The 72,089-nt window shown below is 37.5% G+C and overlaps 2 protein-coding genes across 3 annotated transcripts in view; both read right to left on the minus strand.

Moving 5' to 3' along the window:
• Window positions 1-17,878: 17,878 nt before the first annotated feature.
• On the minus strand, window positions 17,879-34,422 carry LOC137826104 (tropinone reductase homolog). 2 transcript variants are annotated; one of them, XM_068631960.1, is made up of 6 exons: window positions 34,306-34,422; window positions 33,970-34,080; window positions 33,686-33,893; window positions 27,491-27,707; window positions 27,273-27,385; window positions 17,879-18,214 (listed from the first exon to the last, which is right to left on the minus strand). In XM_068631960.1, the coding sequence occupies exons 2-6, from the start codon at window positions 34,059-34,061 to the stop codon at window positions 18,047-18,049; spliced, it is 798 nt and encodes a 265-aa protein (XP_068488061.1). In that variant the 5' UTR covers window positions 34,062-34,080; window positions 34,306-34,422; the 3' UTR covers window positions 17,879-18,046. The 2 variants fall into 2 exon arrangements, with proteins under 2 accessions (XP_068488061.1, XP_068488060.1); XM_068631959.1 differs by having other exon boundaries at window positions 33,970-34,178; window positions 34,306-34,421.
• Window positions 34,423-60,325: 25,903 nt separating this feature from the next.
• The window catches only part of LOC137823889 (tropinone reductase 1-like), a 19,860-nt gene continuing 8,096 nt past the window's right edge, over window positions 60,326-72,089 (minus strand). The window contains exon 5 of the mRNA XM_068629204.1: window positions 60,326-61,042. Within this exon, the coding sequence (XP_068485305.1) occupies window positions 60,875-61,042 (168 nt within the window). The 3' untranslated portion in view covers window positions 60,326-60,874. The remainder of the gene's footprint in view (window positions 61,043-72,089) is intronic.

A 72,089-nucleotide genomic window follows, 5' to 3' on the forward strand; every position in this document is an offset into this window, starting at 1 on the left:
AATCCTCTTTATCTGGGCATATTGACACCTGTGATATACTTGCCATGAAATATTCTACCATAGGTTTTTTCCACTCAAACCATTCTCTTCTCCAACTGAATATTCACTCTCACCCTTCTGTAGACCATCTTCCGTAGTTACCGACAATCTTGTCTTTTAGCACAGAGTTAAATGATATAAAATAGGATTAAAAGTTAGTTGACTAGTTCTAATACTAATTAATGATGCAACACTTGGTCATATGTGAAAGTATGCCTAACTTAATATGGCAATTGGATGGGTTTTATTAAAGGCTTATTTTTTTATTCTTGTTTGGCAAAGATGATGTAAAATCATGCATGTTTCTGGTTGCATTGTTGTGTATATAACAATAGGTAATCAATAATAGGATACGATGACGATGTTGAAAGTGCTATAGGATAAATTTATAATTGAGAAAGACTCTCATTAGGATAGTTACATTGTGGTGGTGTAATTATTTTTTATCGGTAACCATAATATTTATTAAAAAATTACTTACTAAGAAATGTTATATACTAAAATTGTTTTTATATCAACATAATTAATATAAAATTTATTAAACATTTACAATTCAATAATGATTATATATTTTAAATTTTTATTATTATTTTATCATTAGTAATTGTTATAAAAAATATTCACTTATTGGTACAATGTTGACAACTCTAATATAAGAGTTTACAATGTCAATAGTGCACTTGAATAGACTTAAAATGCACTATGAATAAGTAACAATAATCCAAGGAATTACCTAGGATTCGGTTCCTATATAACTACGTAGGAAATTATTTTATAAGTAATTGCATATAAAAAACATTAATAAGTAATTATATATTGGTATTGTCCTTAGATAATTACATATGAATATGAACATGGTACGTAGTTATTTAAATACGAATATTATCGATGATAATTACAAATAGAAGTTATTTACGGATATAACCTTATGAAATTACTTAGGAATTTCTAACATCGGTAAGTAGTAGTTACCTATGAGGGATTGACCTATAAATTTTTGGTCTTAAGATATATAACTAAATTTTATCTACTTGTTTTTTTTTATCAGCAATAACGATTCAATAAATGCAAACCACTTTAGGGGTGGTTCAACCCTTATACAAAGAGAGCAAAAACCAACAACTAGCTAAGCCTAACAAACTAATCAAACCAAAATGCTAACCGAACTAGAAGCCTAAGAACCGCTTCAAGCGACCAAACTCATATATACCAAAGGGTTCAAACACTAACCGAAAAAGGAAAACGGAGCAGAACATGATTTTGTAGAAATCCAAGATCAAACCTTTACTTGCATCAAAGCACACACTTCAAACGCATCAGCCACACAACCCTGTTGAAAATGATATTGTTCCTGTGAATCCAGATTTCCCCCACCACCCCTACCAAGATAGTTCTCCACACGTTAGTAACCGTCTCAGAAGACACGCTCATCCTGAACTGAACGAAGTTTAACAAGGGATTTCTGTGAGATACAAACGACACTCCCAGCCACTTGAAGAACAGACTCCAAACCCGGCAAGAAAAATGCAGTCGAAAAACAAATGGCTGTAAGACTCTTCCTCCTTCCCACACAAGCAACACAAAGAACTTTCCACCACCACCCCACGCCTAACTAAATTTGCCCTAGTAGCGTTCTTATTCTCCAGCACCCTCCAAGCAGTGAGCAAAGCAGAAGGAACGACTTCAGAACTCCAAAGCTTACTGAAAACCGTAGAGCAATCCACCTCCTTGTCCCTTCTAACAAGGGAATAAGCAGAGCTAACTGTAAACATCTGGAGACTCTCAACCTTCCAAACCCACCTATTCGTCTCACCCAAAATCATCCTAGCCTCGAATAAAGCCCGACTCAACTGATCAGTCACCGAGTTCTCCCAGTCGAAGAGAGGTCTACGCCATACTAGATGCCAAACCCATTCGCCATCAGACCAAGACCCCAACTCAGCCACTTTTGCATCTTTGTTAGAGCACAAAGAGTACAATCTTGGATATACTTTCTTCAACGCCTCACAGCCAAGCCAACTATCCTCCCAAAAAAAATCTCCTTTCCATCACCAACTTTCCACTTGACACCATCTTCAAAGCTTCCACCCCACCCTTCTGAATCCCACACTTCTTTTAGATCTTTCCACCACATAAAACTCCTACAGCTTTTTCCATCCTCTCTCAAACTTCTCTATCCACCACATTTAGAAACAAGGATCTCCTTCCAAAGACCACCCTTATCCGAACCCAACCTCCAAATCCACTTACCCAATAGCGCCAGATTAAAAAGCTTTATATCAATGATGCCCAAACCTCCTGATTCACGAGGCAAACAAACCTTTTTCCAAGAGGCCCAAGCGATCTTCCTTCCTTCAACGCCTCATCCCCAAAAAAAATTCCTTTGAATCCTTACCAACTTATCTGCCACCCCTGAAGGCATTTTAGATAATGACATGAAAAATATAGGGATAGCAGAAAGTACCGACTTGATCAAACAAATCCTCCATGCCAACGACAAACACTTACCTTTCCACCTGCTTAGCCGGACATGAACTTTCTCTATCACCCCTTTCCAAAAGTCAATACGCTTATGGCTCCCGTTAACAGGCAAACCCAAGTAGACGAAAGGAGAAGCCATCACATCACAGTTAAGGATGGTTGCGAAGCTACGAAGCGAAAGTTGACTCAATCCCAAACCGCCAATTCTGCTCTTCGAGAAATTAACCCTAAGCCCATAGGAAAGCTCGAAGCATTGCAATATCGCCTTAATATTGAAAATACTTTTGGTATTAGCCTTACAAAAAAACAGAGTATCGTCTGCGTACTGTAACATACTAACCCTCACTTTATCCCTACCCACCTCCAAACTGTCAATCAAGTTCTTTTCTTCAGCCATCCTTGACACCCCGGCCAGTCCCTCTGCCACAATAAGAAAAAGAAACGGAGCTAGAGGATCCCCTTGACGAAGACCCTTCATAGGAAAAAAAATCCTTTGTAGGGCTACCGTTCACCAACAATGAAATAGACGTTGATTCTAGGCATCCCTTTATCCAGTGGATCCACCTATCACAAAAACCCAACCTCCAAAGCATATAATAAATAAAGTCCCAACTAACCGAATCGTATGCATTCTCATAGTCAACTTTGAAGAAAACACAACTCTTTCTCTTTCTTTTATACTTATCAAAGACCTCATTAGCTATTAGCACACTGTCCATCAATCCCCTTCCTTCAAGAAAAGTCGATTGTCTAACGTCGATAACTTTACTAATCACCTTCTTCAAGCGAAGAGAAAGCGCTTTAGAAATGATCTTATACAGGCAACCAACTAAAGAGATAGGCCTAAATTCACCAAGCTGCTGAGGATTTTCAACTTTTGGAATTAAACAAAGAAACGAAGCGTTTGAACCTCTGGGCCAATGACCGTTTAGCGCAAAATCCTTCACTGCCTCCATCACATCTTTTTTAATAACCTCCCAACAGAATTTTAAAAAACCAAAGTTGAACCCATCAGGACCAGGACTCTTTGAGTTGTCACAACTCCAAACCGCTGCCTTAATCTCATCTTCAGAAAACTCACCAGTTAGCAAAACGTTGTCAGAATCTGAAATAGCGCTAAACCTAACATTATCAAGACGAACCTGACAATCGTTATTCCTGGCGAACCTTACATCAAAGAAATCTCGAACCTTGTCCTTGATCACGTCCTTATCCTCACACCAATTACCGTTAACAAAGATCCCATGCAACTGATTTCTCGCCTTCTCCATTTGACAGACGAATGAAAAAACTTTGTATTAAGATCCCCTTGTTTTACCCATCTTTGCCTTGCTTTCTGAAACATGATTGCTTCCTGTTTAAATTTTACTTTACTAAATTCAGCAAGGAGAGCCTTTCTTTCTTCCCTTTCAGACTCTGCTAATCCAAGCCCATCATCAGGTGCGTCTAGAACCTCAATCCTCTTTTGTGCTTCCTTACTAGCAAGATTCACATCACCGAAAACTTCTTTATTCCAAACCTTTAGATCTGCCTTTAGCTTTTTCAATTTTTCTTTGAAAATATAAATCCCACCTCCTACTACCTCATAAGAAGACCAACTCAAGCTCACAAACTCCTTAAACCTTCTGTCTCTTTGCCACACATCCAAACATCTTAAAGGTTTCGGACCCTAGTCCACGGTCACCTCTTTAAGAATAACTGCACAATGATCAGAAATTGATCTACTTAACACGAACTGCTGGAAATTAGGCCAAACATCCAGCCATTCCTTTGAGACCAACACCTTGTCGATTCTGCTCTTTACCAGACCGTTGGGCTTATACCAAGTAAACTTTCTACCTACCAGCGAAATGTCAACCAATTCAGAACTCTCAATAAAATCGTTAAAGCCTTTTATTTCTCTAGAGTAATCTGATGTCGACATCAAACTCTTCCTTTCCTCTTGTAGCCTAATCGAGTTGAAGTCTCCAATAATACACCAAGCTTTTGAGAGTTGATTCAGTCTGATGGTGTTTATTTCTTTCCACACCTCCTTCTTTTCCCGCAAAGAACCAGAATCATACACATTCACTATAGTTACAACAACCCCTTTACCAAGCTTCCAAAGACCTTCAACCACGAAAAAATTCCTTCCATTTGTCACTCTAGACATCTGGAACGACTTATTATTCCACATCGTTAGGACCCCTCCTGCGCGGTTAACAACTTTATTCTCGACCCAATCAACTTCAATTGTTCCCCAAAGAAGACAAACCTTCTCCCTACTGATACCTGAACTCTTTGTCTCTTGCAAACACACCATATACACTTGTTTCACTACAAAAACACGTGTATGTTGTGGCGGTTATAATATGGCGGTTATTAAAAACCGCCACAATTAGCTGTATAATACGACAGCTTTGTAGAAGCCATAATGTTCCTTCGAAATGTGGCATTTAGAACCGCCATAATTAGCTTCCAAAATAAAATTTCTCCCGCTTTTCGTTCCCTCCATGAGCTTCATCTTTCACAAAGTTTTTTTTTTTATTTTCCCCTCTTTTTCTTCAAAAATATACCTCTTTCACTCTTGGAAAGGTACCTCTTTCACTCTTCATATTCTTCATTCACTCAACCTCTAAACCCTTACTCTCACCCTCATCTTCTTTCAATCTTCACATTCTCATTCACTGAACCTCTAAACCCTCACTCTGACCCTCACCGTAATCTTCCCTTCTCAGCCCCATTTCGAAAACCCTTGCCCTCACTCTCACTGCAATCGTTCCCTTCCTAATTGTATTTGTAAACCCTCACTCACCTCCCCATTTCGTATTCCCCTTCTCTCACCGCAATCGTTCCCTTCTCTATCGATTTAGGGTTTTCAATCGCATTCGTTCTCCCCGCAGTCGTTCTCATCGGAAACGTTCGCGCAGAGGCAATGCTGCCGAGGGAGGTGCCAAGAATAAAACGATGAGTGAGCAAAACCCTGCCACTCGCAGGGTCATACGGTCTCTGTTCCTCAAACTCAAGACTCTCATCAACGGTACATAACGTTACCAGTCACTCTTCAATTTATTTACAATGCTAAATTCAATTTTTATCCCTAATTAGCTAACCCTAAACAAACCTAGTAGAGAAAAGAGATTATTTATTGAACACGGAGTTCGACAACTTCGACACCATTTTGGACCAATGTAGGTAGTTGTACTTGTTCCTTTGCTTTTGTTCTTGTTCTCGTTCTCGTTGTTATAATCTTAAGTTCTCCGTTGGACATCTGATTTAACTTTCTAGTGATTGGTCTGGTTGGATGGAATTTTGCAGTTGAGAAGCCCAGAGAGCAGGTTGCAGATGCAGAGGCATTGTTGGATCTGACACGCACTCTGTTAAGTCTTAGGCGAACGAGGGTTTCACCCTTTCTCAATTTGTTTCCTCTTTGCTCATACGCCATGGCCAAGGCCAAGACTCAACCGATTAGCAGAAACTTGGCGATCGTCCCCTCGAAGAGGCTGCGAAACAAGATCGCAGGTTTCTCCCCACATCTCATGAAACGGATCCAGAAGGGTTCGCGACATCTCGCTCAAGCTGTAGGAGGAGGAGTGGGAGCAACTCATGGACTTCGTCCCCGACATCTCCGCCATCAACACCGACCACATCGAGGTGGACAAGGAAACCATGGATATGTTCCACTCTCTCGTACTCAACTAAATCAGCGACATCACCCAGGTTGACCCTGTCCCTATCCAATAAAATTTCCCCTTCACCAGGAGGTACTGATCCATCTGTCATCACAAAACCTCGGAATTTCACTTTCACTTTTTCTTTTCATTCATGCCTTTTAGTTTATCATGTTGCTGCTAAATAACTAAGACGATACATGTAAAAGGCTATCTGGCTATGCAGCTCTTTTCAGAACATTATCTACATTCTTGCTTTAACTAAATTTTACGAGCTCTCTCCTGGAAACATAAAATTAGAATCAATATCTCGCTAATTATTAGTGTTGGCTACATTTAGCAAAACTAAAATGCTAAGCTTCTCTATAATTTGAGATTGTTTCAGGCCAGAAGATGGGAAAACATTGAAACCTATTTGCCTGCTACAACTTTGTCGCATTTGAGTGATTATATATGATTGATTTGACATTTCTTGGCTGAAGAACTACTATAATTTTGGGTTTGATCACTTTAACATGTCATGGAGAAAGATGGGCATATGGGGTCTTGTTAACTGTCTATTGGGGAATGCGGGTCCATTTGGTTCAGGAGATTGGGTCCTCCCTGATCTTACAATTCAAGGCTCTACAAGAGTCAATTACCCCATGCTTTTCATAAAAGTTTTGCAGATGAGTCAGTGGTGTATCCTCCAGATGTTCCTCCCCTTTATAAGGGATATAGGTTGGATGCCGCCTAGGGTGATTGCAAAGGGAGCTATGAGGAGCGGTCAGCGGAGTGGAGTGGGCAGAGACGGTGGAGTGTGGAATGACTTGGACTTTGTAACATTCTTCTTTGCGAACTTCTCGCATGATCTGGGTGAAAGGGATATGGTCAATGTTTTTCAAAAATGGGCAAGAGTGAAGGAGGTCTTTATCTCACGAAAGCTCAACAAATGGGGAAGGAGGTTTGGTTTTGTGAGTTTCTATGATGTGAAAAGCGTGGTGCATCTTGAGAGAGAGCTTGACCAGATCTACATTGGAAATCGGAAGCTTCATGTGAATATTCCGAAGTATAGGAGGTACTAGGAGGGTGCAGGAAGGGATGAATGGAGGGTGCTGGAAGGGAAGACTGGAGGGGGGGGGAAAGGAGGAAAGGTCCTCAAAGGTAACAACAGAGCACCTGGGGAAGATAAGGAGTAAAGAGAAGTGGGTTGAGAAGAATAGGAGTAGATCTTTTGTTGAGGTTGTAGTAGGAGAACCTAAAAAGGTGTGGAAGGGGTCGTGGTTTAGGACCCAACAAAATGCTCCTCCGTGGCTGGCCAAGAGCTTTGTGGGGAAACTAGGAGGTGCTGTGGATTTTGAGAAGCTGGAAGAGGAAATAGTAAAAGGGGGTATGTTGATGGTAAAGGTGAGAAATTTAGGTGATGACTTGGCCTTAGTGTCCCCAGCAGAAGGGGTGGTTATGGAGGATATCGTAAAGTCAAATGCAGGATGGTTTAACAACATCTTTTCCAGTATAAAGCCCTGGTCGGAAGGAAGAGAAGCAAACCATAGAGTGGTGTGGGTAAGGTGTTATGGGGTGCCTTTACAATGCTGGAGTAAGGACTGTTTCACTAAGGTAATAGGAGAGTTGTATAAGACAGCATCGCTGGTGTTGGTCGATGCTTTAACGTTATCATGGGACGTTGTGGAATATGCCAGAATGAAGGTTCGTCTTGGGAACGATGGTAGTGCTAACATGACAAGGAAAGTGATGATAAATAAGTTGCTGTGTAATATCCTCATGGAAGAGGAGTTCGCTGGTGTCGATGGAGGGGGACACCGTGCTTATCAATGGTGTGATGGCTCATCTGATAGTGTGTCATCTTCGGAAACGTATGTTGAAGAATCGTTTTTCTCTGGGAAGAGTGGTTTGGAGAAGGCCAGGGTGTTAGATGGTGAGGAGGGCCGAGTGAAGGGGAAAACGGTGGAGGATCGGAGGCGGGAGGAGGAGATCAGAACATGCAAAAGTCAACATACCCATTTGGGGAACCTGTCATGAAAAGTAGGGACAGCCAAAGGAAAGGTGGGTACTTAGTAACGAAAGAAGGATGGATGGGATGTAGTGAACAAAAAGGCTCTAACCCTGTCATTCTCTCTGCTCTAGTACGAGAAAAGGCTAGTTGTAGTAACCTTGCCTTGTCAGATGGCTAGAGCAGTTGTAGATGTTGAGTACTCCAACAACTTTAAAGAAGTGCCTGGGTTATCTAATTGGGCCAGCGACCCGATGGCCCAACTCGGTAAAAGGGGGCTATGTGGCCCAGTCCAGGTGGATGAAGGAACTGATAAGCATGTGGGCCAAGCTACCCCCCATCTGTTGGTGTTAGGGGTGCAAAAGGTGATGTAATCCAAGAGTGACTTGAGTGTTGCGAAGGTCTGAAGCTCAGTGGAAGCTATGCTAGTAGAAAGGCTCCGCTCCCAAACCGATGTGAAGGAAGCAAGTTACAAAGTGGAATAGTTAAGTCAGTGGACTGGGTGGGTCGTTCTGCTGGTGTGCGAAGAGGAAGTGTCGATGATGGAGAGGTAGGGGTATTGCTGCTAGGATCGGGCTTGTTTCCCCAGCTTGGTAGGGATGCGGTAATCTTAAAGAGCAGATCAAACTCCCCTCCTCTTAGACGCAAGAAGAAATGTTTGATGGAATTAGGAGATTCATGCCCCTTGCCGAGACGTTCCGCACGACTGCGATCCAGAATACCTTCGACAGGGCCACAGAAGAGCGTCAAGGGAGGATTGCCCTCTGCCTCAATCTCTGACATAGATATTGATGTGTGCAATTCCCGACTACGAGCAAATGCTAATCCGGCGGAACCAGCTGCTCTGTGGGCCATTGGGAAGCAAATTGGGATTTTCTGTCGGGAGGAAGAGGAGGAAGTAGTAAAGGAATATGGGAGTATGGAAGGACGTGATGAAAAGGTTGCTACGGGGCAGAAGATTGGAGGAAGGTATGTACCATTATGATTATCCTGAGTCTGAATATAAGAGGGGTAAGGGGAGTACCAAATCTAGATACTTGCGTCATATCATAGGGAGAGAAGGGGTGGAGTTTGTGTGTTTGCAAGAGACAAAATCTAAGGAGGTAACACAACAAAAATGTTGTTCTTTGTGGGGGAGTAATAGAATTGGTTGGCTCCATCATGAAGGTGCCAATGGAGGAGGGTGTCTTTTGTCCATCTGGTATGAGGATGCTTTTAGCTACAAGAGTCACGTTATAAGAAAAGGCTTCATAGTTGTTACTGGCAATTACCGTAAACTTAACCTTAGATGTGCAATTGTCAATGTCTATGCGGCTTGTAATATGTGCGATAAGAAGATGCTGTGGGAGGAGTTGTCAAGTGTAAAACGGGCCAGTCAAGTTAAAGTGTGGTGTATTTGTGGCGACTTTAACGCTATCAGAAACCGAAGTGAAAGGAAAGGAATAAGGGAAAGGGCGGATCAAGCAAGGGAGATTGAAGGTTTTAATGGGTTCATTGATACAAACGTTCTGTGGGAACTGCCGTTAGTAGGTAAGAAATTTACCTGGTTCAAAGCAAATGGATCTGCCAAAAGTAGACTAGATAGAGTACTAGTCTCAGAAGACTGGCTGGATAAGTGGCCAATGTGCAAACAATATGTGCAAAATAGGGAAGTTTCAGATCACTGTGCTATTGTGGTTAAGTCTATGGTTAAGGATTGGGGGCCCAAACCCTTCCGGTCCATTGATGCGTGGTTGTTGGAAAGGGGGTTCCATCAAATGATTAAGGACAAGTGGGGTTCCTATGATGTTCAGGGTGGAGTGTTCCAAAAGATTAAGCTGAAGCTGAAGTGCCTTAAGGAAGATCTTAAAGTATGAAATCGGGATGTGTTTGGGAATCTATACTTAGGGGGTTCGAGCTGGCTTCAGGTCTGAAGATCAATTTCCACAAGTCAAAATTAGCAGGTATAAATGTGCTTACAAGTAATATGGATTGTTATACGAAGACCCTAAACTGTGAACAGATGAGTGTACCCTTTAGCTATCTGGGTCTTGAAGTGGGGGGTAACCCGAGGAAGGAAAAGTTCTGGGAGCCTGTTTTGAACAAGCTAAAATCCAGGCTTAGTGTGTGGAAAGGAAGATTCCTATCGATGGCAGGTAGATTATGCTTAATAAAATCTGTCTTGTCTGCTATACCACTGTATTATTTGTCCCTTTTTAAAGCACCGGAGGTGGTTTGTAAGAGTATTATTAGAATCCAAAGGAGATTCCTATAGGGATGGGGTAAGGAGAAGAGGTCGATCCCGTGGATTAGTTGGAAGGATTTGTGCAAAAAGCGTGAGGAAGGTGGGCTGGGTATTAGAGACATTCGCAAATTCAATTCTGCGTTGTTGGCCAAGTGGAAATGGCGGTGTATTTCTGATGAGAAAGGGAGGTGGAAGGAGGTATTGGATTCGAAGTATGGTTTGGAAAACAATAGAGAGCAGATACAGGTGAAATATCAGTCATGGTGGTGGAGAGACCTAATGAAAACTTGTAAGGAGGGAGGAGGTGATGGTTGGTTCCAAGGTCAGGTAGGGTGGATACTTGCGGGGGGGGGGGGGGGGGGGGGAGATAAAGTCAGATTCTGGGAGGATGTGTGGGTTGGAAGCTCAAATTTAAAAACCCTTTTTTCCGAGATTGTACTCTCTTTCTCTGAATCAAGGCCAAAGGGTGGAGGAGGTAGGGGGTGGGAAGGTTCGGTGTGGAAATGGGCCTTAACATGGAGAAGAGAAAGGTTTGAGTGGGAAATGAAGCTAGAAACTGAACTTGGTCATCAAATTTCCAATGCCCATGTTACCAGAGATGCGTATGATGTTCGGGTTTGGAAAAGTGGAGAGTTTGGGTGTTACACAGTAAGGTCGGCTTATGAGTGCTTAGTGGAGTTGGGAAGTGGCTCTCAAGTAGAGGTGTTCAAGCTCTTATGGAAGGTTAAGGCGTTTCCTAATGTGTTGATCACTGCATGGAGGGTGCTATGGGGTAGAATTCCGACAAGATTAGCCTTGAGCCGGAGAGGAGTTCAGATGAATAGTTCTGAATGTGTTATGTGTGGAACTGTGGATGAGTCAAACCAACACCTCTTTATAGAATGCAAACATGCGTGGCGTGTATGGTCATTGTGTTTCAAATGGATTGGAATTCTGTGCGCTCAACATAATGACATTAAGGCCCACTTTGAGAGTTTTAACCTATGCCAGGCATATCACAAGCAAAATCTAATTTGGAAAGGGGTGTGGGCAGCCATAGTGCGGTGTTTGTGGGACCATAGAAATTCTGTTATGTTTCAACAAGGTGTTGTGGACGAGGAAGAAGTGTTACAAAAGGCTCAGATCAAGTCATGGTTATGGTTGAAGCATAAAGGCAATAACTTCTCATATTCTCTTACAGATTGGGTGTTGAACCCTATCATCTGTCTTACAAGTTATAAGTAGTAATTTAGTATCCAGTTGTGAGAGGGGAGATGAAAGGTTCTGCAGGTTTGAGGGTGCAGTAGGAGGTAGTCCAGTGATGTGGTTACAGGTGCAGAAGGTTGTAAGGAGTGCTAGGTGGTTCTGGTGGAACAGGGTGGAGGTAGCAGGGCCGTCTAGGAAGTCTGGTGGAGGAACACTAACGGCATAGGCTATGGTGGAAGGAGACCAAATGGTTTTGGCAAAGCTAGGAATGATGAGGGGGACCTAAGGTGTGTGCTGGTACTGGCTGGAGAAACAAGAGATAGTCAGGTACTCAAAGTGGAAGTAGTGTGTGGAGGATTCATCTGGAAGGAGCCAAGTTGCTGATATAGATAGCTGGGCTAAGGCACATAGGACGTTGATTTGTGCTCTGTACAAGTGTACGGTCTGTTATAACATGGTGGTGGATTTCTTATGCCAAGGGAGGATGTGGAATGTGGTGAGAGTATAGGTGAAATCTAAAGAGCAAAGGGAGTGGATGGAGATGCCGAAGTGGCTTATGTGTTATAGAATGTTCTGCTGGTGTACTATGCAGGGGACTGTTGGATGATGCTGATTCCAAAGCTTCACAGGTACGGTATAGTAGTGGGAGTTGCTGATATCTGTGGCCACTGGCTATCATCACGAGGGAGGAAGGACCAGGGGCGTGCTTATGAATGAGTGAATGGCTGAAGGAGCTTGAGTCTGTTACATTTTTGGAGGGTGCTGTTATGAAATGAAGAATAAGTGGTCATGATGATGTGGTTCTAAATGATAGAGAATCAAATGTGAATGGTGCTGACAAATTGGTGGAGCCATATCGCGGAGGAGCTGCTGACCAAAAGCACAGATGGCTAATACTAAAGCAGCTTCCTTCATTTATTTTATTTTCAGTCTCATCCACTTGTTGTAGAAGTAGCTGGTTTTTGAAGATAGAATATGTATATCTTCAGTGTGTTGGTGTAAAAGGGTTGGGATACCCCTTTTGTATCCCTTTTAATTAAATTATATTCTTTGCTGATAAAAAAAAAGGGGATATAGGTTGGTTTTTAAATGCAATAGATAAACTATTTTTTGCTTCCTTTGACAAGTACAGTTTCAAACACATTAGTGGGGTCATTAACTATTTATTTTATCATTATTTTCTGTCAATTTAACTCTAGAGTGGGATGTTTCCTTGTGTTTATTTGAAAATAAATGTTTAATAGTATCCAACCGTGCATTACACAAAAATTATACAAAAAGTCAAGATGGATTTCAAGTGGGAAAAAGTGATTTCAACCTCAAAGTGATATGCTTTGTAGTTTATGAATGTCTTCTTCTTCTTTCCCCTTCTAATATATAACTTATTAACATTTTTTTTTGTAATAATACAATGATAGTAACATCTAAAAACATCAATAATATTTTAAAGAGTAATTAAGTTGTTGTTTAACTAATATTGATGATCAATAAAAAACTTATAAGATTCCTTGAAAAATATTTTAGAAAAATTATTTTACTAATATGTTACTTTTTCTTGTGCAGGGATGTGGACTGGCAAGACAATGATGGAGCACTAAACACAATATCCATGACTCATCTTCTCCTGCCAATTGAACACCCCAACTGCTTGGTTGAAAAGGAATCAGATTGCAAACCTTTATTTCCTGGCATCTGGTCCGTAAAACTAGCACCCTATATACTTTTTTCCCATAATAATTCATAACATAGTCAACCCTGTAGCCTTTGGCTTAGCTTTGCATTATTTTCTTATATCTAAAGCTATATATGGTCTACTAAATTGGTTCCCAGGATATCAGTATAGTGTAATGACATCTTTTTATAAGTTGCATCAAAAACATCTTTAATAGGAATATTTTATGAATAAAAATATTATTTTATTGTGGGTCTCAAGTATATGAGTTCTTTAAAATTAAAGAGAATGCATACATGTGAGACTCGCATTAAAATAACAACTTTTGTAAGTGTATTCCATTGAAGATGCTACTAAACAATTTATATTTTGACAATGTAATTTACTTGTTTGGATTAGTTTGATTATCAACTTTGTTTTCTCTAAATAAAATCATTTTTCATTATTATATTTATCCATTTTAATTATATTATGAAGTTATATTATGAAATTAGTTTATGTTATAACTTAATTATATTATGAAACATGTGAAATTTAATTATGATATTAAATTAATTAATATTATAAAATCAAATTATAAAATAGAATTAAATAAATTATTAAAAATGTTAAAAATAAAATTAAAGTTTAATTATAATATGAAATTAAATAATATTATGAAATCAAATTATAAAATAGAATTAAATAAATTATTATATATATTAAAAATAAAATTAAATATTTAATACAGTTATAAAGTGTATTATAAATGTTATACTCTATTGCATTAAGTGGCGGTTAAAACTGCCACTATTGTTAGAATTGGTTTACACAATTTTAAAATTACGACATTTATAACTTACGCCAATTACACATTTAAAATTGTCACTTTATACAATGTATAATATGGCGTCTGCTACAACGGTTCTTAATTGACCGTCATATTAAACTTTGTAACGGCAAGAATTCTGGTAGTACACACCACAGACGTATAAGACGGCGGTTAAAAGTGTCAGTTTTTACAAAAATAACCCCTCATTATACACGTTTTTTTTAGTGTTTTCTTATTAATCAAATCCCTTAAATAATTTTTTTTAAGGTACCTCTTAACCCTCTTATATTCAAGTTAATTATCTTCATGAGCAAACTTACTCCTCGACTTACTCCTCTCTCTCCGCTCAACTTTCTCTGAGATCAGTACCCCAATTAGATAAAGACAGTAAACTATTTAAAATCGCACCTTCACGTCCGGGGAATAAGAATCCAACTTCTTTTCCCACACACCAAACGTTGGAAACCTCATTCTTATCTGAATTCACCCAGAATAATTTATTACAATTCTCTATTGCGCTGTCTGAAGTGAAAAGATAATCAGCCGTAGCTTCCGGTAGATGAACCAGAAGAAGCTGATCTACCCGCACGTCCACCAAACCGCTCTCATCAAGAAAACTTTCCGCAAAGTCAAGCCTGCCCTCCACCATTCCCGCCCCTAACCTTGGAGCAAGATCCAAGGATCGGTTACCAGAGAGTGTCCCCATAATATTAGATAATTCCTTCAACTTCACCACTTTATCCCAAGGACTGCTGCCCCTGAAAACCTTCGTTCCTACAATCGACTTTATAGGACTTTTCGTCCCCTTTCCTTCCCACACTAGCGGAACTCCAAAGAGAGACTCCTCCTGTAAGATAGGCGCACCCTGAACTCGAGGGCTAACACCAACCCAACCTGGTGGACAACTCGCCAAACGAACTCTCGCTACACTTCCAACCTCACCCGTCTCCGACACCGCCTCGGTGTTCGAAGCCGCTCCTACCCGAGGGGATGACACCCCGCATTCCTCACTTTCAGAAACTAGAGCCGCCATCCTCCGAACTTTGTTCCCTCCTACGAACTGCTCAAGCCCGAGAGGTTTGCTGCCACCTTCTCCAAAATCAACCAGCTGGACCCCCATTTCTTCTTTCGAAAATTCGTTATCCGTGGTGAGGTGGTCATCAACACCTTCAACTACCCTCCTTGCGCCTGAGTGCTCCAACCTGACCATGAAAGAGCCAGATCCTAAAGAGTCACCAACCCAGCTCTGAACACCCACATGTCCCAGGCCATTCTGATCAAGAACCGAACCCTTACCATCTTCCAGACAAGTGACACCTAGTGGATGTTCATCGTTCTCAACACCTGCCGCTCCGAACCCACCGTCAACGGAACTTTCAATCCCATTAGAGGGTTTTTCACGTGCATTTTTTTTTTCATATTTACGTAAATGGGGAAAGGCAGAAAAAATTACAGAAATTGACAATTCTTGGTCAAAATGGACAATTCTTGGTCAAAGTTGTCAATGGTGTAGGCAACATCAATTAAATTTGTTAATCTATCTACTTTTTATTTTTTAATTAAAGTTTCTAATTCGGTTGACAACTTCAGTTTAAATAAAATTGGATACTGGATTGACAATTTCACTCAATTGAAATTGTCAATTCGGTTGACAAGTTCAGTTGATTTTTATTTTAAAAGAAATGACAATTAATGTTTTTGAAAATAAAAATATATAGTTAAAATTTTTATTTTAATTATAATGTCAAAATTTTATTTTATTTTATTTAAGAAAATGGTATATAAAGTTGAAGAATTAAAATTAATTTTTTTTACAATAATTTTAAATAAATTGGGTTAAAAATGAGTTGTGTGATAAATTAAAAATATTTACTATTTTTTAAATATTGTTAAAGTTAAAAATACACTTATAAAAATGTGATATGATTTATGTATAAATTTTTAGATTAAATAATATATGAAAGTATAAATTATATAATATGTAAAAAGTAATAATATACATGTATTTATGTAAAATAAATGTATTAAAAAATAAATGAAATTATTGAATAGAAGTCATTAAAAGAATATGATATTAAAATATTTGCAACCTCTACCATGACCCCATCTGCCTACAATCCAATGTCATCCATGTAGTATTATCGACCAACAAGACCACCATGCGTCACATCTTCACATAGATGACAACTTTTCCTACCTCTTTATTTTATAATAATGTATGAATTGTACTTATTTATCATTTTATAAATATTCTTTAAACGTTACCCTATTTATTTATAATTATATCAACTATAAACGTTACTTCACGAACATAATTTCAATTTTTTAAAAACAACAAAAGTATTTTTAATTTTAACATTATCTAAAAAATACTAAATATTTTATATTTATTACACAACCTATTTTTAATCCAACTTAATTTTGGGTAACTTTGTTTCTTGTGAAAACAAAAATTTAGTTTTTATTTTTTTTAGTTTTAATAGTTTTAATTAAAAAATTTATTATTATATAAAATTTTTAATATAAAAAAAAGAATTATTTAAAACAAATGAACTGAATTTGCCAACAAAATCAAAAACTTCAATGGAGTGAAATTGGCAATCCATTATTCAATTTTATTTAAACTGAAGTTGCCAACCCAGTTAGAAACTTTAATTAAAAAATAAAAAGCAGACGGATTAACAAATTTAATTGATTTTGCCTACACTATTGGCAACTTTGACCAAGAATTGCCCATTCCGATAATTTTTGCTGTTTTTGCCCATTTACATAAATATGAAAAAAAATGCACCATTCCGGTGAAAAAAAAAGCTAGAAATAAGTGGGCCTTAAGTGGCCCATGGTAAATTAAGTCAGCCTCTACCTATTCCCTTGGCTGTTTCAGCTTCTAAGTACTCCATGTGACAACTTTAACCAAGAATTGTCCATTTCTGTAATTTTTTCTGCTTTTGTCCATTTACGTAAATATGAAAAAAAATGCACCATTTTGGTGAAAAACCCCTTATTTGCATTCCTACCAAACCTGGAGACTTTGTTCCTCCTATACTTAGGTAGATTCACTTGAAGTTTCCAAGTAGCGATCCAAATTGCATCCAATTCTGTCCAGGGAGAAAACATCAATAACGCCGTGAAATCTAACGAAATCGAACCTCCGATTTCTTGCATTAAGCTTTACGGAGATGAAAATGTCCATGACTCTTCCCATCTTTGAAAAACTTTCCATAGATCTTTCGAAGAAATGATCGGGAAAGTTAGTAAAGAAAAACGATGTGTCAGCTATCTTCGGACACTCACCCTCCCTCGCTTGAGAAACCTCTCGACCTCACCGTGTTTCACTCTCTCTTGAAATCATGATTTTTTACAGTTTAGGGTTTAGTTTTGTGCGGTGATAATAATTTTTTTTTATAGCAAATTAATAGATAATTACATCACAAATTACAATTAAAAATATATAATAATTCAACATAACTTATTATGATGTAAAACATAATTTATTTATGTTCAAAAAGCCACGTACCTAATTAATAATTTATAAATTTTAGAAAATTACAAAGTAATTCAGTTAAGTAATTTTCAAATTTTAGAATACATATTTGATCTAAGATGAAAAATATTGGTTGATCATATCTTAGTGTCGTTTTCTCTTGCAGGATAATCACACATATCTCATTTCCATGAGCTTAATCACAATGTATTCACATTATTTCTTCAAATAAAAGAACACCATTAAACTGGATATTCTCACATATCTAAGTACATCTTAATATATATATATATATATATATATATATATATATATAAATAACAGAGGCCAAATACCCAAGTCTTACTTACTAAAGACGGTGGAAAATGCTTAAGAACATATAGGAAAAGATAGTCTAACAGTGATGACTCTCAAAGGATACATATTATGAAAGACGGAGAATGAAAATTGAACACTAGAATTTATTCAGCAAAGTGACTCATAATTAATTATTAAGTCACTAATTGAAATTTAAGTTGTGAAACCGCCATCCACACATAAAATCTGCCCAGTAATATATGATGCAGCTGGAAGACAAAGAAAAGCAACAAGTGATGATACTTCTTTGGGTTCTCCAATACGACCAAAAGGTATTTTAGACGTAACATTATCATCATACTCTTTCCGCCCCATTTTTTCCTAAAAGAACAACAATTACTATGATATCAACATATGAACAAATAAAATATAATATATGTGTCAAATTATAGAAATCACACCGATAATACCATTTTCACATATAACATAAATTTTCATAAGTGTCATAATACCCTAATGATCGATGTTCCATTAGATATAAAGTTTGGTTATATAAGCATTTATTATGAAAGGTAGGTTAGTAAGAACAACATTTCTTAGCCATGGAGGTTAGCTTCTTCTTCACTAATTTTTGTGTGGACCATGATGAAAGAGGCATGTGGAAAAATTTTCAGAGAAAAGAAAGGGAAGAATCAAATATGTGTTCATTTCAAAGAGATTTAATGTTAGAAAGAAAATGTTTGGTTTTGTTAGATTCCAATAAGTTGTTAATATAGAAGCTCCGGAAAGTAGGCTAAACCTAATATGGATAGGGACATGGAAACTGAGGGTGAACATGCCAAAATACAGGAGGAAGGAGGAAACGAGGGAGGAGTGGAACAACAATCATCGACCGAAGCAAAAGAGGAAGGAATGGAGGAGGAAGGTTCAACGTCGTATGTACGCGCAACCGGTGGAGCAAGGGAGAGAAAAGAGGGCACAAAATGGTAGGGATGCAATCGTTCATATAACAGTTAAGGAGGAGAGCACAAATTGGTTACAAGGATGCTTTGCAGGAAGACTGATTGGGACGAGAAAGGTGCAGGGCGTGAAGGATGGTTTCATCATGGAAGGGCTCAATTTTATCAGAATAAGGTATCTAGGGGATAAATATGTCTTGTTGTTTAGGGAGTCAGAAGGTGTGGTAAAAAAGGCTTACAAGGAGAACAAGGACTGGTTTGAGGCCTTCTTCGAATCGGTGGTGCCTTGGAACAACAACTTTGCAGTGGAGGAAAGGCTTGTATGGGTGAGATGTAGTGGCTTACCTTTTAGGTTTTGGAGTAGGCAGTGCTTTGAGAAGGTAAGAGCCCTTGTTGGAACTTTGGTCGAGGTAGATGTTAAAATATCATTATGCTACTGCTGTATTTTAGTTACTGTTGTTATTCTAAATATTTTTTCTGTTTTCTGTTTTTGGGCCATTTGTTGGTCTTTGGGATTTTACTAGTGCCTATATTATTTTCTACTTTTTTTGAGCCCTTCATACTGCATATTCATACTCAGATTAATGAAACCCTTTTTCACTCATCTTTTCTCTCTCTCGAAGTTTCTCCTTATTCTTTCTCTGAACTTCTCTATGCTCACGGTTCTTGTTTTGACACTTTTTCTTTTACTGCAATTGACCATTTTCATGATGGTATCAGAGCTCTTCCAAGAAGAGCTCTGTTGTGCTTCATCTCTGATCTCTTATTGATCCTGTCTCACCGATTTTTCTTTCTTTCACTCTTCCGCTTCTCCTTTGTTTTTTCTTTGATTTCTCGTTTTCTTGTTCTGTTTTTTCTATTTTATTATTTCTTTGGTTTCTTTTGGACAAATTTTCCTTTCGGCATGAAGAAAGAAGAGGAGGAATCAACCCCAAGTTATCTGTATCTCCATCCAAGCGAGAATCCAACAACTCCTCTTGTCTCACCGGTGTTGGACTCTAGCATTTATCATTCATGGAGTCTGTCGATGCTCACGGCCTTAAGCGCTAAGGATAAACTCGAGTTCGTAGATGGAACTGCTACACAACCAACAAAGACAGATTCCACCTTCTCAACGTGGAATCGGTGCAACAACATGGTGGTCTCGTGGTTGGTCCACTCTGTTTCCGTCCCTATCCGTCAAAGCATCGTCTGGATGGACAAAGCTGTAGAAATTTGGAATGATCTCAAGACAAGATATTCTCAAGGTGACCTCTCACACATTTCTGACCTCCAAATGGAGGCATCCTTGCTAAGCCAAGGTGAGCTCTCAATCACCGACTATTTTACAAAATTAAGGGTGATCTGGGATGAGTTGGAAAATTTCAGACCCGAATTTGTTTGCATCTGTAAGAATTGTACTTGCAATATCTCCTCTATTTTCTCTCAACGAAAAAGGGAAGACTAAGGCATGCAATTTTTGAGAGGTCTAAACGATTAGTATAGTAATGTTAAATCCCATGTCCTTTTAATGGAACCCGTCCCACGTATATCAAACATCTTTTCTTTAGTAGCCCAGCAAGAACGACAATTGAGTAGCAGTGCTTTGATTGTTAATATAAAGAATGTTCAGCCCATGGTAAACAAGAGTAATGTGCAGTCTTCTGTTGTTTGTTCTTTTTGTGGCAAGAATGGTCATAATGATAGTGTGTGCTTTAAGAAACATGGTTTTCCCAATCAGGATGGAAAAAGGTAAGTCATAATAGTAATAGAAAGGTTTGCACACACTGCAATAGAGCTGGCCACATTGTTGATACATGCTATAAGAAGCATGGTTACCCACCCGGTTACAAACTCCAAAATGGTAAGACTTATTCTGTCAACAACATTGTCACTCAAGAGGAGTATGATTCCAACAACAATGAGAATGGTGATACTCATTTTACTCATCAACAATATCAAATCTTAACCAACCTTTTCAAGCAAGCAGGACGCCAATGGTACGCCAAACTTTCTAATTTCCTCAAATCTCATAACTATAATATCTCTATTGTTGACCACTCTCTTTTCTTAAAACATGATGGAGAAAACATAATTGCACTCATTGTCTATGTGGATGACATAGTCTTAACTAGGAACAACCTTGCTGAAATTAATCAAATCACAACCTTGCTTCCTCAACATTTATGCATCAAGAATTTAGGGGATCTTACATACTTTCTTGGCCTAGAAATTGCAAGGAACAACACTGGTATCCACCTTAGCCAGCAAAAATACACCTTAGATCTCCTTACAGAAACTGGTATGCTTGCTTGTGCTCCCTCTCTCACACCCATGCATACTCTTCGCCTTACTGTTGATAAAAGAGAATGGCTCAATGAAGAAAAGGCTACCTCCTATAGAAGACTTGTAGGACGCCTCATTTACCTTACCAATACACGCCCAGATATTGCCTATGCTGTCAACCACCTTAGTCATTTTGTATCTACACCTACCAACATTCATTCTCAAGTAGCTCTCCATGTTCTCAAATATCTAAAGGCCTCTCCTGGTGCTGGTCTTTTTCTCCATAACAATACTCCTATACAGATCAAAGCGTACAACGATTCTGATTAGGCCACTTGCCCCGAGACCAGAAAATCCATCACGGGCTTCTGTATATATTTGGGTGAAACTTTGATCTCCTGGAAATCAAAGAAACAACAAACGATTTCAAGAAGCTCCTTTGAAGCTGAATACAGAGCATTAGCTGCCACCACATGCAAAATTCAGTGGCTTGTCTACCTTATACAAGATCTTCATATTCCCTTCACTCAGTCTGATCTCTTATATTGTGATAGTCAGTCAGCAATTCAAATTGCTCACAATCAAGTTTTTCACGAACGAACAAAGCATATAGAAATTGACTGTCATGTAGTTTGTGAAAAACTCAATCAAGGACTGATCAAGTTGCTCCCTATCTCCTCTTCCATGCAAACTGCTGATTTTTTCACGAAGCCCCTCCCACATAAGATGTTCAAGACCTTATATTCCAAGCTGGGAATGAAAAATATATATTTTCAACTTGAGGGGGGATGTTAAAATATCATTCTGTTACTGCTGTATTTTAGTTACTGTTGTTATTCTAAATATTTTTTCTGTTTTCTATTTTTGGGCCCTTTGTTGGACTTTGGGCTTTTACTAGTGCCTATATTATTTTCCACTTTTTGTAAGCCCTTCATACTGCATATTCATACTCAGATTAATGAAACCCTTTTTCACTCATCTTTTCTCTCTCTCGAAACTTCTCCTTATTCTTTCTCTGAATTTCTCTGTGCTCACGGTTCTTATTTTGGCACTCTTTCTTTTACTTCAATTGACCATTTTCATGATGATGCAACCACCACAAAGTAAGTGTTAGAGTATGTGAGACTCTGTGTTAGGGTGTCAATGGGTGGAGAGACAAAGACGATAAAGCTTCTGAGAGTAAACAAGATCCAGTGTAGGTTGGCCATGTATGATGAGCCCTCTGTCATGGATTTTGCTCATGCTTATCACCATAAATAGGGCATTGCAAGAAGGGGACTCAGAAGGTGGCTTGGAGGAGAAGGGAGGAATGGCTTATTATGAGTTAGAAGGTTCGGACTACGGTGATGAGAAGAAGGGTGGTGAGATAGTCGGTGCAATGGTATGGAAGGAGAAGTATCAAGATGGAGACCCGTGGTAGGTGTTGTGTGGGACTAGGATTTCGAAGAATGGGGAGGGTTACACAGAAATGGGGAGGTATAATGTCTGCACTGGGAAAAAAGAGGGTGTTAAGGTCTCCAAAGTATAAGAGAGTGTGTTGCGGCACATGGAGTACTTAGAAGCTGAAACGGCCAAGGGAATAGGTAGAGAGGCTGACTTAATTTACCATGGGCCACTTAAGGCCCACTTACCAATGTGTGGAGCAGGCCCAAGGCCAATCCGCTTGGGGTGCGTCTGGTGAGAGCGAAGGAGGGACGGTGCAGAGGCAGTAGGTCGTGCTTGAAGAATGATGTTGGGGAAGAGCAAGGTGGACCGAGCGTGGCGACATTGGAGGAGATGACGCACCTAGACCAAGGGACGGACGGAGGCGTCGTGGCGTCTAAACTCAATAGCATCGTCGGCGGTGCTGCGTCTGACCAAGGAGATAGTTTCGTTGATGTGGAAACGACGAGCGATGGATTTGCGACGACGATGGTCACGGTCGAAGGAGGCAAGTAGGAGAAATTACGTAAGTGGCGCAATTTAGAGTTCATGGTTTTGAGCTCAAGTGTCGTGTTTGTCGAAGAAGTAAAGGAGAGGTTTTGCAAGAACATGGGAGTGGAAGCTTTCCTCATCAATGGAAGAGGCGACATCGTAGTGCTTAAGGAGAGTGAAATGGTAGAGTTAGTCCAAGGATCGCGCACGGTCTAGGAGGACGAAAGGGCATCAATGAGAGAAACGTGTGCAAGAAGAAAGGTGACGAAGAGAGAAGAGAAGGGATCAATGCCAACTAGTAACACAAAAGGCCCAGAACAAAGGTTAGAAAGCCAATCTCTAAATCTTGGTTTGTCTGACAATGAAGTTAAGAATTGTAATAGGCTCTTTTGGTTGAAAGATGAACATGTCGAAGCAATAAGAATTTGGAAGTTGGGAAAGGAAGTGGGGTTTTTGTATACAGGTGAGGAGGAGGTCGTTATAGGCCACCTTCAATCTTTGAAATTAAGGAATAATAGTGTAAGTAGTAGGGCGAGTATAAGCAGGGTGGAGGATAGTATTTCTGATGATGAAGTTGATTAACATGAACATTAACGGAGTAGGGGGAAGTTCCAAAATGAGATATCTAGAAGACTTGGTAAGAAAAGAGCAAGCAGATGTCGTATGCTTACAAGAGACAAATTGTAAGGAGCTGGGGAAGGAAAGTTTTTTCCAGATGTGGGGTACTAATGAAATTGATTGGGTTGAGAAGGGCACGAATAACAATGCTGGTGGGGTAATAACGATGTGGAGGAGAAGTTGTTTTCATCTGGATAATGTCATCATTAGGGTGATCTTTTGTATTATTGAAGGGGAGTGCAAAGTGGGGGAGTCTCTCCCCATCATCATCGTGAATATTTATAGTTATGGATCTCTCAGGGAGAGATGTGCCATCTAGGAGGCTATTTGGGAGAAGAGAAGGGCACACATGTCGGGGACGTGGTGTGTAGTCGAAGACTTTAATTCTATTAGGAGGTCAGGAGAAAGGAGAAGCGTGAATTCCAGTCATGTTTATAGAGGGGAGACGAGGAGGTTCAATGCTTTTATTGAGAAATCAGACTTGTTTGACATTCCGATGGAGGGGAGAAAATTCATTTGGTATAAGCCCAAAGGGCTGGTTAAGAGCAAAATAGATCGGATTCTAGTCTCAAGTGAATGGTTGGACAAATGGTCGGATATAAAACAAGTTGTTCTTGGTAGATCGGTGTTTGATCACTGTGCCCTGGTATTAAAAACTTTGACCGTGGATTAGGGACCTAAACCATTTAGAAGTTTGGATATTTGGCAATCTGATGGCAGGTTTATGGACTTCGTCCATAGTAAATGGGAGAGCTATGAAGTGCAAGACAGTGGGATTTCCGTCTTTAAGGAAAACTTGAATCTTTTGAAAGCAGACATAAAGGTATAGAACAAAGAAGTTTTTAGAAATGTTAATAAGGCAGGGGAAGAGATCCAAACAAGATTTCAAGATTTAGATGCAAGGGATGATGTCAATGAGCTAGATGAGGTCGGGAGGGAGGAAAGGAGGATTCTTTTGGCAGAGCAGAGAACTAACAACCACAAACAAAAATGCTTCTACAACAAAAAACACGACAAAGATGGTTGAAACAGGGGGATATGAATTCCAGGTATTTCCATACAGTCATTAAATGGAAGAGGTCGAGGAATGGAATCAATGGGATGAGGGATAATGGCCAATGGTATGAAGATCATGAGGTGGTAAAGGGTAAGGTTAGAGACTTCTTTAAGAACAGGTTTAGTAGAGGTGATTCGCAGCAGGTCAGGCTTGACAATGCAGATTTCTCTCGTATCTCAGATGTCAATAACGGTATGCTGGTAGAAAGAATCACCAAGGAGGAAATAAAGAATGTTGTATGGGCTGAGACAAGGAGATCCTTTAGTGTTGTTTCTATTTTTAATTGTGGCCGAGGGTCTAGCATGAGTGGTAAGGAAAGCGGTGGAGAAGGAGTTGCTAAAGAGTCTGTCAATCAGTGAAAACCTTATAAAGGTGAACATGCTTCAGTATGTGGACGACACTTTGTTCTTCTATAAAGTGAAACCCCAAAGTGTGTTTGTGATTAAGGCTATGCTTAACTATTTCGTGTTGGCATCAGGCGTTAAGGTAAATTTTATGAAGAGTTATATAGGTGAGGTGGGCTGCAACCAACATTTGCTACAGCGTTGTGCTTATATCCTGAATTGTAAGATAATGAAAACTCCTTTCAAGTACTTTAGTATGCTTGTAGGGGGTGTTATAAAAAAAAAAAATTTTTGGGAAGGGGTGTGGGAGAGAGTGAGAAACAAGTTAGGAAGATGAAAGGGCAAGTATATCTCGATGGCGGTTCGCTTCTGTCTAATTAAGTCCATCCTGTCTTCTCTTCCTTTGTTTTATTTGTCACTTTACAAGATGTCAATCATGGTGGCAAAGGAGTTAGAGAGGTTTCAAAGAGATTTTATTTGGGGATGTGGCTCGGAAGGCAGCTTAGGCTTCGTGGCAAAAATTTTGTGAACTAAAGGGAGCGGGAGGGCTTGGTATGATTGAGATTAGAAAGCTCAACGTGGCTTTTCTAGGGAAGTGGATCTGGAGCTTGGGCACTGGAGAAATTGGCTTGTGAAAAGAAGTGGTGGAATCCAAGTATAGAGGTTGGAGAAATTTGTGGGCTCAAACAAGATGCAAGTTAGATTTCCTGTGGTGGAGGGATTTGAAGGAAGTCTGGAGTTTAAAGGGTTGGAAAGGAAATTTTGAGGACAACTTTTTTTGGGAGGTCAGGAATGGGAGAGAGATTTTTGTGGGAGGATACAACGTTGGGGAACGAAGCTCTTAAAGATAAATTTTTGAGGCTATATCAAATATGTTCATGCAGGACAACCATGTTGAGGCAAGGAAGGGAGTGGAACAACAATTTGGAGTGGACTTGGAAGATAGGGTGGAGGATGAGCCTGTTTGATTGGGAAAAACACCAGGAGCAAGAGCTGGATATGTTTTTGGGGAGGAAGACTTTTAATGAAGAAAAGGAGGATACGTGGGTTTGGAAAGAAAGTGATGATTCAAGGTTTACGGTCCAGGTTGTTTATAGAGTTCTAAATGGTGAGGTGTAGGGGAAAGGTTCTGATTTACACGAGGATTAAGGCTCAGTCATCAACCTTAGTTACAGCATGGAGAGTGTTGGAAAAAAAAATTGTGTTAAAGCTAACTTATTGAGAAGGGGGATCACGGTGGAGAGTAGCATATGTAATATGTGTGGGGAGGATGCGAAAACAATGCCTCATCTGTTTAGTACGTGCAGGGTAGCGTGGCTGGTTTGGTTTAAGTGCTTTGAGTGGGTGGGTAGGACATCAGTGGTTTATCAGGATTCAAAAATGCTTTTATCACACTTCAGGATGAATGAGGAAAGCGAACATGTTAATCGAATCTAGTATTGTGTGTGGGTAGTAGTTATAGACAAAATTTGAAAACAAAGAAATAAGAATGTTTTCAAGAATGGACGCATACATCACATAGAAATCTTTATAATGGCGCAGCTACAGGTTTGTTCATAGGTACGCTAAGCATGCTTTTCTTACTCAGATTGGTGTCTAGAACCATTTGTATGCATGAGGTCAATAAAAAAAGAGTAAAGGTTAGAGGGGGGAGGTTGGGTTGAGCAGGTTTGATTCAAGTTAGAGGTGACCTTTTTTGTATTTGGGTATGGGTAGACATTGAGCTTATTCTTCCTGTGTTGTTAACTTTAATATGCAAGTAACAAGCTAAAGGACATCATTATTTTTGTATACGGGTTGAGATATATCTGAAATATCTCAATTTATATTCATTCTTTTTTTTGCCAATAAAAAAAGTAGAAAGGTAGGTTAAGTCTCTCCACCTGGAAGCCAACACATATGACACTACCTTTTACTTAAAAAAAATTATACAATAAATTTATAAGTCTTCTTTATTATATGATATTTAATTATTTTTTAATAAGATCTTAAACTCATAATAGTTTTCTAAGAAGGAATACACCAATACATAAAAGTTGGAATTAATGTGTCTTGGTCTCTATGATACCTAATGAATAAATTATTATCATGAGGGTACGAGCACATAGAAGGTGCATTTTTTGCAAACTAACTATAACCATCCACTGCTTTTTTAAAATAATTTAGTATAACCTTGGAAACATTAAAAACCAAACTGGACATGATCCAAATTTACAATAATAATATGCATCTTCCTCTTGTTTTCTACATTTTCAATACCTATTTCATATCTTAAAACATACCATGACTGATTCCAAGAGTGGAGTCCAAATTGGTCCAGGTGCTACAGCATTTGCACGAATGTTATCCCTTGCCCACTCCAATGCCACGTTCTTGGTGAATTGATTCATGGCACCTGAATTAAACTATATATTCAGATAAAATATCTTCTACCACCCATTTCATTCATATCAACAAGTTAGATTTGGAAAATTACAAATGAAAATTAGTATGCATATACCTTTACTGGCTGAATATGCAGATAAAAGTGGAATAGCTTTTACGCCTGTAATGGATGAAATAAATACAATGTTTCCAGATCCAGATTCTTTAAGAAGTGGGTGTGCAAGTTGAGTCAAATGAAAAGCAGACTCAAAATTGGTAGCCATCACAGTTGATATATCATCAGCAGTGTTATCTATTATTTGCTTTGATATGTCTATCCCTGCATTGTTCACCTAAGAGAGAACCACATATGAAATCATCTCAAATACAATAATGAAAAATGAATCAGAAAATGAAGAATAATTCACTGATAAGCCTAAATAATAATGAAGTCTTGACTTAGTAAATAAATGAATTTAAGTATAACTCAATCTAATATAATTATTTTATAATTAGAGTTGTGAACAAATAATATATTTTTATTTTACTTTTGTAGTTTTAAATAGAGAATACAATGTCTTTATATAGTCTCATAATAGACTTATTCAATTCACCTATTATTATTCGATAACAATTATATTATAAATTACATTCAAAATCAAAAGGTAATAATAATAGGCCATTTAAATTTTCACGGAAAACAACATTGATGGGAGTTTTGGGTTTAATGCTTACCAAATTCCTCCCTTAAACGCAAACATTTCATATTTTTCATTTCAATCATCTTCTTCAATTTTTCAAACAAAGTTGTTGGCAGAAGTTTTGTCAAAATGTATGCTACTTGGTCATGACTTGCAACATGCATTATTTTTACTTCTCCATTCTTCACATGTTCCATAATAAAATGAAAATGAGCATCAATATGCTTACTTCTCATGATGAACCAAATTATTAACCAATTAAATGCCTTATTTGTTGTTGACTCGTATTTCGGTTGCCTCATGTTGTCACAAATTTAAATTATAATAAATTTCTTAACCAAATCGTGTGACACACCAAGATGCTACAATATATTTCGCCTCACATGTTGACAAAGTTATGATTGACTGCTTCTTTGAAAGCCATGTGAATGTTGTATTCCCATGTAGAACACGTATTTTGCTATATTTTTTTGATCATTTACATCTCCACACTAATCATTATCAAAGTATCCAACCAAATTAAATTCATTTGTTTTTTTAGTAGAGTAGCCCAAGTGATTTTGTTCCTCAGATGTATCGAAGAATTCTTCTAATAGCTTTTAGGTGCGAGCATCTTGGATACTCCACGGATCGACTTACTATACCAACACTATACGCAATGTCTGACCTTGTACATGTGAGATAACGTGTACTCCCTACTAAACTATAGTATTTACTTGCATTCACTTTATCTTCTCCCTCAAATTTAGAGAGTCTCATACCAAGCTCCATTGGTGTTGTTATCGGATTACTATCTTCCATCTTGCTTTTCTTCAAAATATACTTCACATATGCTTCTTGTTACACAAAAATTACAAAATCTCCTTATTTAATCTTAAGGCCAAGAAAATATTTTATCAATCATAAGTTTGTCTTTCAAACTCTCGCTTTGTAACTTCTTTAAAATCTCCAACCATCTTTTCATTACTCCCCATGAAAATAAGATCATCAACATAAATAGCAACAAAAAAAGTAAATTACCTTCTTCTTTCTTTACGTACAATGCATGCTCATAATGACATTGTAAAAATGTATTTTTGTTGTGAAGTAAGTATCAATTCAGGTGTCCAGGCATAGGGCGGTTGTTTTAATCCATAGAGTTCTTTCTTCAACTTCAACACTTTGCTCTCCTTTCTAGATTTCATATACCTAGGCGGTTGCTCTACATAGACTTCTTCTTCAAGGACTCCATTTAAAAAAGCAGATTTCACATCCATTTGATAGATTGGTCACTCAAGTCGAGCAACAAAAGACAAAAGAAGTCGAATTGTCTCCATTCTTCCAACCAGAGCAAAAATTTCATCATAATCAACTCTCGCCTTTTGTTTGTATCCTTTTGCAGCTAGGCGTGCCTTATACTTTTCAACCCTCCCTTCGACATTCATCTTTTTCCTGTACACCCATTTTGCACCTATGGGCTTATACCTTTTGGCAACTCTAAGTCCCACATTCCATTTCTTTCAATTGCTTTAATCTCTTTATCCATTACAACTTTTCCTTTCTTGTCTCTTAATGTTTCCTCAAATTCATTGTTTTCTAAGGCTACTAATAAGCAAATCAAATGCATTTCATCAGTTGAGTCATATAAGTCTTGTAAGCTCTCCATCTTAGCTTGGCGTTGCTATTCTTCTTCGTCATAATCTAGAGAAATTATTGGAGTATTTATTAGTGCAACACTCACTGACTCTCCTTGTTTTGCCTCCATTTGATTCTACCAATCCCACGTGGTTTCTTCATTTACTTGTATGCCTCAACTAACAATCACCTTTCTATCAATGTGATCAAATAACTTAAAAGGTTTTGTCTTCTCGTCATACTGATAATTGTCATATTTCATTAATATTTCATATTAAAATACAAACACTTATGGATATTAATTGATAAAATAACTATAATATAACCCCTAATTTATGAATTTAAATATTTTTACATAATTTGTGATTATAATTTGAATAAGAATGATTTATTCTCAAATTTGTGTTAATTTCATAATTCTAGGGAAGAATGAAGATGAAAGGGGAAAAGCAGAATAAACAAAGCTAAAAAGGAAAAGATGGAACGCTTCATCACTCGCCCAAGCCAGAAGCTGGTAGAGGATCTCACCAAAGCGAGCCAATCTCGTTTAGGAGAGATCACTCCAGAGACGTTGGGCTTGTTTTTGTCCAACATGCCTAGGCGAGCCGAATCACACCCAAGCGAGAAGTAACTCAGCTCAAGCCCAACTAGGTTACATATGAGGCGTAAGGCACAATCCTAGACATCAATTGGGAGAAAAGAAGGTGATAGAAAACCCTAGAGGAGGCAACCATCAAAGAGAAACATCTTGGATCTTCTTTTCTTGCTTTCCATGCTTGTAATGGCTAACTTGAGTGACTAATTCTTATTTCTTGAGGTCATATTTAAATATAATATTTTGTTATTGATTGATGATTCGTATTATCATTTTATTTGTAATGCATGTTTACCATGATCAAGATCCTTAGATTTGACTGAAAAATATCTTTAAGTTTCTAACCCAAATGAAAATGCTTAACATATTTGAATGTTAGGAATAGATTTGAAATGTTAATTTTATCAACATCTAATCATAATGCTAAGGAGTTTTTATAAATATATAAGGAATCGATATTTAAGAGACTCTCTTAATAATTTTATAAGCAAGGAATCGATATAAATGACTTTTATATAAGCATCAACTTCAATCAAATGATAGAATAATACTACTCTTTTCAAAATACAAAAGAGTAAGAAGGATGAACCCCAATCCTAATTTTCCCAATTGAACCAACAAACTTTTTAACGTGCTTTCTTTACAATTCTTGTAATCACAACAAATTCCCACCAAAATTTATTATTTTGTTTTCTATTTAATGAATCATATACTTGATAATTCAATTGTTCCTTGTGGGTTCCTTCTTAGGAACAAATTATTACTTTTGGCGCGGTACACTTGCTGTGAAAATAGTCATCAAGTTTCTGGCGTCATTGCGGGAAACAATTGAATTTTTTAGTACAAATTCCTAAATATTGTGAATATTTTAATTGTTTTTATTTTTTATTGTTTTTATTTTCTTTTAATTGCAAATTTCTTTATTTTAAATTTATTTGTTTTCAATTTTAATTTTAAAAAATATTACTTTACTGCTAATGAATCCTTGTGCTAACCCTTGATTTAGTTGTCTTATATGATATTAAGAGGTCAAATTCCTAAAGACCAATTATTATTTGAATCAGAGATTGAAATGGCAACTAAAAGAAACAGAAAGACAAAGACAAAAGAAAGACAAGGAGACACTAAAGAAGAATCCTCAATCACTTTTTCTTTTCACATTAATATTTTTCAAGAGAAAAGCAACATGGCAGAAGAGCTAGTACCACCTCCTAGGAGAACCCTTGGAGATTATGCCATGCGGACCAGGGCCTTGGAGATGAAACCTGCTTTTCTTAGTCTTATCAGTACCCATCAATTTACAGCAATGGATCATGAGGATCCATATACACATTTGTCTACATTTTAATTTAGGGGAACAATGGGTTTTCAATAAGGTGATATTGAAATTGTTTATATGCGTTTGTTTCCTTTTTCATTGGTTGGAAAGGCAAAAGAATGACTCAAATCACATCCAAATCAGAGTCTCACTAACTGGAAGGATGTAGAGAAAAAATTTCTACATATATTTTTTCCAATATCTCGCTACATCAAAGCAAAGTCTAATATTTCTATGACCAGACAAAGAGCAGATGAAGCCATCTGTGAAACACGGGAGAGATTTAAAATGATGTTGAGAAAATGCCCAAATAATTCAATTGAGCATATTTCATAATGGTCTCATATCTAATACAAATATGCTTTTAGATGTTGCAATTGGTGGCACGATGATGGTTGTTGATGTGAAACAAGCGACAAAGATTATTGATGCAAACCCATTTCGTTGAGGTAAATATGGTGATGTAAAGAATCTTTTGATACCTTGTTCCTCACAATAGTTTGTGAAAGCGATTGACATGTACTTTTTGCCTCTGGCTGACAGTGTCCAACCCGTAAATGTCATAATCATGCTTTGTCCTCCATGTTGACTTCCAAACACCTCTCTTATATATTCTTTAATTGAGTTTGAACATTTGATTCTTTGGCATCTCCACATGTGCGAGCACTTTATCTTTTTTGTTCTTCAAGTTCAACATTCAGTATTTCATGAAAACCAAACATCCTTTCTCTAATAATTGTCCTATACTAAGAATATTATTTTTCAAGTCAGGTACATACCATACCATGTCACTATGCAGAGTGACAGCTTCATTTGCCATCATGAAAATCCCTTCATCTTTACTTCATCTTCCTCGACTACTTTGCATTTTCTTTCACTTTCTTATTGGCATAGAAATCCTTTGCATGGTGTCCATATTTTTCGCAATTGTAACATTCAACATTTAGATGATTTGACCAACTACTTCTTCCACGACCGCGACCTCGTCCACGCCAGTTATGCTGGTTCATTTTTCCTCTCTCTTCATTGTTGTTTCTATGACCTCCATTATGACCAAAACCTTCAAGATGTTTTGCATACATCACCTTGTCTTCCATTATGTTCATCTTGGTTTGTAAGGCTTCCTCCAAGACTTTTTGTTTCTTTTTCTTTTTCTTTTTTCATTGTTCATATGCTTCAAGAGAACTTGCGAGATCATCAACAATCATTTCTTCCAAATTTCTTGACTCCTCGATTGCACTTACAACCTTTTCAAAGTCATAGGTCAATGAACCAAGAATTTTCTCCATAATCCTTGCATCCGTGAGAGTTCCTCCATTACGTTTAAGTTGATTGGCTACCATTTGCACACGATTGATGTAACTAGATACAACTTCTGAATCCTTCATCTTCATGGCCTCCAACTCACTTTGTAGAGTTGAAGAGGCATTTGTTTAACTCGGTTGACACCCTTGAACACATTTTCCAAAATGTCTCATGCTTCCTTTGATGTTGATGCACCAACAATCTTTTGAAAAATTGTCTCATCAACAGCTCGATATAACATGTACAAAACTTCGTTATCTTTAGATCGTGTCCCTTTCAATGTTTTGTTTTGGACCATCGAGTATCCTGTGATATTTTCTGGTTTTCCAAAAACTTCTTGAACCACCTCCTAAGAATCTTGAGATTCAAGAAGAACTTTCATTTTGATGTTCCAATAATTGTCTTAGTTTGTTATCTTTCTTAATCGGGAGAATGACAGATTATTGATTATATTGATCATAGTTTTGATACAAATTTATAATGAACAAAAAATATATTTTTATTTCAAAGTTATATTTTCAAACGAAGAATATATTATTTCTGAATAGTCTCACAATAGACTTTTCAAATTCACCTAATAACAATTATATTATAAATTATATTCAAAAGAAAAATTAAAAATAATAATTATTTATCATTTAAATTTCTAAAAAAAAAATTGATCACAACTTTGAGTTTAAGGCTTAACAAGGTAAGATATGCAGTATCTCCACAAATAAACTAATCTTTAAATCTTGCTTCAGAATGTTTGTTTGGAGGGAGGGGAAAAAAAGGTTATGATGAGTGGTTGAATCTTACTAGAATGTTAAGCTTGCCCTGAAAGATGGAGGAAACAGTTTCCATGAGTGTTTGGCGTTGGTGGCGATGTAAGACATCACAGACTGAACCAGTGACGTTGAAGCCCTTGTTTTTCCACTCTTCTAAACACCTATTAATATCTTCTTCCTTTCGTGAACATACATGAATACTTGCCCCAAATTCTGCCAATTCCTCCACGATCGCATGCCTAATAAAAAATAAACAAGACAAAGTAAAGATTCAACTGAAGAAAAGGAAATATGTTCGTAAAGTATGTTACCAACCCAATCCCTCGGGTGCCTCCTGTCACAAGAGCTGTCATGCCATCGAGTGACCATCTCTTGTCCTTCATTCTGCTCAACTTTGGTTCCCCCATTTTTGTTTCTAATCCAACACTTCAACAAAATGGAAAATAGATGTGTTGTGAAGCAGAAAGAAAAGCTCAAAGGCATCTCTTTATATATGCATGTTCAAGTTCCGTAACACTTTGTGCCTGTCAATGATTTTAAGCTTATGGCCATATACAATCAGCCACAAGTAACTGACCTTATATGAATAAATTTTAATAAACTTTCTATTAAAATTAAACTTACACTTTCAATTTTCTGAATTTCACTTACACTGAAAATTAAACTTAAACTGAAACTCTGGGAGGTTATTTGTTAGCCTTTTCACCCAATGACCTTAGATCCATTAAATGTTGGGATGTGATATATGGCGAGTAATCAAGTGATTGGATCAGGAAGTGATGAGTAATCAAGTATTACTGATATATGGTGAGTAATCAAGGGGAATTGCTGCATGATTTTCTTTGTTTGGTCTCATTAGTCTTCCATTTCTATTTGTTTTTATGTGATTGGTTTTGTGTTGCGGTGCTTATTCTTCAGGAGCTTGGAGGGAATTACACGCGATAGAGAGGGCTTCTGTGATAGAGTCTGACGTGATGTTTTCTTTTGGATTTGCTTTCTATGGTCTACTTGTAAAAATTCCAGCCTATTGTGGAAGTCTTACATATAAGTCTTTAAACCATCTTATTTGCACTTTCACAATATTTTTTTATTCTAGATTTAGTTGGAAATTAAGAATGGTACAATAATAATGAATTATGAATCAAATCACGAGAGAAACTTCTAAAATTTTCTGAATTTTACTCTGAAAATTAAACTTAAGGTGAATTTGTGGGAGTTTATTTGTTAGCCTATTCTCCAATGAACTTTTAATCCATTGAATGTTGGGATATGATATATGGTGAGTAATGGGTGCTGCATGATTTTCTTTGTTTGGACTCATTAGTCTTCCATTTCTATTTGTTTTTATGTGATTGGTGTAATACAAGAAAAGCACGTATTAGTTCCTAAAGATAAGCCTGGACTTTAATGACTTCATGTCGCAAATAAAGTAGGTTACGGTTGATGCTAAAGAGACATAAAGTAAATACTGTGGACCAAATTATTTAAGAAAAAACAAAACATTAACTTGACCTATGCACGTAAAATATTCTTTTTTTAATTAATTAAAAAGAGTAGTGTAGACTTGGTAACGCACAATTAAATTTGATTTTGTATATTTTTAGTTAATTTATTTTTCGTAGTTGCATTGAGTTGCCCAACACATAGTTTTTCATTTTTATTTATTTATTTATTTAATTATGTTGGCCTGACCAAATTATAGTCTTTCATCAGCTTGACATACGCACAGTTTTATATTTTTATCCATTTTTCTTTTAATTAAGTCGGTTTGATCCACGTAAAGTCTTTTTTTACTTTTTAAATCAGTTAAATATAATTTAATTATTAAATCGATAATATGTGTGAAAATGTAATTAAAAGAATATTGTTATTTTGATTAATATTTGCTATAATTAAAAAAATATATAATATTAAAAGAATTTAAAAGATTAAGAAAGAAATGAAAAAGACATCAAAATAGTTGAATAAAAAAATAATAGATAAAAAGAGTACCTAAAAATAAATGAAAAAGAGTGAGGAAAGAGAATGTTACAAATTTGTATTTTCATAAAAGTTAAATAAACATGTTTTTAAGCATAGAACTTAAATAAATAATTATGATTTTATTATATAAATTTTAGAGAAGTTAATTTTCTATTTATTGTTTTATTCATTCCATAGTGTTGAAAAAATTGTGACTTTACAGTTGAATTTTTTTATAGGGTTGGAATTTGAAGGGAGGAAAATTGTCTAAGCTTCTTGAAACAAGGTTTGTAAATCTTGAGAGTGGACAGTCTTGGCATTCTTAATATAAGGTTTTTCAATGTGGTCTTATTGGGAAAATGGATATGGCGTCCAAGTCTGGACAAGGGTGGGTTGTGGAAGGAGATTCTAGAGTCTAAGTATGAGGTTGGAGATGTTTAAAAGAGCAGAGGTTAAACATATTTGATTCTTTCTGGTGAAGAGACTTGAAGGAAATTTGGATGTTGGAGGACTGGGGAAAGACTTTTGAAGCCCGCTTTAAGTGGGAAGTTGGAAATGGTAAAGAAGTTTTCTTTTGGAAAGATAATTGGCTGGGTTCTGAGGATCTGAAAAGTAGATTTCCAAGACTTTTCTCTTTGTCCATGGTTGAAGATGCTAAGCTTTTCCGTTGTGGGGATTGGGTTAATAACATTTGGGTGTAGAATTTAAATTGGAGAAGGGATCTTTTCGAGTGGGAGAAGAACCAGGTTAGTCAGCTTATTGAGGAGGTGTACGGTTCAAGTCTCGCTCTAGAAAATGAGGATATATAGATTTGGAAGGTTGGCGAGTCTATTGATGGCGAGTCTATTGAGTATTTGTTAATCCTGCCTATAAGAAAATTGTATATAAGAAGATGGTAAGAAAAAATGAAGATGTTTTTACTCTCTTCTGTGTATTTTCATCAGTCACTAGTGCAAAATGTATAAACTAGTGCGGTTTATTTAATGCGGCTTTGCGTTCAAACGCTTTCTTAAAAAACAAGGTGACATTTTTGTAATTAAGTTCATTTATAAGTGCGGCTATTAGTAAAGCCGCACTTGTAAATCAAATGTTTGGATTTACAGGGGCGGCTATTTGTACAGCCGCCCTTGAAAATCAAAACGCTTGATTAACAAATGCGGCTTTACAAATAGTCGCCTTCTTAAAACATTTTTAACCCTAATTCAAAAACGCACCACTTACTTTGTTATACTCTCCTTTCTCTAGCGCTTCGTTTCTCTTATGTGCTTCCTTTTTTCTTCCTCTCTTCTTTGCATTGTCTTCGTGCCATCGGTAAGCATTGTCTTTGATGGAAGAGGGCCAAGCATCACTACAACTGAAAGCAAACCACCATGTCATATTGGGCCAATCACTAGGATCATGGCTAGAAAGCTTGAAGAGGATTGGAACACTGCTACTGATGGCAGAGAGACCTATCTCTACATGCTCAAAGATGCCAAGTTTCAAGCGTAGAATAGCTTTTACGTTCTTGTCAAAAGTAGCATAGATTATTTCTTTTGTAATTTTGTTGATCATGCAAAATGGTACCTAAAATGCTAACCTAAGTTTAATTAGAGTTTCCTACTCATAATTAAACTTACGACCGACCCACATTAGCCCAAAGAGGAGCGTAAGGTTTTATATCTAATTGCACATGATAGAATTCTAGAACCTACCTCCCATGTGCTGAATTTTAGGCACCATTCATATGTGCATAGCATTTGAATTTCCCTCTCATTTTTGCCTTGTGTAAACCGGCCTCCTAAGCTATTTAAGGAGTGTCTTGCTCTTAGTTTTGGAAGATTAATATACTTAGTGAATTGCTGCCAAATTGTGCCAATTTCACTTCTTGCCCAAAACCTCCTAGGTTAGGCTTTTAATCTTCACAAAATTTCCCTTTCCAAGTAGAGTTGGCCTCACAACTCTCAATCCCTACCTCTCATGCACCTTCAAGGTCACCACCACTCTTAGGAGGACCTTGCTTCTTCTTCAATCCATGATGCTTCCACCATTCACCAACAAAATCCAAAAATCATGAAGGCACATCTCCATCATTTGGTATCAGAGCCATGGTCTTCAAGAGCTAAGTGCCTTATTTTGTTTTAATTTTTTTGTGTTAATCTTGTTTCCGTGTTGTTCTTCATGAATCCTTGATTGTCTTGCTGTTTTTGAGTTTAATTTTGCACTAAATGCTGTTTTGATTCAATCCAATCGGTGCATTCATGTTCAATTTGTTCTTGAGCTTCTATTTTGCAAATTTTGGTGTAGGATCCATATAGATTTGTGTTGCTGTTCTGTTTTTGGTTTATTTGAGTCTTATTTGCAATTCTAATTGGTTCATATTGTGTGTTTTGAGTCATTTTGATTTTTAAATCCAATTGTGTTTTGTCTAGTCATGTTTCTCCTAAATTGTCATCAATTCCATGTAGTGTTGTTTTTGATAATTTTGGTTTCTTGATTTGATTTGAGTCCAGTTTTAATCTGAGTTTATTTGATCGTTTGGTACATTTTTCTTTCTAGATTTGAGTTCATAGTCGTGTGTTAGATCCATTCAAATTTATATACATCAATTCCATTGTGTTTTTGAAGTTTCTTCAAACTGTTTTTAATTCCAAAATTAGGATTACTTTGTTTTCAATTCTGTGCTAGCTGATTTTTCTTATGAAATTAAAATACGTTGAAGAAAAATTATGAAACTCTGGATTTATACAGATTGATGTATTATAAAAACAAGAAAAAAAGAATCAGATCAAAAGAAAAAATAGAAAAAAAAATGATAAATCAAACAAAAAAAGTGTACATCCTGGCGCCAACAGAGACGGTAATTTGACAAGATATTTGAAAAATTTATCACGATTTTTTGGTGCATTATTTTGGTGTGATTCCAGTGCCAAAAGTTTTCTAAGATCTTGAATTGTTTGTGGTTCAAATTTGAGATTCATATTTCAAATAGCCAGCTCAACATAAATTTTATAAGTCACGCCTTTTGTTCCTAAAATTTCCAGTAGTACTGTTTTGGTTTTTTTAATCAATTCTAGTCTCATTCTTTAGGTTCAATTTGTGTGCCACCTTTTATTGAGTGCCTATTTGATTTCTTCTCAAATTTATTCAATATTCCTTCTAGTTGTGTCTTACAAATTAATTCATTTGCTGTAGTCCTAATTTTAAATTTGAATTGTTCTTTGCTTTAATTTGTTGACCTCTAAATTGTTGGTGAAAGAATCTCAAATTGGTGCTTGTTAAGTTGGAATTAACCATTGTGGTGAGTCCATCCCTACTTAGTAGGTACTGTTTTGAAGATTTTAATTGGCTAACCATAAGAGGTTAAGGCAAGGAGCTGCAGCAAATATAAATACAAACACATACACATTGTAGAACACATCAAGGAAGATCAACCGCAAGCCAAAGAGTGCATAGTTTAGAAAATCTGAATTTTATTTTGTGTAATTCAATTTCTTTTGTATTTCCTTTGAGTTGTAATTACATTCAACTTTGATTAATTAGTAGAATAATTACGTGTTAGACGGTGAGTGTGTCTTCAATGACTCCAAGTGTCTAGAAGCCTCACCTTAAAATTCGTATAGTTTAAAGCTTTTTAGTTAGCAATCTTTAATTTGTGCTTAGTTAATTGTTTTGTTTTAATTACTTTTTTGTATTGTTAATTGCTTTGCATTGTTTTCTTTGCATAAAATTGTGTTTCATTTCTACTTGTGATTTACGTAGTTTACTTAGAAAAAGGTTTGTGACAAGTCTTGAGCGATAGGTTTTGGCAAGGAAAGACTTGGTATTTAAGAAGTCCTAGTGACTCACCTCTCTTTCCTGGAAAGCTACCTTCACTACTATCCTTATCTTTTTTGGGGTAAAATACTTAGAACACAAGTCTTTAACCATGCATTCTCCATCTCGCGAATCTAATGAAAGTGATGTAACAATTCTTAAAACCCTTTTGGAAAAAGTTGCCCAAGATGTTCAAGCACTTTCATTTATACAATTGCATCATGAGGCCCAACTTAAAGAAAGGGATGCTCAATTTGCTCTAATGTGAGATGATTTGAAAATGTTTAAAGATGAATACACTAAATCAAAAAAAGGTTCACATACATCTAGCTCTAAGGGTAATGAATTATATGGGAAACAAAGCCTTAGGATCAATGAATATTATCAACCACCCCCAAGAAGAGTTAGAAGAGAAAAGAAAGAAAGCCCTAGAGAGGTTAGGATAGATCTACCTCATTTCCATGGTAAAGAGAATGTAGAGAACTATCTAGATTGGGAAATGAAAGTAGAACAATTGTTTGCTTGTCACAATGTGAACGAAGAAAACAAAGTATCCTTAGCCACTCTAAGTTTCCAAGGCAATGCTATGTATTGGTGGACGACCCTTGAGAGAGAAAGGCGTCTTCATAAGGATCCTCCCATATTATTGGAATGACCTTAGGGGAGCCTTAAGACGTTGCCATATTCCCTCCTACTATAATAGGGATTTAATGGACAAGCTCCAAAGACTCCAACAAAGAACCATGAGTGTAGAGGAGTATAGACAAAAAATGGAACTATATATGATGAGAGCCTCCATTAGGGAATCCGAATCCACCACCATAGCAAGATTTTTAAGTGGGCTTAATATTGAGATTAGAGATATAGTTGAACTCCTACCTTACTAAGACTTGAATGATTTGGTTCAACTATGTATCAAGGTTGAACAACAAAATTTAAGGAAAACTTCAAGTCGTAAGGAAGGTTCATACTCCAACTCCTATCCAAGAAGAGACTTTAAAAGGGAGGAGAGTACACCTAAAGAAAAACCAAAAGAGACTCCCAAAAGTTTAGGTAAAGATATGCTCACTCCACCCATTCGCACTAGGGATGTTAAGTGTTTTAAATGTTTTGGAAGAGGCCATGTGCAAGCTCAATGCCCAAATCAAAGAACTTTGTTTTTAAGGGGGGTAGATGAGTATAGTAGTTGTGATGATGCACCTAGTGGGAAAGAAGAGGAGGAGAATAATGAGAGTATATCCTTGTGAGGGGGAATTAATGATGATTAGGGGGACCCTCAACAACCAAACTAGCGTGAACCTAGAAACACAAAGAGAGAACATCATTCATACAAGATTCAAAGTTTTTGAAAACATATGTTCTCTCATTGTAGATAGTGGCTCTTGCTGCAATTGTTGTAGCGCTAGGATGGTTGAAAAGCTAAATCTACAAGTAGTCCCTCATCCAAAACCTTAGAAACTTCAATGGATTAATGAAGACGGGGGACTAACTGCAGACAAGCAACTGAAAGTCGAGTTTTCTGTGGGTAACTACAAAGATAGTGTTTTATGTGATGTAGTTCCATGGAGGCTTGCCACATCTTATTGGGTAGACCTTGGCAATTTGACAAGAAAACCATGAACAATGGTTTAACCATCGAGATTACCTTCACCCATAATCAAAAGAAGTTTATACTTAATCTTTTACCACATTCGCAAGTGGTGAGAGATCAAGTACAAATGAAACAAAAGAGGAATGAAGAGAAAAAAAAATCAAATTAGAAAAAGAGAGAATCCTTAGAGAACAAAAGGCGTGAGAGAAGAGTGTTCCTTCCCACAAAGTCATTCAACAAGACAAGACGCTTGAAAATACATTTAAAAATTTGCTTCTTGTTGAACAACCTCAAAGCCTTATCTTTTGTAAATGAAAACTTACATGCACTGCCACAAATCTTGAGACTTTGACTCTACCTCCTCAAGTAAAAGAACTTTTAAAAGAAGTTGATGATATATTCTCTGAGGAATGCCCCATAGGACTTCCTCCTTTCAGAGGTATAGAACATCAAATTGATTTAGTTCCGGGGGCTAGTCTACCTAATAGACCAACCTATAGAACTAATCCCGAGGAAACTAAGGAGATAGAATCTCAAGTACAAGATTTGTTGGAGAAGGGTTGGGTTCAAAAGAGTCTAAGCCCTTGTATTGTACCTGTCTTTTTGGTGCCAAAAAAAGATGGCAAGTGGAGAATGTGCTGCGATTGAAGGGCCATCAACAATATCACCATCAAATATAGGCATCCAATCCTAAGACTAGATGATATTCTTGATGAATTACATGGGTCAATCATATTTTCCAAAATTGATCTTAAAAGTGGATATCACCAAATTAGAATCAAAGAGGGTGATGAATGGAAAACCACTTTTGAAACCAAATTTGGACTATATGAATGGCAAAGTGGATATCATACGTTCTCCTAGTATTTTCATGTCAGGCCTCCTTCTCCTTCAGCTTACCCCGAGGGCTGACTGCTCGAAAATTTTCAGTTCTAAAAATGTTTGACCTCTCATGCTTCTCTTCATCCTCTGCTCTCCGGTATTTTGGAAGGTTTACATATAGTTTTAGATTACCAATATAATTTGATCTAATTGCTTCTCCAATCTAACCTCGTTTGGTACAGGAAAAAATGTCACAAACCCAAACCTTATTCTCCACCTATTTAGACGCCTAGAGATGAAAACTTCTTTCACAAATGGGCTAGAGTGAAAAGTTTTGAAAAGTTCTTTCACTCCATGATTGTCTGAAAAGTTTTGAAAAGAAAAACGTAGAGGAGTTTTCAACCCATGAGTTCTTTGCCGGAGAAGGTACCTTATGCTCTGCCACTCTGCTGCGAAGTTCTTCCCTCTTCCACCTCCACCGTCCCTCCTTAACCCTGTCTTTCTCTCTCCATTTCAGAATCACCATTGAGATACTTCAAGTTATTTAGTTAGGTTATTATGGGGTTAATTGTATAACTAGCAACACAGAAATCTATATGGCCATTCTTTGTTTAATTCTTTTCTGACCAAAAAGCCTACAATCTACTGTGACAATCTTAATGATATGTTGTTGGATCCTAATCATATGCATTCAAGAACTACATATTTTTGAATTTGATCTTTACTTTGTGAGAGATAAGGTAATTAATGGAGTCATTCACGTTATTCATCTGCCAACACAACATTAGATTGTAGATATTCTAACAAATTCTATCAAGTGGTTCTAAATTTTTAAAACCACGTAAACAAACTAATAGTTAATGCTTCACATGACATCAATTTGAGGGGAGGTATATAAGAAACTAAAGTTAGTTAGTTTTCGAGTTATTTCTATATCCTTCTTATAGTTTGTGTTAGGGTGTCTTTATAAGGTATTCTTTATAACTGTATTTAATCATCTACTAGAATGTTCATTCAATTTCTCCTATTCTTTTATCAGTTTCTGGTTTCTTTTACAAAGCACAACCCACTAAAAATAATCACCCCAAAATCACTATAAACTACCACCATTGAACTATGAAGCATAAACAATACTCTTTAATGGCATGTATCTATGATACCCACAGAGATACCACGAATTTTGTACCAAAATGGTACAATTCATTGGATTTCTTACATAAATGAGTAACAAAATTTTAATTACAAAATTGGATAAATCGTGTAATTGATTTTACTCTAAAAAAAAAAATCGTGAGTTCAACTATAACACCAAAATCAGTTTAATGTTCCACGATTTTTAATTAAAAAAAATAAACAATTTTGCTTAAATTTTTTTATTAAAATTAATTAAAGTCGTGTTGCAATCACACAACTTTCATAATAAAAAAATCGTAATAACACAATTTTTATTATGATGAAATTGTAATTACATGACTTTCAAAAAAAAAAAATAGTAATCACATGACTTTCACATCTATAAATCTCTTTATTAAACTTACGGTTTAAAATCAGTTTAAAAGTGTACCATAGTTAAGAATTTCACGTACAGAAATATAATATAATATTTAATCTTTATGTGGGAACAACAACCTTCCTTTTCTAAAAGATAAAAAAAAAGTAAAAATTTGAAATTTCAATGCCCACCAAACACACCAATCCATTTGTCTCCCTCCCAATGTGCCTCTCTATCTGTCGTCAGTCTCCACGGTCTTCACCTAAACACAACCGCCTGACAAACACTCTCTCCACAACTAAACCCTTTACTCACGAACTTGCAAACAAACACTCACAACAAAACACAAATTTCTAGAGCGAGAAAGTGAGGAGAAAAAGAAAGTTGTAGATTCTCCGTAGCATCACTAGGAACGTGCTAACTTTGTCTATATTTTCAAGCTTGCTAAACAAGTCGAACGCTATAAAGATAATCCATTTTCTGATTTTACTCTCTCATTTTTTTCTTCTAATTTTTCTGCTTTGAGATTTGAGAGTTCCATTGTGTGTTGACCTAAATGTTTAATTTGGAAATAAGTTCTCTTGTTCAATTTGAATTTTGTTGTGGCTTTGAATTTGAATATTGTCTACTACTTATTTATACCTAATTTTAGGGTTTTGGCCACATTTAGGTAAGCCATTATTTTCTTTTATTGAAATTGAGTTGCACTCAATTTTCGCATTTCAAATTCAATGTAGTGAATAGTTGTTCGTGTAATTGCAACACACATCTTTAAATAAAGTCATAACATCCCATCACAATTTACTCAATCTCCTAGTTAAAAATATTGTTCATTTAGATAATAAATATAACAAATTAAACTAAATATCACACTTATTTCCACTCTTATTTGGGAAGTGTCATTCTATTCAAGGTTGAAAGAAGACCTGATAGCATGAAAAATTTACTTGACAATTTAATAAATCAATATTTTAACTTTCTTTTTTACATTTTAACTTAAAGTACAAATATATTATTATCTATATTTTATTTTTTGATATTTAATTTCAAAATTTAAAATCTATTTTTAATAAAAATAATTAATCAAATAAAAATTACATGCAATAAAATTATAAAATTATTTATTTTTATAATTATATTTTATATAATTTAATAATAATTTTTATTTGAATAATTATAGTGTACATATTAATGATGATAATTCTCTCCGTTAACCATCATTTTCTAAAGTACACATCTTCTTATCATTTTTTTAGGATACACAAATTCTTATCATTTTATCTTTTAGATAAGTATTCTTTTTAAACTCAAATAAATATCTTCAATAAAAAAATCAATATAATAACAAGACTATATACAATAAAATTATAAAATTGTTTAGTTTTATAATTACTTTCTGTAAAAACTTTTTATAGCTTAATAATATTTTTTATAATAAAAAATATTTTTTTGTTATCACAAGAAAAAAAAAATGTATACAAGTGAAGGCACATGCATGTAAGGATATGTATTTTCACTAGTATTATTAAAATGAATTGTTAAATGAGATATTTTTATTTTGGAGAATGTGAAAGTATATTTTTTTATTTAAAAATAATTAAGTTTTCTTTTAAAAATTATTACCCAATTAGTTTCTCTTATAATTATAAACAAAATATATTTAAATTATATAGTAAAATTTCTAAAAAAAATAAATTATTTTTAGATTAACCTCTTTAATAATATTGAAAAGACAAATTTTTTAAAATAAATTAAATGGATTGTTTATATCTATTTTTATATAAAACAATATTATATTTTTACTTATAATATTTAATTTATTTTTTATAAATAAATTTTAACATGTAAATTTTAATTAATAATTTAAATAATTTGTAATAATATTAAATAATTTATAATTTATTTATATAGTATTATTTATGTTCATATTTTTGTATCACAACTGTGTATGGTAATTGCGGAACTATCAAACCAATCCCGAAACAACAATGCAACTCAACAGAAAGGAAGCACAAGGAAACCATGTGAATCAGAGTCATCAGCATAAAGAAAGCACATGGAAACCATGTGAATCATCTAGCTCAAACCCTAACCTTTTGCTCCTAATGTCCTTTGGTGTACTTCAATAATGACTTTCATGAGTATAGCAAAATCATTGCATGTGTTGAATTTTCCATTTGGAATAGTTTTTTTTTATCAACAATAATGAATTAATAAATATGAGTCACTTCAGAGGTGCTTCAACCCTTATACAAAGGAAACAAGAGATACCAAACCAACTACTAGCTAAAATTCTCAAATTAACAAACACAATCACTAACCGGACATAGACTTAAACTACATCAAACAATCATTCTCATACACTCCAAAGGTACCATACACCAACTAGAAAAGGGAAATGAAGTGGATCGAGATCTAGCATTAATCCAAGACCAAACCTTTGCTTGCACCCGTGCACACACTTCAGACGCATCAGCCACTCCCCTGTTGAAGATAATAAAATTCATGTGGGTCCAAAGTTCACCCACCACCCCAACCCAAATTGTGCGCCACACTTCATTAACCGACTTTGAAGACTGGCACATCCTAAAATGTGCAAAGTTTAACACCGGATCAATATGGGACACAAACACCACCCCCAACCACTCAAGGCAAAGGCACCAAACCCACCAAGCAAATCTGCAATCGAAAAACAAATGGCAGTAATAATCTTCCTCCTTCCCACACAAACAACACAAAGGGCTACCAACCAACACACCTCGCCTTTCCAAATTGACCCTAGTAGCGATCTTATTCTCCAACACCCTCCAAGCAGTGACTAAAGCAGAAGGTACGGCTTTACAACTCCATAACTTACTGTATGTCGGCGAGAAAACAACCTCACCTTCCCTCCTAAGAAGAGAATAAGCAGAACTAACTGAAAACATCTGAAGACCCCCTGCCTTCCAAACCCACTTATCCGCTTCTCCCAGGACCAACCTAACCTCAAGTAAAGTTTAATATAACTGATCCACCAAAGGTTTATCCCATTCAAACAAAGATCTATGCCATGCTAAATGCCAAACCCACACACCATCAGACCAAAACCCAATCTCAGCTACCTTTGCATCTTTGATCGGACACAGGGAGAACAGTCTCGGAAATACTCTCTTCAGGGCATCTTGACCTAGCCAGCAGTCCTCCCAGAAAAGAACATCCTTTCCATCACCAACTTTCCAACTGATCCCATCTTCAAAACTACTACCCCACCTCTCCGAAACCCGCACCTACTACTTTTCTCTTCCTCTCTCAAACTTCTCCAACCACCATATTTGGAGACAAGAATCTCCTTCCAAAAGACCATCCTTATCCGAACCCAACCTCCATATCCACTTGCCTAACAAAGCCACATTAAAAGTCTTCAGATCAATGATACCAAGACCCCCAAATTCGCGAGGTTTACAGACCTTCTCCCAAGAGGCCCAAGCGATCTTCCTTCCTTCAGATCCCCAACCCCAAAGAAAATCCTTTTGAATCCTGACCAACTTGTCTGCCACCCCGGAAGGCAATATAAACAGTGACATAAAGAATAACGGGATGGAAGAAAGAACAGACTTGATCAAAACACACTCTCCCTGCGAACAACAAGGACTTACCTTTCCACCTGCTAAGCCTAGTCTTAACCTTCTCAATCACCCCATTCCAAAAGTCACCGCGCTTATGACTCCCACCAACAGGCAAACCCAAGTAAACAAATGGAGAACCCATTACATCACACTTAAGGATATTTGCAAAACTCCGAAGCGAACCATGACTCAACCCCGTTCCGCCAATCCTACTTTTCACAAAATTAACCCTAAGCCCAGAGGCAAGTTCAAAGCATTGCAAAATCGTCTTAATATTGAAAATGCTTTCGGTGTTAACTTCACAGAAAAACAAGGTATCATCAACGTACTGTAACATATTAACCTTCACTCTATCCCTGCCAACCTCCAAACTATCAATCAAATTCTTTTCTTCAGTCATCCTTGATACCCCGACCAACCCTTCTGCCACAATAAGAAAGAGAAACGGAGCTAGTGGATCACCTTGACGGAGACCCTTCATTGGAAAAAACTCCTTAGTTGGGCACCCATTCACAAGGACTGAAACACACGCAAATTCTAAACAACCCTTAATCCAACGAATCCACATATCACAAAAACCCAACCTCCAAAGCATATAATAAAGAAACTCCCAACTGACCGAGTCATACGCCCTCTCATAGTCAACCTTAAAAAAAAACACAACTCTTTCTCTTTCTTTTATACTCTTCCAAAACCTCATTAGCTACAAGCACGTTGTCCAGCAAACCCCTTCCTTCAAGTAAAGCCGACTGTCTAACATTTATAACCTTACCAATCACCTTTTTCAAACGTAGGGAAAGCGCTTTAGAAATGATTTTGTACATGCAACCCACTAAAGAAATAGGTCTAAACTCACCGAGTTGCTGAGGATTTTCAACATTTAGTATTAAGCAGAGAAACGAAGTGTTTGTACCTCTAGGCCAATGACCGTTAACCGCAAAATCCTTCATTGTCGCCATCATGTCTTTTTTGATAATATCCCAGTTAAATTTTAAGAATCCAAAAGTGAAGCCATCAGGACTAGGACTCTTGGAGCTATCACAACTCCAGACCGCATCCCTTATCTCCTCTTCAGAAAAGTCACCAATCAGCAAATCATTGTCAGAGTCCGAAATGGAACGGAACCTAACATTATCCAAACGCACCTGACAAGCATCATTCCTAGCAAACCTTACATCAAAGAACTCTCGGACCTTGTCCTTGATCACACTCTTATCATCACACCATTTGTCGTTAACATAAATTCCATGTAACTGATTCCTTTCTTTTCTCCATTTAATTGACGAGTGAAAAAACTTTGTGTTAAGATCCCCTTGTTTTAACCAATTTTGCCTTGCTTTCTGAAACATAACCGCTTCCTGCTTAAGCTTACCCTCAATAAGATCTGCAAGGAGAACCTTTCTTTCTTCCCTTTCTGACTCAACTAACCCACGATCATCATCCCGTGCGTCTAAAACATCAATCCTCTTTTGCACTTCCTTGATAGTAAGATTTACGTCTCCGAAGACTTCTTTATTCCATACTTTTAGATCTACTTTTAGTTTTTTCAATTTTTCTTTGAAAATAAATAACGCACTTCCAACGACCTCATACGAAGACCAACATGACCTCACAAACTCCTTGAACCTACTGTCTCTTTGCCATACGTCCAAACACCTAAAAGGTTTCGGACCCCAATCCACGGACACCTCTCTAAGTATAACTGCACAGTGATCAGAGATTGATCTGCTTAACACGAGTTGTTGGCAATTTGGCCAATATTTCAACCACTCCTTTGAGACCAACACCCTGTCAATTATGCTCTTTACCAAACCGTTGGGCTTATACCAAGTAAACTTTCTGCCAACCAACGGGATATCAACTAGCTCCGAATTTTTGATAAAGTCATTGAAGCCTTTTATTTCTCTAGAATAGTCTGACGACGACATCAAGCTCTTCCTCTCCTCTTGCCGTCTAACAAAATTGAAATCTCCGATGACACACCAAGCCTTTGATAGTTGCTACCAAATTTAGAAACTAAATAATTGGTAGTTAAAACCTTAGTTGCTAATTAGATACCAATTTAGAAACTATTTAACAATAATAGAAAATAATAGAAACTAATTTAGAAACCAATTTTTTTTTTTTAGTTTCTAAAATGGTCTCTATTTTAGTTCCTATTGTAACTAATTATTTTGGTCTCTAAAAATTGGTTTCTATTTCATGATTTTCTTGTAGTGATATATATGTATGTGAGAAAATTAATTCTTAAAAAATAAATATGCAATGTATGATTCGTTTTATACCCTAATCAATGACATGTTCCCTCCAATCTAAAAGCACTCGTGCCCTAACCAGCTATTGTCGCCATTGATCTTAGTTGCCCCTTACATTCTCATTGTTGGCCTTACATTGCTAAAGCAGACTTAAGAATGATTATAACCCTTCCATTCTAAATGTGACCATCTAGTCTTGTCGTGTGCCTTAACGAGGTTGAAGAACGATTGAAGACCAAGCTTGTCAAACGAATTTGAAGCACGACGTTGAACAAAGTTGAGCCCTTGAGACCATCGTGGCCCTTGCAAGATTAAATTCTTGCAATACTCACAAGCCTCACGACCCTGGTGAGACGAAGTCTATGATAATGTTAACTTTCACTTTTATTTTAATCAACTTTTATATTAACATAATGAACTCTTCTTCAAATTTTAACTTACTTAGTCCCTATTTGATATCCTTTTTGTTAGTAATTGGATTTTGATTACTTTCACCTAATTATACCAATAATCTTCATTATTTTTGTCTAACAATTGAACAATGGGGAAGAGAAAATGAAATGTCAAAGGTTTAATTTTCAAAAGATCATCTGCATTGAGCGTCACACTACTTGAGTTGAGCGACATAAATCCAGAGAGAAAAATTGGTGCCCAGGCGGAGTGTTAAGGGATTCACATTGAGCGCCATCCTCCACTAATGCTCTGAACTGAGCACCAGTTGGATAGAGAGCTACAAGTTGTGATTTCGCCCAGCGTGGGAAGAGCTACGCTGAGCGCCAACTAGACAGACAACGTGATGCAATCCTAGCTTGCATTGCCATGAGTATTTTGTTTTGTATTTTGGAGTGCGGAATTTGGTGGGATTGGGTGGCTAAAATGGGTGAAAGAAACTATTAAGTTTAGTGATCTGACATTTAGGCCTATTGTTGTTGGACCGAGTTGTAACAACATTGTACCTCTTTTGTTGCAACATTGATTTGACATGTTCTCTCTATTTGGATGTGAAATATTCTTAATACACAAACACTTTTCCAAATCCACAAGTCAACCCACACAATTCCTGTAATTAGTCCATCATCGTAAAATGACTTCAATGAAACAACACATGATTAAGTTTTAAAGAGTTTCCTAGGATTATATGTGGCTACATCTTTAACCGTGTTTGAAAGGGAATACATTTATATTGTTAGCTATGTTGATGTATTTTCTTTGAACTTGTATGTAGCTACATCTTTAACAGTGTTTGGAAGGATATACACTGAACTTGACATCCTTAATATGGTTGTATGTAGCATTAGGATTGAATAATTGGTAGAATTATCCTTAATGAATTGTAGGTCTTAAAGATTGTATCAAGGCTCAGAATTCAATTTTTGTTAGGAGATGGTGCTTTTAATACAATTGGAACCTATTTTAATGGTATTAGGAGAGACTTTGTTGCAAAACACATTTTTTTACTTGTATGTTGTGATAAATGTCTTTTGTTAGAGCAACACCATTTGCTTTCTAGTGTTGTGCAACTTTGAATTTAAATTTAGATTGAATTTATTCTATTTTCTATGAAATGTTGTGAGCTTGTATGAATTTTGAGTGTACAGTGCAGTCTGGTAACATATTTAGTGGTTTGGGTGTGTGCAGACTTAAGTCGAAATATATTTGATGATAAAATTGGAAAAAATAAAGTTGTTGTTGAACCAAGTGGTGTTCAAGTTTTGAAGAATCCAAATCCTTTGAAGGATGTTGAAGCCTCTGCTATGCTTGATGTTGCTGTGCTGGTTTAAGCTTTGTTCTGGGTAGTTTATATGTTGAAATCCACCCTATGATTAAATCTAAAGCATTAGCATTCTCAATCTTTGTGAAAGTAAAATGTTTTCAAACTAAGTTAAAACAACCGATTGTTTATACTTAGGTGTTTTGAGAAAAAGATTGAAAACTGTTTTGAATGGTTGCACTGTTAAGTACCAAAACAACCGATTAATTCGAGGAAACAACCGATTGTTTGTTTTGGGACCATAACAGAAAAACTGTTTTCTTTGACTGAGCTTTAAATGTTTTAAACTGCTTACGCTCCAGTCATTAAATGCTTTGACCAATCTTTTAATGCAATTTAAGAGTTTGTTAAGATTTGATAACAAACTACATCTTTGAATAAATTCAGAAAAATAGATTTGACATTTAAAGAATTTTTGACTAAGTTTTTCAAGAGAATTTTTCAAAGTGCTGAGATTGCTAAGAGTTTGTGGTTGATCAAAGTGTTGGAATAGGATTCTGCTTGTATTGATTTCAGATTATCTTCTGTAACAAGTGTAATCCTTGTACTCTGTTGAACAATTCGTTTTCTGTGTTTGTTGAGATTGGTTGTGTGTTCTTGAGGTGTTCAAGATCAACAATCTTAGTGTTGGCCAAGGAGAGTGTGTTTCTTGAGGTGTTCATGGTCATTCTCTTGGTTGTGGTGTAAGTGATCAAGTGGTGATTGCTTAGTGGATATCCTCAGGGTTTCTGAGAAGACTGGATGTAGCTCTGGTTTGGAGTGAACCAGTATAAACAACTGTGTACAATCTCTCTATCTCTAACTCTTTAAATTCAGTTTATTTGTTGTTTGTTGGTATAAACAACCGATTGTTTCTACGAAACAACCGATTGCTTTTACGAAACAACCGATTGTTTTTCTGGTACTATAGCTTTTGCTTGCTGTTTTGGCTAACTGAATTGCTGAATCAATTGGTTCCTGAGATAAATTCATTCTAGTTTTGAAAAGTTTGCGAAAACCCTCTTGAAACAATTCACCCCCCCTATTTAAAGCCATCTTTTCTAACAGTTGTTTGTTAGTTAAGTTACTGGGAGTTAAAAAGTTATTAAATAGGATTTTAAATTAGTTGACTTGTTCTAATACTAATTACATGATGCAACACTTGGTCATATGAAATGACGTGAAAGTATGAGTAACTTAATCTCCCAACTGAATCAATTGGTTCCTGAGATAAATTCATTCTAGTTTTGAAAAGTTTGCGAAAACCCTCTTTAAAAAATTCACCCCCCTCTAGTTTAAAGCCATCTTTTCTAACAATTGGCATCAAGAGCTTGGTTCTTGAAAGTTACTCAAGTTGATCCAAAAAATCTTTTTAAATGGATGATAGACTACCTTTTGGGGAAGGTGCTTCAATTAATAGACCACCTGTGTTTTGTGGTCTGAACTACCAATTTTGGAAAGTAAGATTGAAAATATTTATGGAATCTCTTGACAAAGGAATTTGGGATGCAATTGAAAATGGTCCTTTTATCCCAAAGTTTGAAAAGGATGGATCTGTCATTGAGAAGCCATGGTCTCAATGGACTGATGCAGAAAGCAAAAAGGCCAAATTCGATTGCATTGCCAAAAATATTATAACCTCTGCTTTAAATTCTGATGAGTTTTTCAGGGTCTCACAATGCAAATCATCAAAAGAAATGTGGGACACTTTGGAAGTCACTCATGAAGGAACAAATGAGGTGAAAAGAGCTAGAAAGCATGCTCTCATCCAAGAATATGAGATGTTTAGAATGCTTAAAGGAGAAACAATTGCTGAAGTGCAGAAAAGGTTTACACACATCATCGATCACCTAATGAGCCTAGACAAGACCTTTGATAAAGAAGAGCTGAACATCAAGATCTTGAAATGCCTTGATAGAGCATGACAACCAAAGGTAACTGCTATTTCCGAATATAAAGATCTAACATCATTAAGTGTTGCTTCTTTGTTTGGAAAGCTTAGGGAACATGAGCTAGAGATGAATAGACTCAATGTTCAAGAGAGTGAAGATAAGCACACAAGGAGCATAGCCTTGAAAGCATCCAAACACAAGGGAAAGCAAGATTCTAGTGATGAGGAAAACCTTAGCTTGCTGTCAAGAAAATTCAGCAAATTCCTAAAGAGAAACCGCAACAAAGACAACAACAAGGATAGGTATGGAAACAAGAAACCCAATGAATTCAATTCAAATAACTATACTTGTTTTGGTTGTGGTGAGCAAGGTCATATAAAGGCAGATTGTCCCAACAAGAGCAAAGAGAAAAAGACTAGTTACAAGGAGAAGAAAGGCAAGACAAAAAGAGCCTACATAGCTTGGGATGAAAATGAGGTGTCATCATCAAGTTCTTCATCAAGTGAAGATGAAAAAGCAAACATATGTTTGGTAGCTGAAAATGATGATGAATCTTGCAACTCAAGTGAGGTAAGTTCATGTGCTTCCTTAAATGAACAAAATTATAGTGAATTACTTGAAGCTTTTCAAGAAACACATTGAAAGATCTTAACAGTTGGCTTGAAAAGAAAGTTAAATCACTTGAAGAGGAACTGGAAAAAGCAAAAAGTGATTTTGAAAAATTGGAAAATCATTTCAAAAATGCCTCTTGCAAGTGTGATACTCTCATTTGCACAAATTGTGAAAATCTTGAGAAAAAGGTTCACTATCTTGTTGAAACTGTGGACAAGCTTTCAAAGGGGAAATCAAAATTTGAGAATGTCTTGGCATCTCAAAGCTGTGTTTTTGGAAAGGCTGGTTTAGGCTTTAATCCACAGAACAAGCAAGATAGGTTTTCAAAAAGTTTTTTAAGAAAATTAGAAAAACAACCGATTGTTAAGACGAAACAACCGGTTGTTACATGCTTTTACTGCATGAAGAAAGACCACTCTGTTAGGTTCTGTAAAATTAGAAAATATTCTGTTCCAAGAGGTTTTATGAAATGGATTCCTAAGGGATGTGATGTTTCTAACTGCAAAGAAAAGTCAAATGGACCCAAATTTGTAAAGGGACCAAATCTTGCTACTTGAAACTGTTTATGCAAGAAAAAATAAAGAGAAAAAGAAGAACTGAGTCATCTGATCAAGCTGTTGAAGAAAAAGGCAGTCATTGAAGCTGGATCAATACTAAGCAAAAGTCCTCAACAGTGAAAAGAAGCCTCTTGATCAAAAAGCACATGGCTTATTGAAGAATTAACATAAGGATAACACTTTCCTTTATTTGTTCTCAATTTCTGTTTCAAAGTTCTTTCTCATGGTTAAACAATCCTTTAATGATCAATATCATCTGCTTTGAACTCCTTCTGCTCATGGTTAAAATTCAAAAACAGTTTTTAACTGTTGCAGAAAAACAACCGATTGTTTTGAGTCTGACAACACTACGAAGAAATTGTTTTAATTGCTATTTTGAATTTCTATCTGTTGCAGATCAATTTAATAGAGAGAATCTTGGTCAAAGGATCTGTGTTGAAAACTGATTATGTTCAGAAAGAAGTTACAACAGTTATAAAGGAATATATTCCAAAATCTTGGAAATTCAAGAGCCTTAATGACTAGTCAAAGACCACATGTGAAGACCATGTGATTTTCAGCTTTTTCTGACATTTTCTGTGCAGAGCAAAGTCAAGCCCTCTCTCTCTGAAAATCAGGTACCCTTTAATGAAATTAAATTCATATGGATTCTCTTACTGCTATAAAATCAAGGGCAGATTTCTTCGACAAGAACAACCAATTGCAACATCTCTTGCAATATCTCTTGCAACATCTCTTGCAAAAATCTGTGAAGTGTGCTCTCCTCTGTTTTCGTCTCTGCTGTCATGGAATCAACTCCTCCCACCTCAAAGAGAGTTAAAACCAGGGCTGTAAGGTCTGGAGGAATGCTAGAAGGCTGGTTTTCCGGAGACAATGATCTCATTGAGAAGTATAGGTATGAAACAAGTATCAAGAAGATAAGCAACCCCAAGGTTGTATGTTTTGATTGGCTGAAAAGTCAAAAGCTTGATAATGTGAGAAGGCTGCTCAAGGATCAATCTCTCAGAAAGTTCCTGGAGATGAAGGGAAACATTTATCCAGATTTGGTGAGGGTGTTCTACACAAACTTGAAGTTTGAGAGAAACAATTTAGTTTCTCATGTGAAAGGTGTAGAAATGGAGATAAGTCATGAAGTATGGACTGTTGTTGCTGGACTTAAGTTCTTTGGTCTAAGAATCAACAAGGGAAACCTTGGTGTGGTGGAGGATTTTAACAAAATCCAATTCTACAAAAGTTGCTTGAAGAATAATCATGCTCAAGTTAGTACATGCTCGGTTGGAGGTTTGAAACTTGATGAGAGATTGCTTGCTCTCATTATAACTTGGATTCTAACTCCAAGGGGGAGTAATCATTCTGTGCTAACTGAAGAAGATTTGGTTTATATCTTCTGCATCACCAAGAAAATCAAGATCAATTGGATTCACATAATCAAATAACACATGCAAAAAGCCATGGGGTTAGGTGATTATAATTATCCATATGCTGTTTTGATATCTAAATTTCTACTCTATTTTGATGTTAATCTTGAAGATGAAACTTCTGAGCTGGTCAAGTCAACTCAAGAGTTGAACAATGGATCACTCAGCAAGATGGGTTTTACAAAAGTAGGTGGAAAATGGATAAGCAAGGATGGTGATCATGGTGCCTCATCTAGTGGTGCTGCTAATCTTGAACAAGATGAAGCTGCTGATATGGATGTTCAACATGAAAATCCACCTGAAGATTTTCAAAATGCTGGACCAAGTGCTGATGATGGACATCAAGGAGAAAGGATGCAAACCATGTCATCTTTTGAAAGACTCATGATGAATAGGCTTGATAGCTTTGCTGAAAATCAAAGGAGCCTCCATGATCTCTATGTTAGTAATTTCCAAAGGATTGACACCAGATTTGACAACATGGATGCAAGGTTTATGACTCTGGATGAACAGATTGAAGCTGTTCAGAATCAAATCTTTGATTTTCAGTTTGCTGATGAAGAAGAATGAAGGAAAAACAACTGATTGTTTCGATAACCAATCAATTGTTTTTGGCTGATATTTCTGGTTTTTTAAAATTTCCTTCATTCTGCTGTTGCTGCTTTAATTCTGATGTAATGAAAACAATATCTTGTTTTCTCTCTTATCTTTGTCTATTTGTGAAGCCAAATAGGGGGAGATATATGTTGTGTTTTAAGTTTCTGTTTTTCAGTTGTTAAAATAGTTTGGGTTATGTAATATGTTTCTGATATTAGATGTTTTTGAACTTTAACTGTTTATCTGTATGCTAACAAAATATCAGAAGTTCAATGTTTTGCTCAAAGTTCTATTGCAGGAACTGCTTCAGATTTAATCAGGTACAACACAAGCATCAGGGATTTGTCTTCATCAAATAGGGGGAGATTGTTGAACCAAGTGGTGTTCAAGTTTTGAAGAATCCAAATCCTTTGAAGGATGTTGAAGCCTCTGCTATGCTTGATGTTGCTGTGCTGGTTTAAGCTTTGTTCTGGGTAGTTTATATGTTGTAATCCACCCTATGATTAAATCTAAAGCATTAGCATTCTCAATCTTTGTGAAAGTAAAATGTTTTCAAACTAAGTTAAAACAACCGATTGTTTATACTTAGGTGTTTTGAGAAAAAGATTGAAAACTGTTTTGAATGGTTGCACTGTTAAGTACCAAAACAACCGATTAATTCGAGGAAACAACCGATTGTTTGTTTTGGGACCATAACAGAAAAACTGTTTTCTTTGACTGAGCTTTAAATGTTTTAAACTGCTTACGCTCCAGTCATTAAATGCTTTGACCAATCTTTTAATGCAATTTAAGAGTTTGTTAAGATTTGATAACAAACTACATCTTTGAATAAATTCAGAAAAATAGATTTGACATTTAAAGAATTTTTGACTAAGTTTTTCAAGAGAATTTTTCAAAGTGCTGAGATTGCTAAGAGTTTGTGGTTGATCAAAGTGTTGGAATAGGATTCTGCTTGTATTGATTTCAGATTATCTTCTGTAACAAGTGTAATCCTTGTACTCTGTTGAACAATTCGTTTTCTGTGTTTGTTGAGATTGGTTGTGTGTTCTTGAGGTGTTCAAGATCAACAATCTTAGTGTTGGCCAAGGAGAGTGTGTTTCTTGAGGTGTTCAAGGTCATTCTCTTGGTTGTGGTGTAAGTGATCAAGTGGTGATTGCTTAGTGGATATCCTCAGGGTTTCTGAGAAGACTGGATGTAGCTCTGGTTTGGAGTGAACCAGTATAAACAACTGTGTACAATCTCTCTATCTCTAACTCTTTAAATTCAGTTTATTTGTTGTTTGCTGGTATAAACAACCGATTGTTTCTACGAAACAACCGATTGCTTTTACGAAACAACCGATTGTTTTTCTGGCACTATAGCTTTTGCTTGCTGTTTTGGCTAACTGAATTGCTGAATCAATTGGTTCCTGAGATAAATTCATTCTAGTTTTGAAAAGTTTGCGAAAACCCTCTTGAAACAATTCCCCCCCCCCCCTATTTAAAGCCATCTTTTCTAACAGTTGTTTGTTAGTTAAGTTACTGGGAGTTAAAAAGTTATTAAAGAGGATTATAAATTAGTTGACTTGTTCTAATACTAATTACATGATGCAACACTAGGTCATATGAAATGATGTGAAAGTATGAGTAACTTAATCTCCCAATTGGGGATGAGTTTTATTAAAGGCTTATTTTTTATTTTTGTTTGGAAAAGATTATGTAAAAGCATGCATGTTTCTTGGTTGCATTGTTGTGTATATGAAAACAGTCCCCTTATTCCTCTCATGAACTACATGGGGGTTTAAGCAACTAGTTGTTCACAGTTCAACTTATTATGGCTAGTTATATCTTCACGATTCTCCCTGCATTCAATAAGCAACAACCCTTTCCAACTATAAGTCAAGACTTGTCATATTGCATAAGCTATACTACTGATAAAAAACATATATAACTTAAATAATATACCTTTACCTAACTACTTGCGCAAACCCCTCCAAAACCCAAACTACATTTCAAGATAAATCCTTTGCATCCTCGTCTGATCTCTTATGAATAGTTTCTCTATAGCTTTATTTGTACCAAAAAACACTATTTTCCCCATCTCTCAGCAAGTTCAATGATATAAATCAAAGAAAGAAAATTTTACTTTCCTTAAAATTTCCTCAACATCTATCTTTGCTTGGTGAAAAATAACCTTGTTTCTATGCTTCCAAATACACCATACCACTAAGACCCATAGGCTTTTCCACAATGTATTGCCTTCTTTGTTTAAAGCTTGAACAAGAGAATTGTTCAAAATGATGAAGCAACTCATTGTGATTTACCGAGCTAATCCCAATCCAACTAAGGCACATATTCCAAACTTTAATTGATACCTCACATGAAACAAGAATGTGTGAAGTGGACTCCTCCTCCCTCCCACATAAGACACATAAGTATCCCCCATCGTCACACCCCCTTTTTGTAAATTCTGCTTAGTTGTTATCTTATCCCAAAGAGCCCTCCACACATTAAATTGGGTCGGGGGCATAACCTTAAGAGTCCATAGATATTTGAACACCGCACATGCGCCCCAGATATGTGATTAACTAACTTGTTATAGGCAGATTTTACTGAGAAAGAGTATGATGGAGGGTCATTCCATAACCATGAATCCTCTGTATCTGGGCATATTGACACCTGTGATATACTTTCCATGAAATCTTCTACCATAGGTTTTTTCCACTCAAACCATTCTCTTCTCCAACTGAATATTCACTTTCACCCTTCTCTAGACCATCTTTCGTAGCTACCGATAGTCTTGTCTTTTAGCACAGAGTTAAATGATATAAAATAGGATTAAAAGTTAGTTGTTTAGTTCTAATACTAATTAATGATGCAACAGTCATATGGGATAATGTGAAAGTATGCCTAACTTAATATGGCCATTGGATGGGTTTTATTAAAGAGGCTTATTTTTTATTCTTGTTTGACAAAGATGATGTAAAATCATGCATGTTTCTTGGTTGCAATGTTGTCTATATAACAATGGGTAATCAATAATAGGATACTCTTTATCTGTAGACCTCTTTCTCTAGCATAGGAAATTTCTGTACATGGGTTGGAGTACCCCGAGTACTTCTATTTATTAAATTTTTATTGCTGATTAAAAAAAATGTTGAAAGTGGTATAGGATAACTTTATAATCGAGAAAGACTCTCATTAGGATAGTTCATTAGGATAGTTACATTGTGGTGGTGTAATTATTTTTTATCGGTAACCATAATATTTATTAAAAAAATACTTACTAAGAAATTTTATATACTAAAATTGCCTTTTATATCAACATAATTAATCTAAAATTTATTAAATATTTACAATTAAATAATGATTTTATATTCTATTTTTTATTATTATTTTATCATTAGTAATTGTTATAAAAAATATTCACTTATTGGTATAATGTTGACAACTCTGATATAAGAGTTTACAATGTCAATAATGCACTTGAATAGTCTTAAAATGCACTATGAATAAGTAACAATAATCCAAGGAATTACTATAGGATTCGGTTCCTATATAACTACATAGGAAATTATTTTATAAGTAATTACATATAAAAACACATTAATAAGTAATTATATATTGATATTGTCCTTAGATAATTACATATGAACATGGTACGTAGTTATTTAAATACGAATATTATCGATGATAATTACAAATAGACATTATTTACGGATATAACCATATGAAATTACTTACGAATTTCTAACATCGGTAAGTAGTAGTTATCTATGAGGGATTGACCTATAAATTTTTGTTGTAAGATATATAACTAAATTTTATCTATGAATTCCTTGTAATACCTATAATTTGGTGCGGTGATAATATAACGAATTTTTTTTACAGCAAATTAATAGATAATTACATCACAAATTACAATTAAAAATATATAATAATTCAACATAACTTACTATGATGTAAACATAATTTATTTATGTTCAAAAAGCCACGTACCTAATTAATAATTTATAACTTTTAGAAAATTACAAAGTAATTCAGTTAAGTAATTTTCAAATTTTAGAATACATATTTGATCATATCTTATTGTCGTTTTCTCTTGCCGGATAATCACACATATCTCATCTCCATGCTTAATCACAATGTATTCACATTATTTCTTCAAATAAAAGAGCACCATTAAAATGGATATTCTCACATATCTAAGTACATCTTAACTTACATAAAGAACACAAACTCAAACAATTAATCAAATCTTAATCAAGTTGTAAGATTGTATTAAACAAAATATATATATATATATATATATATATATATAAAACAGAGGCCAAATACCCAAGTGTTACTAAAGACGCTAGACAATGCTTAAGAACATAAGATAATGGAAAAGATGGTCTAACAGTGATGGTAAGCAAGTCGGTGGTTGGTGGTCGTCGAAGTTATTCAAAGATAATCGCCGGTCGAGGAAGTGGCGTGCTCTTTATGGGCGTAGTCGGTGGTCGCCGAAGGCAATGTGTATGGGTAACTCGTCGCGTGGCGAGGTGAATGTAGAGGGCATCGGTTGTGGGCGTCTCGAGTTGTAAGTTGCTTAAGGTAACCTGTTGGCTGTTTTTTGGGTATGATTGTCTCACTTTAAGGTTGCTCTGCCACAACCATAAAGGAGAGTCTTTTGTGTGGATGATGTAGGAAGTCCACTTCTGGGCTACTGTATATGGGTTGGGATACCCCTGAAGTATCCCCTTAATTTTATTTATTCATTGCTTATAAAAAAAAAGTGATGGTAAGCAAGACTCAAAGGATACATATTATGAAAAACGGAGAATGAAAATTGAACAGTAGAATTAATTCAGCAAAGTGACTCATAATTAATTATTAAGTCACTAATTGAAATTTAAGTTGTGAAACCGCCATCCACACATAAAATCTGCCCAGTAATGTATGATGCAGCTGGAAGACAAAGAAAAGCAACAAGTGATGATACTTCTTTGGGTTCTCCATTACGACCAAAAGGTATTTTAGACATAACATTATCATCATACTCTTTCCGCCCCATTTTTTCCTAAAAGAACAACAATTACTATGATATCAACATATAAACAAACAAAATATAATATATGTGTCAAATTTTAAAAATCACACCGATAATACCATTTTCACATATAACATAAAGTTTCATAAGTTCTATAATACCCTAATGATCGATGTTCCATTAGATATAAAATTTAGTTATATAAGCATTTATTAAGAAAGGTAGGTTAGTAAGAACAACATTTCTTAACCATGGAGGTTAGCTTCTTCTTCACTAATTTTTAGGTCGACCATGTGGAAAAATTTTCAGAGAAAAGGAAGAATCAAAGATGTGTTCATTTCAAAGAGATTAAATGTTAGAAAGCAAAGGTTTGGTTTTGTCAGATTCCTAAGAAGTTGTTAATATAGAAACTCTGGAAAGTAGGCTAAACCTAATATGGATAGGGACAAGGAGTGAACAGGCCAAAATACAGGAGGAAGGAGGAAACGAGGGAGGAGTGGAACAACAATCATCGACCGGAGCAACAGAGGAAGGAATGGATGAGGAAGGTTCAACCTCAGACGTACGCGCAAAAGGTGGAGCAAGGGAGAGAAAAGAGGGCACAAAATGGCAGGGATGCAATCGTTCATATAACAGTTAAGGAGGAGAGCACAAATTGGTTACAAGGATGCTTTGCAGAAAGACTGATTGAAGCGAGAAAGGTGCAGGGCGTGAAGGATGGTTTCATCATGGAAGGGCTCAATTTTATCAGAATAAGGTATCTAGAGGAGAAGTATGTGTTGTTGTTTAGGGAGTCAGAAGGTGTGGTAAAAAAGGCTTACAAGGAGAACAAGGACTGGTTTGAGGCTTTCTTCGAATAGGTGGTGCCTTGGAACAACAACTTTGCAGTGGAGGAAAGGCTTGTATGGGTGAGATGTAGAGGCTTGCCTTTTAGGTTTTGGAGTAGGCAGTGCTTTGGAACTTTGGTCGAGGTAGATGATGCAACCACCACAAAGGAAGTGTCAGAGTATGTGAGGCTCTGTGTTAGGGTGTCAATGGGTGGAGAGACAAAGATGGTAAAGCTTCTGAGAGTAAACGGGATCCAGTGTAGGTTGGCCATGTAAGAGGAGCCCTTTGTCATGGATTTTTCTCATGCTTATCACCATAAATAGGGGCATTGCAAGAAGGGGACTCGGAAGGTGGCTTGGAGGAGAAGGGAGGAGTGGCTTATTATGAGTCAGAAGGTTTGGACTACGGTGACGAGATGGAGGGTGGTGAGATAGTCGGTGAAGAACCATCAGTGCAATGGTATGGAAGGAGAAGCATCAAGATGGAGGCCCGCGGTAGGAGTCGTGTGGGACTAGGCTTTCGGAGAATGGAGAGGCATAATGTCTGCACTTCTAAAGAAGAGGGTGTTAAGGTCTCCAAGGTAGAAGATAGTGTTTTGCGGCACATGGAGTACTTAGAAGCTGAAACGGCCAAGGGAATAGGTAGAGAGACTGACTTAATTTACCATGGGCCACTTAAGGCCCACTTATTGACAAACCAAGGGTTGGTAGTTTCTTCATGCACCCCCACATTTTTCTTCCTGCACCCCACAATATCATGCAAAGACCATATTGTCCCTATTAATTTTTAAAAACCCCAAAATGCACTTAAATTGTACTTAATTTTTTACATTCCGGATTATAAAATCTGGAAATTTTTTGGATTTACACTTCCGGTAAATTTTGGACCCACCAATCCGTAATTCAAAATATACATTCCACATTCAGAAATCTATCATTCAAAAAAAGCATTCCGGATTCATCAATTCGTAACAGAAATATGCATTCCGGATTCTGAAATCCATAATTCAAAAAAATCATTTCGGATTCACCAATCCGTAACAGAATTAGGCTTCCAAATTCAGTAATCTGGAAATCAACAATTTATGCAAAATTTGCTTCCGAAACACTCCCTCATCCAGAAAACACAATTTAATCAATTCCTGATTCATGAATCCGTAATACATTACCGGATCTCGATATCCAGTAACCCCGAAATCTCCATAACCACCATGCTCCTAATAAAAACTTAACTCTTACCTCTACAACGCAAACAACACTTCGACAACATAGCGTACTCCTCCACCTTGCCTCAAACAACTACAAAAACCCTCCACCAGTGGTTGATATTCAATGATGAAGATGAACAGTGATAAAGGAAGTCCAACATGGTGCCCAGTTTCAAATTATAGGTCAAGGTTAATTTTGGAATATTTAAAATTGTGGGGGTGCAGGAAGAAAAACGTGGGGGTGCAGGAAGAAGAAGCCCCAAGGGTTTAGTGGTTTCAGGGGTTTGGGCCCAATTGAAGTGGAAGCTGAACAATCCGGATGTGTGGAGCAGGCCCAAGGCCAATCTGCTTGGGGTGCGTCTCATGAGAATGGAGGAGGCACATCAGAGGAGGGACGACGCAGAGGCGGTAGGTCACGCTTGAAGAACGATGTTGGGGAGGAGCAAGGTGGACCGAGCGTGGCGACATTGGAGGAGATGATGCACTTAGACCAAGGGACGAACGGAGGCGTCATGGCGTATGAACTCAATAGCATCGGCGGTGCTGCGTATGGCCAAGGAGATACTTCCATTGATGTGGAAACGACAGGCGATGGATCTGCGACGGCGATGGTCACGGTCGAAGGAGGCAAGTAGGAGAAATTACGTAAGTGGCGCAATCTAAAGTTCATGGTTTTGAGCTCAAGTGTCGTGTTTGTCGAAGAAATAAAGGAGAGGTTTTGCGAGAACGTGGGAGAGGAAGCTTTCCTCATCAATGGAAGAGGCAACATCGTAGTGCTTAAGGAGAGTGAGATGGTAGAGTTAGTCCAAGGCTCACGCACGGTCTAGGAGGACGAAGGGGCATCAATGAGAGAAGCGTGTGCAAGAACAAAAGGTGACAGCGAGAGAAGAGAAGGGATCAATGCCAACTAGTAACACAAAAGGCCCAGAACAAAGTTAGAAAGCAAATCTCTAAATCTTGGTTTGTCTGACAATGGAGTTAAGAATTGTAATAGGCTCTTTTGGTTGAAAGATGAACATGACAAAGCAATAACAATTTGAAAGTTGGGAAAGGAAGTGGAGCTTTTGTATACAGGTGAGGAGGAGGTCGTTATAGGCCACCTTCAATCTTTGAAATTAAGGAATAATGGTGCAAGTAAGAGGGTGAGTATAAGCAGGGTGGAGGATAGTGTTTCTGATGATGAAGCTGATTAGCATGAACATTAGCGGAGTAGGGGGAAGTTCCAAAACGAGATATCTAGAAGACTTGGTAAGAAAAGAGCAATCATATGTCGTATGCTTACAAGAGACAAAGTGTAAGGAGCTGGGGAAGGAAATTTTTTTCCAGATGTGGGGTACTAATGAAATTGATTGGGTTGAGAGGGGCACGGATAACAATGCTGGTGGGGTAATAACGATGTGGAGGAGAATTTGTTTTCATCTGGATAATATCATCATTGGGGTGATCTTTTGTATTATTGAAGGGGAGTGCAAAGTGGGGGAGTCTCTCCCCACCACCATCGTGAATATTTACAGTTATGGATTTCTCAGGGAGAGATGTGCCATCTGGGAGGCTATTTGGGAGAAGAAAAGGGCACACATGTCAGCGACGTGGTGCGCAGTCGAAGACTTTAATTCTATTAGGAGGTCAGGAGAAAGGAGAAGCGTGAAATCCAGTCATGTTTATAGAGGGGAGACGAGAAGGTTCAATGCTTTTATTGAGAAATCAGACTTGTTCGACATTCCGATGGTGGGGAGAAAATTCATTTGGTATAAGCCCAACGGGCTGGTTAAGAGCAAAATAGATCGGATTCTAGTCTCAAGTGAATGGTTGGACAAATGGTCGGATAGAAAACAAGTTGTTCTTGGTAGATCGGTGTTTGAACATTGTGCCCTGGTATTAAAAACTTTGACCGTGGATTGGGGACCTAAACCGTTTAGAAGTTTGGATATTTGGCAATCTGATGGCAAGTTTAAGGACTTCGTCCATAGTAAATGGGAGAGTTATGAAGTGCAAGACACTGGGATTTTCGTCTTTAAGGAAAACTTGAAGCTTATGAAAGCAAACATAAAAGTGTAAAACAAAGAAGTTTTTAGAAATGTTAATAAGGCGAGGGAAGAGATCCAAACAAGATTTCAAGATTTAGATGCAAGGGATGATGGCAGTGAACTAGATAAAGTCGGGAGGGAGGAAAGGAGGATTCTTTTGGCATAAGAGAGAACTAACAACCACAAATAGAAATGCTTCTACAACAAAAAGCACGACAAAGATGGTTGAAACAGAGGGATATCAATTCCAAGTATTTCCATTCAGTCATTAAGTGGAAGAGGTCGAGGAATGGAATCAACGGACTGAGGGATAATGGCCAATGGTATGAAGATCATGAGGTGGTAAAGGGTAAGGTTAGAGACTTCTTTAAGAACATGTTTAGTAGAGGTGATTGGCAGCATGTCAAGCTTGACAATGCAGATTTCTCCCGTATCTCAGATGTCGATAACGGTATGCTGGTAGAAACAATCACCAAGGAGGAAATAAAGAATGTTGTATGGGCTGAGACAAAGAGATCCTTTAGTGTCGTTTCTATTTTTAATTGTGGCCGAGGGTCTAGCATGAGTGGTAAGGAAAGCGGTGGAGAAGGAGTCGCTAGAGAGTCTGTCAATCGGTGAAAAGCTTATAAAGGTGAACATGCTTCAGTATGCTGATGACACTTTGTTCTTCTATAAAGTGAACCCCTAAAGTGTGTTTGTGACTAAGGCTATGCTTAACTATTTTGAGTTGGCATCAGGTGTTAAAGTAAATTTTATGAAAAGTTACATAGGTGAGGTGGGCTGCAGCCAACATTTGCTACAACATTGTGCTTCTATCCTGAATTGTAAGATAATGAAAACTCATTTCAAGTACTTGGGTATGCTTGTAGGGGGTGTCATAAAAAAAGGAAGTTTTTGGGAAGGGGTGTCGGAGAGAGTGAGAAACAGGTTAGGAAGATGAAAGGGCAAGTATATCTCGATGGCGGTTCGCTTATGTCTAATTAAGTCTGTCATGTCCTCTCTTCCTTTGTTTTATTTGTCACTTTACAAAATGTCAATCATGGTGGCAAAGGAGTTAGAGAGGTTTTGAAAGAGATTTTATTTGGGGATGTGGCTCGGAAGGCAAGAAGGTAGCTTGGGCTTCGTGGCAAAAAGTTTGTGAACTAAAGGGAGCGGGAGGGCTTGGTATGATTGAGATTAGAAAGTTCAACGTGGCTTTTCTAGGGAAGTGCATCTGGAGCTTGGGCACTGGAGAAATTGACTTGTGGAAAGAAGTGGTGGAATCCAAGTACAGAGGTTGGAGAAATGTATGGGCTCAAACAAGATGCAAGTCATATTTCCTGTGGTGGAGGGATTTGAAGGAAGTTTGGAGTTTAAAGGGTTGGAAAGGAAATTTTGAGGACAACTTTTTTTGGGATGTCAGGAATGGGAGATAGATTTTTGTGGGAGGATACAAGGGTGGGGAACGAAGCTCTTAAAGATAAATTTTTGAGGTTATATCAAATATGTTCATGCAAGATGTTCCTACAAGATCTAAGTCCTGCAGAACACTTCCTCTGATGATGTCTTGTTCTGTTCTTCTCGTCTTGTCGGTCTTTCGGTTGATCTTCTTCCAGCTGGATCTTCGGCTTGGACACGATGGGGGGAGTACCTGCGAAGACACTCCGACGATCAAGTCAGACCGAGAGCTAAGCACCAGAAGAGTGGGGAGTGAATAGTTACCTTGGGTGATGTGCCTCTTCTGCTATTTATACTGCTCTAGGTGGGTTGTGGCCGTTGTGGGTCTGCTTTAGGGTCCAAACGAAGGCCCAATTGTGCCTTAACCGTGCTTATCATTTAAGTTGAGTTGTTTATACCTAATTACGCGTTTAGCTTCGTCTGTTGTCGTCTAGTCGGTTTTGTCGTCTAGTCGGTCTAGTCGGCCTTTCGGCCATCTGGTAGTACATATGCCCCCCAGGCTCAAGTGAGTTGGCGTAAACGTAACGTAGAGTCGAATTGCCGTGAGCCTTCAGTTGGTTGAGGTTGAGTACGTTGGCTTGTACTCGAGGCGCGTGTGCGTGGTATTGTGGGATGTGACCGCTGGGTAAGATCTCACGCGTTCATTGCATGTGGATCCAACGGTGGGCATTCGTTTTGACGCGTCGCCTTCTCATTTCTTTCACCTATAAATAGGAGTGGCAGTGGGCTCCGATTTCTTCGCGTGATCCGTGAACTAGCTCCGAGAGTCCGACAGCCGAGTAACTTTCCTGCCTTCCTTGTGTATTGGTCGAAGAGTTTCCTGGAGGTAACAATGTCTTTTCTTTCGGCTGCTGCCTCATGTTCTGTGTCTAGGGGGTCTGATAGGGAGAGGCCATTGGCTGATGACATCCCTATCATAGATGCCGAGAATGCCGAAGGCTCTTCTCGGGCTGTCGGTCCTTGGCCGGGATTCACTTGGGTGAATTCGTCCTTGGCCGAGAGGTTTCTTTGAGACTCTCTTGGCCGAGAGGTTTTTAATTGCACTCTCGGCAGGGATTCATGTGGGTGAATTCTTCCTTGGCCGAGAGGTTTCTTTGAGACTCTCTTGGCCGAGAGGTTTTTTATTGCACTCTCGGCAGGGATTCACTTGGGTGAATTCTTCCTTGGCCGAGAGGTTTCTTTGAGACTCTCTTGGCCGAGAGGTTTATATTGCACTCTCGGCAGGGATTCACTTGGGTGAATTCTTCCTTGGCCGAGAAGTTTCTTTGAGACTCTCTTGGCCGAGAGGTTTTTAATTGCACTCTCGGCAGGGATTCACGTGGGTGAATTCTTCCTGGGCGGAGAGGTTTCTTTGAGACTCTCTTGGCCGAGAGGTTTTTTATTGCACTCTCGGCAGGGATTCACTTGGGTGAATTCGTCCTTGGCCGAGAGGTGTCTTTGAGACTCTCTTGGCCGAGAGGTTTTTAATTGCACTCTCGGCAGGGATTCACGTGGGTGAATTCTTCCTTGGCCGAGAAGTTTCTTTGAGACTCTCTTGGCCGAGAGGTTTTTTATTGCACTCTCGGCAGGGATTCACTTGGGTGAATTCTTCCTTGGCCGAGAGGTTTCTTTGAGACTCTCTTGGTCGAGAGGTTTTTTATTGCACTCTCGGCAGGGATTCACTTGGGTGAATTCTTCCTTGGCCGAGAGGTTTCTTTGAGACTCTCTTGGCCGAGAGGTTTTTTATTGCACTCTCGGCAGGGATTCACTTGGGTGAATTCTTCCTTGGCCGAGAGGTTTCTTTGAGACTCTCTTGGCCGAGAGGTTTTTAATTGCACTCTCGGCAGGGATTCACGTGGGTGAATTCTTCCTTGGCCGAGAGGTTTCTTTGAGACTCTCTTGGCCGAGAGGTTTTTTATTGCACTCTCGGCAGGGATTCACTTGGGTGAATTCGTCCTTGGCCGAGAGGTTTCTTTGAGACTCTCTTGGCCGAGAGGTTTTTAATTGCACTCTCGGCAGGGATTCACGTGGGTGAATTCTTCCTTGGCGGAGAGGTTTCTTTGAGACTCTCTTGGCCGAGAGGTTTTTTATTGCACTCTCGGCAGGGATTCACTTGGGTGAATTCTTCCTTGGCCGAGAGGTTTCTTTGAGACTCTCTTGGCCGAGAGGTTTTATATTGCACTCTCGGCAGGGATTCACTTGGGTGAATTCTTCCTTGGCCGAGAGGTTTCTTTGAGACTCTCTTGGTCGAGAGGTTTTTTTGTTGAACTCTCGGCAGGGATTCACGTGGGTGAATTCTTCCTTGGCCGAGAGGTTTGGTTAGGTTCTTGTGTTAATGATTTGTCAGAGAATTTTTAGCTGATAAACATGATTTCATTGATTGTGGTGCCTTGTTAAAACATTCTTCAATCAAAAACCCTCGGGAGAGCTCTCTGGAAAAAAAGATTGAAGGTAGGAAAGAGTACACCTATGATACATGTTAACTGAAATACATTTTCAAATGGCCCGCGTTCCATGTCCTGGGAACTTCTCGGCCATCCAAGTGTTCTAGGCGGTATACGCCGTTCTGGAGATTTTCTCTGACCTTGAAGGGGCCTTCCCAGTTTGCATTGAACTTTCCTTCTGTTGGGATCCTGCGAGCTTCTCCTTTCATCCTCCAGACCTGGTCTCCTTCTTGGAACTCTCTTGGTTTAGTCTTCGAGTTGTATCTTCTCGCAACTATCTGTTTGCAAGCTTCCTCTCTTATCTTAGCCTTGTCACGCGACTCTTGGAGTAAGTCCAGCTCCGTTCTTAGACATTCTTCGTTTATCTTCAGGTTATGGAGTTCTCTTCGGATTGTCGGTTCTCCGACTTCTACTGGCAGCATGGCATCTGTGTCGTAGGTGAGGTTGTACGGGGTTTCCCCAGTTGCCGAATGGGGGGTACACCGATAGGCCCAAAGAACCTCCACGAGTTCTTCTACCCACTTACCTTTTGCACTGCCAAGTCTTTTCTTTAATTCATTCAAGATGACTTTGTTGGCGGATTCAGCTTGGCCGTTAGTTTGCGGGTGTTCCACAGAGCTTGTCTTGTGTCGGATACCCAGGCTCTCATAGAATTCGGCCAACTTCCGATCCGTGAATTGTCTTCCATTATCCGTGATGATGGTGTGCGGGATTCTGAACCTGCAAACGATGTCCTTCCATACAAAGCTCTGAACTTGTCGAGCCGTGATGCTTGCGAGGGGTTCCGCTTCTATCCATTTTGTAAAGTAATCAACTGCTACCAACAAAAACTTCCTTTGTCCGGTTGCTGTGGGGAAGGGGCCTATTATGTCCATTCCCCACAGGGCAAACGGCCAGGGAGAGTTGATGCTTTGGAGATTATAGGGATGAAGGTGGATTAGCGGACCGTGCTCTTGGCAACTTATGCATTTTTTCACGAAATTGGCACAATCAGTTCTTAGTGTCGGCCAGTAGTATCCGGCCCTCAGGACTCTGGTCGCCATCGTTCGGGCTCCGGAATGTAAGCCACATGCTCCTTGGTGCCATTCTTGCAAAACGTATTCGGCCTCCGCTTTCGAGACGCACTTGAGTAGTGGGGTCGAGAACCCTCTTTTATACAAGTCTTCCCCTATTATGACAAATCGAGACGCTTTCTTTGCGAGAGACAAGTCATGACCATCTTTCCCTTCTTCCCGGTTTCTGATTACTTTTTTCATGTCGGACACCCAATCTTCCTCTCCTTGCTCTGTAACCATGCATTCCCCGACGGGGACCGACGGAACCGACAAGGTTTGCTGGATGACGGAGGCATGTCGGCCTTTCTTCTTAGCGGTAGCTAGTTTTGACAGGGTGTCGGCCCTAAGGTTGTCTTGTCGTTTTACATGGCTTATCGTGACGCTTTGGAACTGGCTGATGATGTTAACAACTCTGTGATAGTATTTCAGGAGCAGAGGATCTTTGATTTGGTAGCTCCCATTGATGTGTCCGACCATGAGTTGCGAGTTTGTCTTACATTCTACCTTCTGGGCTCCCACGTCTTTAGCCAACAATAATCCGGCTATAAGTGCTTCGTATTATGCTTGATTGTTAGATGTTTGGAACCCAAAACGTAAAGATTGCTCAATTTGTATGTTCTCTAGTCCTTCCAGCACGATTCCTGCTCCCCCCCCCTTCTTACTTGAGGAGCCATCGACATGCAACGTCCATGTGGTTTCGGGTTCTTGACATTGCTGCAACTCTGATGTGAAGTCCGCTAAGCATTGGGACTTGATAGGTCCTTGTGGTTCGTATTTAATGCTGAATTCAGACAACTCGACTGACCAGCCGATCATTCTTCCGGCCAACTTGGGTTTTTGCAAAATCTTATTGATGGGGAAGTCAGTTCGCACTACGATCTCGTGGCTTTGAAAATATTGTCGAAGTCTTCTGGAAGCATGAACGAGGGCTAGAGCTACCTTCTCAATCGCTTGATATCGGGTTTCGGCATCTTGTAGTACTCGGCTAACGAAGTAGACTGGTTTTTGTTCTGTTTCGCCTTGTACTATGGCGGCACTCACGGCTTCCGGTGACACGGCCAGGTAGACCAGTAGAGGTGTCCCATGGACGGGTTTACTCAGAACAGGCGGTTCGGCCAACGCCTTTTTTATAATCTGAAAAGCTTCTTCGCAGCTTTCGTTCCATGCGAACTTCTCTGCTTTTTTAATGAGCCTCAAGATCGGTCTGATCTTGTCTGCTAGTCTGGGCATGAATCTGGACAAGGACGTCAGTCTTCCTACCAGTCGCTGAACTTCTTTCAGGCTATCCGGGCTACTCATGGTTTCCAAGGCTCGACACTTGTATGGATTTGCCTCGATTCCTCGACTTGTCAGCATAAAGCCTAGGAACTTGCCTCCTTCAACCCCGAATACGCATTTCTCAGGGTTAAGACGCATGTCGTACTTCCTTATCTGCTGGAAGACCTCAGCCAAGTCGTTGGCATGCTGTTCCACGCTATCAGATTTCACAATTATGTCATCAACATAAACCTCCATGGTTTTTCCTATCTGGTCTCGGAACATTCGGTCCATAAGCCTTTGATAGGTCGCTCCAGCATTCTTGAGGCCAAAAGGCATGACCTCATAGCAAAAGTTGGCTCTGTCAGTAATGAAGGTTGTCTTCTCTCGGTCTGCCGGATTCATGTGTATTTGGTTGTACCCGGAGTATGCATCGAGGAAACTCAACACTTTGTGGCCGGCTGCACCATCTACCAGCTGGTCAATGCTTGGCAACGGATACGCATCTTTTGGACAAGCCCTGGTAAGATGGGTGTAATCGGTGCACATTCGCCACTTTCCATTGTTCTTCTGCACCAGGACTATGTTTGCCAGCCACGTGGTGTAATGCACTTCTCGGATAAACCTAGCATCCAGTAGTTTCCTGGTTTCCTCTTCGACTATCCGTCCTTTTTCTCCCACGAACTTTCTCTTCTTCTGGGCTACCGGTCTAGCCTCCTTACAGACTGATAGTTTGTGCGAGATTATGCGGGGATCTATTCCCGGCATGTCGGCTGCCGACCATGCGAACAAGTCCGTATTTTTGTATAGGACAACCGTGATAATGTTCTTTCCCTCTTCTCC

Source organism: Phaseolus vulgaris, chromosome 8 (genome assembly GCF_000499845.2).
Source record: "Phaseolus vulgaris cultivar G19833 chromosome 8, P. vulgaris v2.0, whole genome shotgun sequence".
Taxonomy (NCBI): Eukaryota; Viridiplantae; Streptophyta; class Magnoliopsida; order Fabales; family Fabaceae; genus Phaseolus; species Phaseolus vulgaris.

Excerpts from the sequence above, each read along its gene's own strand:
- LOC137826104 (XM_068631960.1), bottom strand. The coding sequence starts at position 34,061 with ATGGGGGAACCAAAGTTGAGCAGAATGAAGGACAAGAGATGGTCACTC. Across the intron at positions 33,894-33,969 it reads GGAGGCACCCGAGGGATTGG|GCATGCGATCGTGGAGGAAT; the intron begins GTTGGTAACATA and ends ATTTTTTATTAG. Across the intron at positions 27,386-27,490 it reads TGCATATTCAGCCAGTAAAG|GTGCCATGAATCAATTCACC; the intron begins GTATATGCATAC and ends AGTTTAATTCAG.